Genomic DNA, 72,089 nt, shown 5'->3' with positions numbered 1-72,089 from the left:
CTCCTTAGACGGACATTTTTATGGATTTTGTGTTGGGATTGCCAAGAACTAAGAAGGGTCGGGATTCCGTCTTTATTGTGGTCGATAGGTTCTCAAAACTGGCGAACTCTATTCCTTTTCATAAGACTGATGACGCGTCTAATGTGGCTGATCTGTTCTTTAGAGAAGTGGTTAGGTTGCATGGAATGCCTAGGACTATAGTCTCTGACCGCGATGTTAAGTTCCTTAGTTATTTTTGGAAAACGCTTTGGTCAAAACTAGGTACTCAGCTATGCTTTTCCACCACTTGCCACCCACAGACCAACAGACAAACCGAGATCGTTAATAGAACCTTGTCTGCACTGCTTCGTTCTGTTATTAAAAAGAACCTTAGGACGTGGGAAGATTGTCTACCACATGTATAATTTTCTTATAACCATGCGGTTCATTCTACTACATTATTTTCCCCGTTTCAAATGGTTTACGGTTTTAAACCTCTTACTCCACTTGATCTTACGCCTTTACCTTTGTCTGAGCATGTGAGTATGGATGGGAAGAAAAAGGCCGAGCTTGTCAAGCAGATACATGAGAAGGCCAAGCAGAACATTGAAAGGAAGACCGAGCTTTACAAGAAGCACGCTAACAAGGGCCAGAACCAAAAGGTGTTTGAACCAGGCAATCTAGTATGAGTCTATTTAAGGAAGGACAGGTTTCCGGAGGAAAGAAAGTCCAAGTTATTGCCTCGTGTGGATGGTCCTTTTATGGTCCTTGAGCGGATCAATGACAACGCCTACAAGATTGACTTACGAGGTAAGTACTTAGTCAGTACCAGCTTCAACATTTCTGACCTTATTCCCTTTGTCGCAGATGGACCAGACTTGAGGACAAGTCCTTTTAAAGAGGGGGAGGATGAAACGATCATGGACCCGGAGGACGACCCAGACAAACGAATCGAGGTTCCGGAAGCACACTTGGTCGTACCGGATGGACCCATAATGCGATCCAGAGCTAAGTAGCTGGCAGGGGCGGTTCAGGTTGTACTTAACGGGATCAAGATCGGACCAGGCGACCCAGCATCACCCAAGATCGTGACCGTGCTCATGAACGTCGGCTGTAACTAATCTGATCCGGGTGATGGCTTAATACTCTTTTTCCTTGCACCCGGGTTTGTCCCAACGAGTTTACCGGGTGGGGTTTTAACGAGGTTAAGTCCATTGTCCATCTCTCGACCTAGGTTCGTTTGCGGTCTGGTTCATGGGTCGGTAGCTCAAGAGTCATTTTCGGCCTGGCAGTCCAAGAGTCAGTCAAGGCCAGCCGAAGAGTCTGTCTTTAGTTTATTTATGTAAAAGACTTTATTAAATTTTCTGTGATTTTTGAGTATGTCTCTTTGACTACTCCGCCTGCTATATAAAGGCTTGTACCCCTTCTCATTTTCGCCATTCACTTATCAAATAAATATGAGATTTTCTCCTTTGTTCTTTTTGAACTTTTTTTTATTCTTTAGGTGTTTAGCCTCTTGAATCCTTTTCGGTTTATCAAGTTCAATCCATAGAACTTGACGCAGCCTTCGACTGCAAAGTTTAAGTTTTCGTTGTTAGTAATCGGGGCTAAGAGATTTTTGGGAAATCATTTCTCACGCCCTAACATCCTTTTACCGGCGATCTCTTCTTCTTTGTTCAACCCCTTGTTTCAAGCTGTTCTCCGCGAGTTTGGGCCTAAGGATTTTTGGGATTTATTCTCACGCCTTAGCATCTGCTCCGAGAACCAGCTGGAGTCAAGGATCTATCCATTTGTTACCGACAAAGTGTGTGCCGTTCTTTGGGAAATCGTATCAGTGGTCTGTACTGGTATCTCTTCAAGGAGATTCACAAAGTCCAACAATGGCATCTCTTCTTGTGGAGACCAGGTAAGTTTTATTTTTCTTTATCTTTTCAATTCTTACATACTCTATTTCTCATCCAAGCCTGATTTATATCACACTGGGGACAGTGTGATTTAAGTCTGGGGGAGGATTTCATCCCTTTTTAACCACCTGTTCTTTCATGGGTCTTTGCACTCTGTATATTTCTTCAAAATTTTTAAAATTTTCACAGTGTTTTCAAAGGTCAAATGCGTTTTGAGGGAATGATGACAAAATCTGTGATGATAACCAACCTGTTTGCTGCTACACCATCTCTCTATAAAAGCTCTTTTAAGGTTTAGCACTATACTAGACGGTAGCTAGAGCACTTGCACTACGAACTCCCACCAGAAGACTTCTATTTATGGAGATTATTTTTAACAGGATATACTAGCTCATTTTACTTGGACTTAATATTGACATCTAATTTTCTCATCAATGGTTTTAGAAAGGCGTCATGAGATACATCTAGGACATCTTTATCTTGTTTTACCACTCTTTGTTGTCTTAGATGGCCAGTTCATCTTTAGCTGATACCATACCCTTTACCCAAACCATCTTTCGAACCTCATGCATTTTCTCTCTAGCTTATATCGACAGATATGTGCAAAAATGCCGGAGAGGGAGGAACAACATAGTTTTCAGGTGCTCAACAGAAAGACTGAAAGAAATTGGGAAAAAGGAGTATCAGCAATCCTATCAAGCTTAATGATGCCTCAAAAGCTCATTCATAAAGGTAAATTTCGTGCTCCCTAAGACTCTATGTCAAAATGTGGTTTCCCTTTTCCAAAAAAAAAAATTGAAAAAGAAAAAAAAATGGGAGGAAAGGAAACCAAAAGCCTAAAGAGTCTTAGAAGCCGAAATCATTCGAATCAAAGGCTATAAGTATTCATGTAAGGAGTTATGATTTCACAACCTAGACAAAAATCTAAGTCTGGGGGAGTCATGAGGAGAACCTGAAGAAAGGAGATTAGAAATTTTATGGCAAGAAGAATGTGACCGGAAAATGTGGACGTCAACAGCTTCATCATCTCTTGCTGTTTTGCATAATATCCTGCCTCTCCAGAAAAATGTAACCCTAAACACATCAAACCTCACCAATAAACAGCCCTTGAAATACCTAGCCTTGAATGCCTTGTTTAATATTCTTTTGATGAGAACCACTGGAACCTGTTATGAATGTTAAGAGATAGTTGACTGGAAGTTGAGTTTAAGTGTGTAGATTTTCGCATGACGGATTAACGGACTAGTTATGTTAGTATTTTGGTGAAAATTTTCTAGGCTACACCTGATGGATGCATTGTGCTTAATTATGGTCTAGAAATATGGTTGCTGATGATTTTGAGTTCCCTGTGATTTCTGTTAAAAATACTTTTCCAAGCTTTGATCTTGTTTTGTTTGAGGACAAACAAATTTTAAGTCTGGGGGAGTTTATAACACCGTATTTTGACAACTTTTATGGATCGATTTTAAATGTTTTTCAAATGGTTTTTATTTATTTTAATTTTTTTTATCATGGTTATCCAATATTTGTAGTTCAAAGTTCTTTTCAGGTTACTTAGGCAAAAACAATGCAAATTGGAGAAAAATCTACTTTTGACCAATTTCGAACCATCAGAAGTTTCATATCCGATGAAGATCTTCTCACCGTCTGATCAAGCTCAAATTTGGACACAAGATAGATGAGACAACCAGATTTCTAATAAAATTGGATTAGGGGCAATCTAACAGTTGGATCATAAGTTATTACCCAATTTGCTGAAGACATGTTCTGCAGTCTTGCGAAGGAAGCAAGAGAAGGAATGAAGTTTGGACATCATAAGCCAACCACCGCGGTCCAAGAGCTCGTTACCGCAGTGAAAACTACCCTGGCCACTCTTCAGAGGCTTCACCCTCGGTGAACCCACATTTACTAGCCTTGGAGAGCCCAATTCTCCGACAAGCCTATTTTCGGTCCAATGGCCAGTTTTCAAACCCAACTCATTCTCTCTTCAAAGAAAGCCCTAAGGACGACCAGAAAGACTTGGGGACCTATAAATATGTATTAAGAAGACCTAATTCGTGTGTGCTCCTTTCCCCTTGTTAGGGAGGTACCCAACTTTTGTTTCTTAGGTTTAGATTATGGAGATATAGATTTTTCTCTTGAACCTTTGTTCTTTCTTTTCACCAATCTATTCAGTTTATACAATCTCTTTTACTTTACTGCTTTTCAATTTCAAAACTAATGATGATGTTGTCAAGCTCAGCCATGTCTAAGTAGTTAACTTGTTGGGTAATAGGGCTATCGAAAGAGACCCCATGGCCGATGACATCTAGGGATTTTAGGTTAAAGGGTTTCGATTTTAAATGATTCTCCCATTCATCCTGTACTCAAAGTGGTACGCTGGAGTAGCTAACCAGTGTCCGATCCAAGGTTAAATCCGAGCCACAAGAATGTTGTATCTGGGTTATCTGAACTAGATCTTATGGACGTCACCGTCATAGGAGACGAAAGTTACCTACGGAAGATACGTAAGCCAAGATGGATTCTGATCTGAAATGCATGATCTTAATCGGGCAGAGCGAGAGTTAATTGCCGAGATTAAGTGATTAGATGATTAGGGTGACGAGAGCTGGATAATCTTATAAGTGTATATCCTAGTTTCAGAGTTATAGAAAATCCTTACCTAGATTTCTTGTGTCATAGATCATGAACCCTAGAGATGAACCTAATACCCAGCATGTTTTTCATCTTTGTTTTGATATATTTTTATTTCTTGTTTAGCTTAGTAGAAATCATGATACCAAAACCCCACAAAAAACCCCAATGGTCTTTGACTTTTATTACTAATCAAGTTTGAAGTTTTTGCGGGAAAGACAACTCTCCCTGTGGATCGACACCCTAAATACTACAACGCACGGCTATGCATGATAACAACGTATTTGTGCCCATTTTCACCACTGATTTCAAATGATTTTTCAAATGTTTTAATCAGTTTTAGGAACTTTTATTATGATTTCTATGTATCTGTAGTTTCAACGCTCTTTTCAGGAAACTTAGGGAAAATGATGGCAAAATGGAAAAAATCCACTTTTTCAGCTCAGAGTTAGACCTTCAGAAGTTCAGCATCAAATGAAGATTTTCTAACCGTCTGATCCAGCTCAAGTTTGGAGAAAACCAAGAGGAGGCAACCAGCTTTGCATAGAACTTTACATCACAAAGATCCAACGGTGCAATCAAAAGATACATGGAGAACAAGTTGATCAAATTCACCAGTCACGGAAGACTCTCACCCGCGGCAAAGTAGCATTTTACATGCTCTGGAAGACTCTCAGCCCCGGTGGACCTAATGACGAGCCACAAGGTCCAACATCAAAGTCCACTTCGCCATTTCTCTTCAGAGAAGCCCTAAATGAGACCTGGAAGACCATAGGATCTACAAATATATTTCTTAGCAGTCCTAAACGGGTGTGTGTTCCTGTAATGAGATTTTGAGCCACCAAATTCTGTTTTTCTAGGGTTACACGATGGAGATGGGAATTCTTCCCCTGATCCATTGTTCTTTCTCCTTTCTATCTAATTAATTTTTTTATTTCATTTTTGCAAAAATATGAAATCAAACGTGTCTTACCAACTCTCTTCTAGAAACAATTTAGGCTTCACCTTCCTTCTCCAACCTCTCTCTCCCTCTTTCTCTTAAACATCTCTCCATAAAATCATAATTTCATCATCACAACAAGACCTCATCATCACAATATTTGAGCTTGTAACCTTTTTTCATTTTTACATCATCAACAAGACCTTAGTTTGATTTATTTTTCAGGTGTAAGCAAGTAATAGCAGATTAATATATATATTATATAATATAAAAGTAATACATGGACTTTTTCCTTACTAGTTAAATCTTAAAATTCATTCGGGGTGATTAATACCCTTCATGGAAGTTGAAAAGACGAAGCGTATCTTTCAATAGAGTGTATAAAAAATTAACGATTAAGCATATAAGCTCAAATTTGTATATTCAACTTCACTTGAAAGAGTATATTACAATCATCAAAAAAAAATCAAAGAAAATAGAAAATATTTTAAACACAAAAAATAGTAAAAGTAAAAAAAAAATTAATTAAAAATTTTAATAATATATTATTTTCTTTCATGTTTTTTATTATTCATTGCATCATGTAGATCTGTCCCAGAAAGTCAAGTTGTTTGAAGAGTTTTCGATTAGGATTTCTAAGCTTCTAGATCATATTCTGGATCTTATCTCTTCTAAGTTGTTCATATTGCATGAAAGTAAATTCATGACATATTCTCTAAGCCTAGGATCGATCAGAGCCTCGAGAGCGCTGTATCATATCATCCATACCTAGCTTCAGAAGACATAGTCGCTATAGGAGTCGAGAGCTACCTATAGAGAAGACGTGAGCAGACGAATTCAATATCCAATGCATGATCTTATTTCTGGCATGAGAGCGAGAGTTAATTGTCAGATCTGAGTGATTAGTTGATTAAGATGGCGAGAGTTGGCTAATCATACACATGTCTATTCTAATTCCATGCAGATCCCAGAAACAGATGAAGATAAATAGCTCGGACGCTAATTGGAAATGCTTTGACATCGATTAGAGTAAACCGGAGAAGTCTAAATCGCTACCTATGAGTTTAGAGTCTATAGTTTGAGTCGATATGCTTGAGATAATCTTTTAACAATTCATTTGCATTACATCTTATTTCCTGTGAATATTAGATTAGGTTTAGTTTAGGATCCTTAACAAAAAAAACCCCAAAATCCCATGAGTTTATGACTTTGCTTACTTCCTAGTTTGTTGGTTCTTGCAGATTAGTCATCCTCTCTGTGGATCAACACCCTAACTCCTACAACGTACATCTGTGCACTTGCAGACACTAGGGTTTTATAAATTTAAAACTTTTTGAGGACCAATGGGCTTGTAATAGAAAAACAACCCTAGGCCTGCAATTCATCAAGTTTTTGGCACCGTTGCCGGGGAGGTTTTTAGTCGCTGGAGGTCTAAACCTTGGAGGTGGAAGCCTCAGAAGACTATATATATGTCGAGTTTCTGCCAAAACGTCATTGGAAGTAAACCAAACCCATAAACACCCTAACTTTTTTTTTCTGCTTATTCTTTCTTCTGTTTGCCCTAGTTTCGGAATCCTTGAAGCATGGATTATCCGAGAAGAAACCCTAATCCCGAGCGAAGGTTTTGCAACCTGTGTGAAGCTCCCTGGGCATGTGAATCACCATCCAGGCGTGATTCCGATCATCTTGTTCGGCCGAATCATCCGAATCACTACCATAGAGACTCGCAAACTCCAAGCCACCGAGATGAGCCCTATTCGCCACACTTGGTGAACCGTCGACCATCTCATCTCTTACCTCATCAGATTCTGCACCAGAACTATGAGAACAATCGATTTAACATCCTGCTAAATTGATTTGAAGCCAAGCTGAATCAGTTCCTTGCCTCCCAAGCCCTCATCAAAGCTGCCCTGCGAACAAGGATATATGCCATCACCATCGACCTTAACAAACGGTTTGATGATCTCTCTGAGCACGTGAAGACACTAGAGGACCAGAAAACCAAAGAAAACCAAAGACAATGAAGTTTTGAATCAGAGAATGGAGTTTGTCGAAGAAGAGCTAAATAAGAACAAGTTCAACATTTGGCAAAGTGAAAGGGAGCTGCAAACCCTAACTTTCAAAATCGATGACTTGGACAAGGAGCTGAATGAAAGTAAGAACCAGACTTACAACTACACATTGGAGCTGTGGCAAGGCGTAGCTAAGGTTGAAAACAAGACAGAAGAGCTTGATGCTACTTTAATTAAAGTTGTCTATGCTTTAGATGAAGTAGAAGAAAAAGTTGAAAATCTTTCTAAAGATCATAAGGAGTATGATCTGAACACTGGAACCAATGATTTGGATACCCAAGACGTGCCTGACAACCACTGGAAGCAAGTGAACAACAATGGAGAAGAAGAGATTAAAGAAGTAAGCATGGTGAGCAGCGAGAAGCTGACCGTGACTGCGAGCCTCTCACCCGTGGCCAGAGCCACTTTCACCGCAGCTCCGAGCTCCTCACCCGCGGTGGAGCATGATTCTTCAGACTGGGATTCCTTTCAACCTCTCCCTGAAACCTGTTCAACCTAAGACCGACCTCATGTGACCAGATCTAGGTTGTTTGATCAAGCTGTTTTCTCAATCACTGCACAAGCATCAAAGGAAAGGGAGGAATCCAACACTTATGCATCTTGCAACATGGTTTACACTTGTGACAATGAGATTCAAGAGCAATTCTCAGAAGATGAAGAGTATTGTTTGTTTTTTGAAGATCCAAACCCTGGGGACAATTCATCTGATGACATCTCAGAACCAATAACCAAGAGCATATCCAGAGAGAGACTAAACGAATTCAACAAATTTGTGAAGTCCATTCCTCTCTACCATGGGTTTGACGACATCTGGAAGCAAAGACTGCCTTCAAGTTTTCTTCAGATACAGCAAGAAGACTAAGGAAAACATCTACACTTATTTCAGAAGAGCCAGGTATCTATCTTTTCCTAGATCATCACCTGATGCAGCTGTTTACAGGATCCATCTCAAAGATCCACAAGAACCCAGTGACTACACAAACAAAATCAGCAAAGAAGCACTTGAAGAGTTCAATAAAGTAGTTGAAACTCTGCCCGAAGGAATTCGTTTGCCAAAGCATGTAGAGACTACATGATAGGCCACTTCTTCTGTGACAGCAAACAATCTATCCAAGAGATAAAATACTTGTTTACACACGCCCAAGAAGGTAGACCAGTTCAAACTCTGCACAAAGTTCAAGGCAAAGGTCAATTTCTTATCTCTTGTGACATTAAAGGTGAAAGATTCCTCAATATTCTTTGTGATTCTGGAGCTTGCATTAACATGATGTCCATAGCTATTGCTTTGAGACTTGGCATTAAGCACATTTCAAGTACCAGGACAAAGATTAGCTTAGCAGATGATTCAAGTGCAACACCAAGAGGGATAGCCCGAGACATTCCTCTGAGGATTGGAGATTACATAGCACATGTCGATCTATACATAGTGAAGACCAAAGATGACTCATATCCAGTTATCCTTGGATGGCCTTTCTTAGCAACTGCTGGAGCCATCATGGGTTGGCCCAACCAGAGAGTTTCTTTTGCAAATATCGACAAGGACATCTTCTATGAAGCTACACCACTTAAGAGCAAAGGCGGAAATCATAAAGCCTAGGGATTTGAACCACAAGAACTCTGGAGTGATTTAGAACCTGCAAGAGAGAACAGAAGGATTTCAAAAATGACTTGTCTTAGGACAAGATCTTATTTGAACTAAGTCCTTTTCTTTACAAAGTCTAGCTAAGGACTATAAACCAAAGCGCTTGATGGGAGGCAATCCATTTAGGTACTTATTTGTTTTTGTTTAATATTCTTTTTCTGTTAAAATTTTGTTTTTCTTATTTTAGACAGACCTTAGTACGCATCTAAAAAAAAGAAGAAAAGGAGCTGACCGCGGCCAAGGAGCCTTCAGCTGCGGCCAGAAGAGGTTTTGCCGCGGCCACGAAGACTTGGCCCGCAGCCAGCAAGCATTCCACCACGGCCACGACACCTTGAACCGCGGCCAGTATTAAGCCGGCCACCCTTGGCCACTTCCACCTCTACCTTGATTCAAATCAATCCAAGTTTGATCAAGCACCACTCCACATAATCCACCATCCACCATTCAACATTTTACCACCTCCGCAACCACCTCACAATCCATCACCAACACCAGGTAAGTTTTTCTTTCCCTTCATCTTTTCAAATTTTCACATACTCTATTTCTCATCCTTGCCTGATTTATTTCACACTGGAAACAGTGTGATTTAAGTTTTGGGGAGGATTTCATCCCTTTCTAACCACATATTCTTGCATGAGCCTTAGCATTCTGCATTCTTTTAAATGAAATTTTTTTCGGTTTTTCTTAAAATTTTTCAAAATTCTTTTGAGTTTCAAAAAATGTTTTCAAAGGCCAAATACATTTTGAGGGAATAATGACAAAATCGATGATGATAACCAACTTGTTTGCTTCTGCAACAATCATTCATAAAATGCTCTTTCAATGTTTAGTACTAGACTAGGCGGTAGCTAGAGTACTTACACTACGAAATCTCACCAGAGGACTTCTATTCATGGAGATATTTTCTGACAGGATATACTAGCTCATTTTCATTGGACATAATCTTGACATCTAATTTTCTCATCAATAGTTTTAAGAAGGCATCATGATATACATCTACGACATCTTTACCTTTTTGTTACCACTCTCTGTTGTCCTAGATGGCCAGTTCATCTTTAGTTGGTACCTCACCCTTAGCCCAAACCTTCATGTTCAAACCTCATACTCTCTCTTTTAAGTATATGTTGACAGATATGTGCAAAAACGCCGGAGAGGGAGGAACAACATAGTTTTCAGTAACTCAAGAGAAGGACTGAATGAAACCGGGAAGGAAGTGTACCATGCAACCTCAGCAAGCCTCATGATGTCTCAAAAAGCTCATTCTTAAAGGTAATTTTTGTGCTCACTAAGACTCTAAGTCAAAAGGCAGTTTTTCCTTTCAAAAAAAAAAAAAAAGAAAGAAAGGAAAGGAAACGAAAAGCCTAAAGAGTCTTAGAAGCCGAACTCATTTGAGCCCAGGCAATAGGTATTCACCTAAGGAGTTATAGATTCACAACCTGGACAAAAATCCAAGTCTGGAGGAATTATAAAGAGAACCCGAAGGAAGGAGATCAGAAATATTGAAGCAAGGAGAATGTGACTGGAAACTGTGGGGGCATTGACAGTTCCATTCTCTCTTGCTGTTTTGCATAATATTCTGTCTCTCCAGAAAAAGGTAACCCTAAACACATCAAGCCTTACCACTAAAAAGACTTTTGATACCTAACCTTGAATGTCTTGTTTAATATCCTTTTTTTGAGAATCACTGAAACCTTTAATGAATGTTAAGAGCTAGTTTACTGGAAGTTAGTTCTAAGTGTGTGGATTTTCGCATGACGGATTAACGGACTAGTTATGTCTGTATTTTGGTGAGAATTTTCTAGACTTGATCTGATTGATGCATTGTTCATAATAAAGGTCTAGAAGTATGGTTGCTGATATTTTTGAGTTCCCTCTCATTTCTGTTGAATGATATTTTTCCAGATTTGATCTTGTTTTGTTTGAGGACAAACAAAGTTTAAGTATAGGGGAGTTGATAACACCGTATTTGTACCCATTTTCTCCATTGATTTCAAATGCTTTTTCAAAAGTTTTAATCAGTTTTAGGAAATTTTGTTATGATTTCTATGTGTTTGTAGTTTCAAGGCTCTTTTCAGGAAACTTAGAGAAAATGATGGCAAAATGGAAGAAATCCACTTTTTCAGCTTAGAGTCAGACCGTCAGAAGTTCAGCCTCAAATGAATACTTTCTAACCGTCTGATCCAGCTCAAATTTGGAGACAATCAGCTTTCCATAGCACTTTACATCACAAAGATCCAACAGTGCAATCAAAAGATACATGGAGAACAAGTTGACCAAATTCACCAGTCACAGAAGACTCTCACCCGCGGCAAAGTAGCATTTTACCTGCTCTGGAAGACTTTCACCCCCGGTGGACCTAATGACGAGCCACAAGGTCCAACATCAAAGCCCTTCGCCATTTCTCTTCAGAGAAGCCCTAAATGAGACCTGGAAGACCATAAGACCTATAAATACATTTCTTAGCTTCCCTATATGGGTGTGTGCTCCTGTAATGAGATTTTGAGCAACCAAATTCTGTTTTTCTAGGGTTACGCAATGGAGATGAGAATTCTCTTCCTGATCCATTGTTCTTTCTCCTTTCTATCTAATTAACTTTTCTGTTTCATCTTTTACATTCTTTCATGTCTTTATCATCCATTGCATCATGTAGATCTGTCCCAGAGAGTCAAGTTGTTTGAAGAGTTTTCGATAGGCATATATATCGATTAGGATTTCTAAGTTTCTAGACCATATTCTGGATCTCATCTCTTCTAAGTTTTTCATATTGCATGAGAGTAGATTCATGACATATTCTCTGAGCCTAGGATCGATCAGAGCCCCGAGATTGCTGTATCAGATCATCCATACCTAGCTTCAGAAGAACATAGTCGCTATAAAAGTCGATAGCTACCTATATGGAAGATGTGTGCAGGCGAATTCAATATCTAATGCATGATCTTATTTTTGGCATGAGAGTGAGAGTTAATTGTCAGATCTGAGTGATTAGTTGATTAAGATGGCGAGAGTTGGTTAATCATACACATGTCTATTCTAGTTCCATGCAGATCCCATAAACAGATGAAGATAAATCGCCCGGAGGCTAATTGGAAATGCTTTGACATCGATTAGAGTAAACCGGAGAAGTCTAAATCGCCACCTATGAGTTTAGAGTCTATAGTTTGAGTTGATATGCTTGAGATATTCTCTTAACAATTCATTTGCATTGCATCTTATTTTCTGTAAATATTAGATTAGGTTTAGTTTAGGATCCTTAACAAAAAAAACCCAAAATCCCATGAGTTTATGACTTTGCTTACTTCCCAGTTTGTTATTTCTTGCAGATTAGACATCCTCCCTATGGATCAACATCCTAAGTCCTACAATGTACATCTATGCACTTGCAGACACTAGGGTTTTATAAATTTAAAACTTTTTGAGGACCAATGGACTTGTAAAAGAAAAACAACCCTAAACCCGTAATCCATCAGTGCACTTGCAGACACGGGTTTACAAACTTAAAACTTCTTTTGTGACATCAACCCTAGCTCGCATCAAAGAGCCCTTCTGTTTCATGCTAAACTACCAGTTAAGTTTTGGGGGAAAAACTGTCCTTACCGCTGCTTATCTGATTAACAGAACTCTGAATCCTTTGCTGAATGGTCTCACGCCTTATGAGGTTCTTCACTCTTCTCCTCCATCGTACAATCACCTCAGTGTTCGGATGTTTATGCTTTGCTAAAAGACACTCTGGTCGACAAGATAAGAGTGACGAAAAGGAACGTCGATGCATTTTTATGGGCTTTCCTCATAATAAAAAAGGATGGCGTGCCATAGTTGAATGATAATATTTTTTCGTGTCTAGAGATGTTGTTTTCTAAAAAACATTTTTTATTACTCAGAAGATACAGACTCGGCTTCCACATTTCCTAATGTCGTTGCACCACCGATTATACATCCTGCTGATGAGTTTATTCAAGTTCGGATTGCACCGACGATTGAAGATAGGGGGAGCCCTTCTTCTCCTGTGACATTGTCTATACCATCCTCTGAAGCTGCCACACATGAGTCTGACTCTGTTTCTGTTTTGCTGATATTCATGCCTTTGATCTTGGTACAGAACCGCTTGGACACGGACACAGAGAATGCAAAAGATCCGTTCTTCTCGAGCGGTACCATACTTACCTAACGCGTTGTGATAAAACCCTCATCTCTCTTTGCAACGACTCCTCTCCAGAATCTTCAGGTACCTGTTTCTATCCTTTAGCACACTATGTTTCTTGTGACAAGTTTAGTTATGCGCATCAACCTTTTCTTGCAGCAGTAACTCTTGTTGATGAACCTATTACTTACAAACAAGCTGATTAACACCTTGAATGGGCTGAAGCTATGAGAAAAGAGATCGATGTGTTGGAACAAAATGAAACTTGTACTCTTGAACGTTTACCACTAGGTGTCAAGGCTCTCGGCTCCAAGTGGGTCTACCACCTAAAATTTAATTTTGATGGCACCCTTGAACGTTACAAAGCTCGGCTGGTTTAATTATCAAAAGGAAGGTGTGGATTTTTCTGAAACTTTCACACCTCTGGTTAAGATGTAGACAGTTCGAGTTCTCCTTAGTGTTGCTGCGATTAAAAACTGGGAATTGCACCAAATGGATGTTATAATGCATTCCTCCATGGTGATCTTGACGAAGACATTTACATGAAACCTCCACTGGGGTTTCTATCAGATGATCCATCTCTTGTTTGCAAATTGAAGAAGTCTATTTATGGTCTCCATCAAGCTCCTCGATGATGGTTTTGTAAACTCTCTACGTCTCTGGAAGAATGTGGCTTTGTATGTTCTTATAAAGATCACTCTTTGTTCGCCTATACTTGTGGTTCGGTGGTGCTTCATGTCCTGATTTATGTTGACAATCTGATAATCTCTGGCAATGATTTGGCTGTCATTACTTCCTTTAAGGCTTATATCAGTCGATGTTTTAAGATGAAAGATCTTGGTTTGTTGAAATAGTTCCTCGGCATTGAATTTGCTCGTGGTCCTGACGGTATTTTCATTTCTCAATAGAAATAATGTCTTGACATTATCGATGAATGTAGTCTCTCTGGTGTTTGGCCTGTTGATACGCCTCTTGAACAACATCACAAGCTTCTCTCGTCTACTAGTAAACTACGTACATTCAGTTCCGGATCAGTTCCGTCATCTAGTCTTGTTTATCTTACGCACATTCGACCCGAACTCAGCTACGCAGCCAACATTCTTACTCAGTTTATGCAAACTCCTCTTGAGGATCATTGGAAGGCTGCTCAACAGTTGATTCGTTATTTAAAGAATGCACCAGGACAGGGTATTGTTCTCTCCTTGAAGTCTTCTCTTCAAGTCAATGCATTTTGCGACTCAGACTACAATTCTTGTCCCATTACTCGTCGGTCGTTTACTGGTTACATGGTTATGATTGGTGATTTGCCTGTTAACTGGAAGACAAAGAAACAAGAACGGGTCTCTCTTTCCTCGATGGAGGCAGAATATCATGCTATGGATAAAGTGCAAAGAAGTTATTTGGTTACAGGAGGTCCTCACATTTCTTGGTGTCTCTCATCCCTTGCCTATGTGTCTTTATTGCGACAATCAGTGTGCGATGAACATTGCTGCGAATTTGGTGTTTCATGAGCATACTAAGCATATTGAAGGAAATTGTCATTTTATTCGGGATGAAATTATAGTTGGAACGCTTGCAATTTTTACATTTCTACTACTGAACAACGGGTGGATATTTTCACGAAACCTCTTGGACAGAACCAGTTTTAGTACTTACGGTCTAAGCTGGGTGTTATTAACTTACATGCTCCATCTTGAAGGGGAGTGTTACGGAAAAAGAATTTTCCTATTTAATAGTTAGCATATATTATATGTATATTCTCTATACTTGCTCTACAAGTTTTATGTAACAATAAATACTCTTCATATGTTAATAATAAACACACACATTCACCTAAGATTTACATGGTCTAGAATATGTCAAGGGTTTGGAAAGGTGAGTCACTCCCTCTTTAAGCCCATTGCGACTTAAGAAGTTAGGATGCTTATGCACCTAACGTTAAGTAGGGCATGACCCACACATTTTTATAGGGGCTTAAGTGGGATGGATACGGCCGTTACATTGTCATCTTGGTTGCATGGTTGACGTAATGGAAAATTTTAAAATAGATTAGTGATCTTTTCATTTTGAGATCATATCATAATAGTATGATAAATCACAATATTATATATGTAGTATGAAAAAGCAAGTAATCGTAATTGTATTGCTCCGTTCTATTTTAGTAAGAGTAGAAATTATGATTAACCGGAAATTAGCTCGCTGGGAAAGAAAAATCGAGCACGACCAACTCTTTTACTTGCTTTGATGATTATCAGCCATATATTTTGATTTAACTCTACGAATTTCATGTAAATGCTTAAGTACATTTGCAAAAGAAACGTGATATGACGTCTGAACTATGGGCTAAACTACCCTGCGAATAGGTGGTCGCCTATTCTTGAAGAGGTCATGAGATTCCTTATTCAGTTTTCAATCTAAGACATTCTATAAGTTTGCTTACAATATTGAAGGGATTAACTAGCTTTTGACTATCACCATTTCTGTGAAACAGTTGGCTATGCTTGAAATTCTTGAAAGAAGAGAGATTGAAGCATTACAGGATAGAGCTCACACCACACAAAAGACATAGAAGAAAAGAAATTTCTTGTTGTTCTTCCTTTTGGTATGAAGTTGTTTTTGTATCTGTATCTATCAAATCTATCTAGCCGACGATACTATTCCCCAAAACAAAAATAAATTAAGAATGGGAAATAATATGGTTTGCATATTAATTACGATAATGAAGAAACGGATTCTTCATGAGGATATACACAAAAAGCGGTCACATGGAGAATGCCATTGGGATGTTTACATCTTTTAAATTTTAATTTTTACTAATTAAAATTGGAGGACAGGTAGGTTTGTTTGTTTATCTCGGATTGCGTATATCATTTTAAGTTATGATGTCATCACGCACCAAATTTATATGGGAGATGATCATCATTGCAACACATGCATAGTGATACCGAAAGCAATGGTGAGGTTATCAGCGGGTAGAGTCCTTTCCTTGCTGGAGCCAACTCCATTTTTCTCGGGAGAGAAGCTATTTCTTTTTTACTATGAAAAAAGTTTAAAATTTTTTGAGAACCTTACGGTTTTTCCACCAAAAGCAAGTGATTTGAAGTCACCTTGTAGTTTGTCTGCTTCAACTACCAAGGTATTGTTTTGATTTCTTTTACATATGTTGCAATGATCTAAGGTAAAGCTTTTTAGGGCCTTTTGACATGTGAGAATTATTGACTATTTTAGTTGACATAGGACAATTTTCAGTAGTAATCTGTCTTTGACAAACGATGTTTTTTTAATGACTACATCAGAGACTATCAGCTTCAACCTGAAAAGCAAAAGCTTGGATATCACCTTATAAAGATATTGGTATGTAATCAGAGATAGAAAAGGCCCATGAGTTTTTGGGAACCAAGGTAAGGATTGTTGAGTTGGTAGCTTTAGGCATTAGAGGTGAAAAAGTGAGAAACTCATTTGATGAAGTCATATCCTAAGATGCCCTAAGCAATAGTTAGGTGATTAGAAGATAGCCTTCAGGTCCAGGGGCCTTATTTGGGTTCATGAACCTTACCTTCGAGGTGATCTCAGTTTTTGAGGGGAGACACACTATATAATTCTTCAAAGAAGAGCTGCACTTGGATATGAAAGAGTGCGGACAAGCCTTGTGTTGCAAGAAGCTGGAGGAAGAGAAGAAGTTCCAAAACTCTCCTGAGCCAGTGGTTATAACTCCCTCATATTGGGTTCAAGGAGTTACGTAATTCGGTGATAATAAGAAAGAAGGTAGTGTCTGGTCACCAGTCTTGAGCCAGATTATGCGAGATCTACTTAAAGTACTCTTCTTCAATACATCTCGGGTTGGACCAATTCATGTATATTTTGAGAAAAAGTTCAGTAGACGGATCTTGGAGGGCTTGTACCTGCAATGTCTTCAACAAATTGTTAGTCTCTTTCACTCTTCTCTGGATATCAGAATAATAATCTCTACTTAGTGATTTTAAGCTTCTTTTTGATCTGTTAGCTTTGCGTTCAGTGAGGCCATGTCAGAGATTATAGCACCGGGTTGAGTCCAAGTAATTCCACCGTAGTAGAGAAATGAGGGTGCTTAGTTAAGAAATTGAATAATTTGAAGGGTTTGGTTCCCGAGTAGGGCAGAGGAGAAGCAAAGTAAGAAAGGGGCCTAAAACGTAGGCTATGTATTAGCAATCCTATCTCGATAATCAACTATCTATTCAGTATTAACCATCATTATATTCTACCTTTGTAATATAACTAATCTTCATATTTCTAATTATAATTTTGGATATTTTAATTATTTCAAATCCAAATATAACTAATATTTTCATTTTTCAGGTATACAGTTACATTCAAATATTGCAGATAGTCATTGGTTTTTTGGTTTTTTTGTTTGATTCCAATATCCAATTTTTTTTTTTTTAAAGGAACCATTCAGATATCTTTGACTATCCGAAACAAACCGAACATCCGAATTCAGTTCAGTTTATGCAGTTTAAGTTATTTCCGCACACCTTAGCCAGACTTTCAAATAAAATTACCATTTTTTTCTTCAATTAAACTCTCTTATTTTTAGCATACACATAAAACTTATAATTCCTGGTACTCGTACAAAGAAGAATAACTGAATAAGATAGACGTTATGCAAACTAAGGAGGGTAACATGCACGGAGTGCTAAGTTATTAACAGTCACTGATGTTTTCGAATTAGTGTCGACGTTTACCAACATGACCAACACCCTCTCCAGCAATAACACCAATGGCACCACCTCCAGGACCGACATTACGACCATCACCACTTTTACCACCAGACCCACCAGCACCACTAGCACCACCATCACCACCAGCACCACTAGGACCCCCAAAACCACCAGCACCACTGGGACCACCAGCACCACTGGCACCACCAGCACCAGTGGCACCACCATCACCACTAACACCACCAGAACCACTAGCACCACCAGCATCAACACCACTATCACCATCAGCATTAGCATCACCAGCACCACTTGCACCACCAGCACCACTTGAACCACCAGCACCACTAGTACCACCAGTGCCACTAGCACTACTAGCAGCTCCAGCACCACTAGCACTACCAGCATTAGCACCACTAGCACCACCAGCACCACTTGCACCACCAGCACCAGTAGCACCACCAGCACCACTAGCACCACCAGCACCACCAGCACCACTTACACCTTCACCTTCTTCTGCAGCCTCCATAGCATTGATAACCTTACTACCACCAACGGCACCGCCTCCTCCATGTTTATCACATCGGCTTTTGCCACTGTCACGACCACATGTACTAGATAGTTTCCCCAACACTTGAGTTAACATCAGTAACACCATTACACATGCCATTACCCAGCCCCTTCTCACGAACATCCCCATACACTCTTACTCTCTCTCTCTCCCTTTCTCTTTTAATATACACACGAAAGCTCACTCTTATCTAGATTGTTTCCCAAACAATATAAGCTCGATCAGAACAAGCTTTCTATTACATAACATGGCGAGAAACTCAATTTATAGCCAAAATTCCACCAACAAGCACAAACACGTGTCCTCTAATCCCTGGTTCATGGAAAATATGAAACCCACTCAACACTCTTAAATCTTGTAAACGGATCCAGGCTCGTCGGTACGCACTATAGTTTTTTTGAAACAGTAACACTTTAAATAAAGCTGATAAAGATGATCAACTATTAAAGAAAACTCAAGCATTATTATTGTTGTATTCATGTAACGTCAACATGTTAAATAAAGCTGATAATAATAAATGGTGGTCACTTATAAAAAAACTCAAACGTTCTTCCTCTATTCATGTAACAGCAATTTTTCTTAGTGCAATATTAGAAGGATGTCAACGAAGGAGCATTTAATCCTCAACTTGTTAACCCCACTTTGCTAATGTAAGTCATGTTAATTGAACTGTCGCTAGCAACTATGTATATTCACGATACTTTCAGACATACCCAGCGACAACTTTATTCATTGGCGACAAGACAGAAAGGTGAGTGTAGGAGTGGCTGGTTTTTTGTGGTGATACCACCCACACCGGTGAAAGTAGTCGACGTCTTTTTTTCCACCACCGTATTTTTATTTGTCCCATTCATGTTTAATTTTTCGTCCTTCAAGGTGATAGTATACCTTGACGGAATAACACTATTGTATATCACAGCTGCTTGACCTTAAATAAGCATGCTTAGCAGCTTATGTGGGAACAGCCATCCAAAGATATCCCTGCTCCAGACAGCAATATCAAGTTTTTTTTTCCTTGGAATATGCACGTATAGTTTTTGATTTCAAGAATCTCAAGGCTTTTTTCCTTTTTACAAAAAAAAAAAAAATGAATTGTATACCCGTTTGTAACAATTGTCGTGCTGATTGCCTCGCTAAGAAGAAGACAAGAGCACATTTTCCCTTATGTAAGTCCGTCGGTCTTCCATAGAAGAGAGTCACTTTCCGAGAACCTAATAAAATGGTGCTTTTGATGTCAATTTTTTTTTCTTTTGATTTATAACATTCTAATAGCTCATCCTAATAGGAGTCATAGCCAGTTTAGTGAGCAGAGAAATAATAAAAGTAATGTTCGTAATGTTAAAATCTTTCGACACATATAATCTTGGTTGCATTTAGCATTTCGTAAAGTTCCATGACATATAACATTGTTTTGTTGGCTTCTATTTGTATTAGGAAGTATGTGAAACTTCACTTTAGCTTTATTATATCTATCTACTCCCGTAACATCTTAAACGTTGACACTCCTGGAAATTCCAACTGAGTCTTTGAATGGCACTCAAGATATTAATAAAGAAGCAGCAACCTTTGATCCGGCTCATCTACAATGGAGAACTTCTTAAGCAAAGTTTCAATGGAATGCAAGCATAGATCCAACTTGTGTTCTATGTAAAACATCCCTTTGAGATGAAGCAGCACTTGTTTTTCGAATGTCCTTACTCAGCTCAGATGTGGGAAGCTCTTGTCAAAGGAATCTTGAAGGAGAACTACGCAACTGACTGAGACCAATAGCTCTGCATCGTCAAGAACAGGGCTTATGACAAAATTGCATTGTTTGTGCTCAAATATACACTCCATGCAACTATCTACGGCTTGTGGAGGGAGAGAAACGCAAGGAAACACGGAGAAGAGCCTTCTCCACCGTTGATATTGATCAAGATTCTTGACAAAACAGTTCGGAACAGGCTAAGTACTATCAACTTAAGGGACGGAAGGATTATGAGAATGGTCTCATATTTTTGTTTGGAACTAGGAACTAATAGAAAGACTTTGTTTTTTATTTCAAAAACATGAAGCACCAGATGTAAAACAGATTTGATTGAATAAATTATACATTCATTCACAAAAAAAAGAGTTTCACTACTGGAAAACTAGGTGTTCAACTTTCTGCTAGAGAAAAATTCTGAGAGCTCTTGTTGGTGGCCTCAAACTCCATTTATTTTAATTTAGAACACTGCAGCTTCCTCAGCATCAAGTCTTCCTATTGTATACAAGCTCTTCAACTAGTTCTTTAAATTATTGGCGTTATAGGCAGCCGTTGAATATCACTGTGGCGTTTTACGCGGTGTTATATGCGGTCATTGGGTCAAGTCGGCTATAACACTGAGACATTGGATCATCAACGATGTTTATACTCGACTGTAGGGTCAAATCGGCTCAACACCAGGTCACAGGTTCATCATCGACATTTATACCGGTCCTAGGGCCAAATTGGTTTGACAGGAAATATTTTTTTTTGCTAACTTTTGATAAGAAATATATCATCACCACCATGGTAACTCCGATTGCTAAATCGAAAAACAAAGCACAAGGGTGAGAAGTGAAATAAAAAGAAGATTTTAAAGTCGAAAGGGCAAGAAAAACATTCTCAACACCAAAAGTTTAATGAACCCATAAATATTGTATGGCTGATGTTCCGATCTCCTTAGTCCGCGGGTTACTTGTCTCGTCCCCCATGGTTTATGTTCTTGAGATCTTTGACAAGATCAATAAAAATAAGCCATCCTCGACAGGAAATTTCAAAGTGATAATGCAATAGAACTTAGTATTATAAGAACAACTTTTCTTATTGATTTGGAAACTCTCTCAAAACCAAACCTTGCAACTAAGTCTTATGGAACAACTCTCCATAGACTCTGTTTATATAGATATTAGCTACCCCTAATTCTATATGATAAAGGAAATATAAAACCTTATCTAGATATTAAAATATATCTAAAACTTTATTTAATAAATCCTTATGTTTATCTCTTAGACAACTTTCTAAAGAGATAACTTCCTAAACAAGTTAGGAATTATCCAACAAAATTATCTCTTCTCAACGTCAACATTGGTGTTGATGACACCAGCAAATTCATCGTCTCTTTCAAAGGTCTTTAAGCAAATCAGCTCCGGCTCCGTCTTCGGTGCCATTGGAGACACGAAATGTATCTTTTGATTATAGCATCCCAGCTGCCAAAAATCTTGAAGGGTACCGACAAGCTGGTTCGCAACTCAATCACAGCTAGAAGACATAGGAAGCACTTCTGTGAGCTTATGTCCTTGTGGCTTCAGTGAGGATTTAAATTTACTCAAATCTTTGTTCCCTTGTTTTTTTTTTTTTTTTTTCATTTTTGCCAAGGTAACAATCTTTAGATAGTACAACTATTGGTCTATTGCAAAGCCTCAAACTTTCATTCCTTAGTGATACTTACATTCATAGCAAAAAAGTCTTTTGGTTATAACAGAATTTCATCACCTAAAACAAAAGCTTTTCGGTTTGAACTCTAGGAGATCCACTAACGAGTAACAAGGTAATTTGAAACCCACGCACAAATCTTCTTTAATAAACTAGCAAGTTTGCCTACTCAAATCTTCCAATTCGGTTTGATTCATTTGGTTCCCGGTAACTAAAATTACCATCAATTTATCAAATTAATATTTTCTTATTGTTAGCACAAAGATAAAACTTATCTCCTAGTACTAGTACAAAGAAGAATAAGATATACGTTATGCAAACAACGAATTAAGGAGGTAACGTGCATGGAGTGCTAAACTATTAACGGTCACTGATGTTTTCGAATTAGTGTCGACGTTTATCAACACCAGCAACACTTTATCCAGTAATAACACCAATGGCACCACCTCCAGCACCGATATTACGGCCAGCACTTATATTACGACTAGCACCACTTCCATCACCAGTTGCAACACCAGCACCATTAGCATTACTGGCACCACCAGCACCAATATTACGGCCAAGACTACTTCCATCACCACTTGCACCACCAGCACCACTAGTACCATTGGCACCACCAGCACCAATTTTACGGCCAAGACTACTCCCATCACCACTTGCACCACCAGCACCACTAGCACCACTGGCACCACCAGAACCACCAGCACCACTAGCACCACCAGAACCGCCAGCACCACTAGCACCCCCAGCACCACTAGGACCACCAGCACCGGTGGCACCACCATTACCACTGACACCACCAGCTCCACCAGTACTAACACCGCCAGCACCAGCACCACTAGCACCACCAGCACCACTTGCACCTCCAGCACCAGTAGCACCACCAGCACCACTAGCACCACCAGCACCACTGGCACCTCCAGCACCACCAGCACCACTAGCAGCACCAGCACCACCAGCACCACTGGCACCGCCAGCACCACCAGCACCACTAACATCTTCTACAGCAACATCCATACCATTGAAAATACTGACACCACCACCAGTACCGCCTTCTCCATCTCTATGGCATCGGCTTTTATCACTGCCACGACCACATGTACCAGATAGTTTTCCCAACACTAGAGTTAACATCAGTAACACCATCACACATGCCATTACACAACCTCATCACACATGCCATTACACAACCTCTTCTCAAGAACATCTCCATATAATCTTACTCTCTCTCTCCCTCTCTCTCTCTTAATAAACACACATAAACTCACTATGATAAAGATAGATTCCCAAACAATATAAGCTCGATCAGTACGAGCTAATTTAGTACATACCTTGGCGAGAAACTCAATTTATAGCAAAAACTCCAAGGATAAACACGTGTCCTCTAATCACTGTATCATGAAAAATATGAAAACCCACTCAACACTCTCAAATCTTGAAAACGTATCAAGGTTCGTCGTCGGTCCACATAGATATACAATATAATTTTCCTTAAGTAGTAACACATTAAATAAAGCTTGTAACGATGATCACTTATAAGAAAACTCATGCATTCTTGCTGTAGTCATGTAACATCAGCATGTTAAATAAAGCTTATAATTAATTGTGAACATGTAACAGCAATATTTTTTAGTGGAATATTAGAAGGATGTCAACGAAGGAACATTTAATCAACTTGTTAAGCGCAGTTTGTTAAGGTAAGTCCTGTCCTGTTCTTTGAACTGTCGCTAGTGACACAGTCCCGAACAGGCCTGTTCTAAAGTTGCATTGGAAGAAGAGGTGGTCATAATTTTCGAAAGAGGCCTGCCTGACTAATGCAAGAGGCAATCCGCTGGAAAATTTAGACCTCAACTTCTTAGACGGTCTATTATTGGTAATATGTGCTAAGCTCTGACACAATAAATACATGAGTGCCTAAGAATATAACGGGTGAACAAAACTGGTTCTTCATGGTGGTAGTGGGGTAGTTCCCTTCCTTGGTGAGAGTTTCCATGCTGGTCTAGGTAAGGGATGGATTCCTCACCGAAAGTGGAATTGCAACATTTAATCCATTTAACCTCCAGGCCCTAGGATTAGTCAGTGTTGAGGGATGATGTGCTGGTTTACAGTCAGAATTAAAAATTCAAAGCGATGCCACGACGGTTCTCTAACTCAACCGGATTACCTGAGTTATCAAAAAAAAACTGTCTTGTACCATTCCGCGAAACTTTCGAGATGACCAAAATACTCAAGTATATATGTGTGGATCGCACCAAGTTGTAAAACACGTGATAAACTGGGAAGGCATATATCAATGACTTAAATCGGTATTAACAAGAGATCCCGCTCCTGCTTGACCGAGAAAGCATGTTACAGCATTAATTTCTCTCACTACTTCACAAGTAATCACTCACAAGTCTAAAAATATCAGAGTTTATTCCTAAAGATCAAATCCAAATGTCGTACAAAAGAAACAAACTTACCGATATAACTTCATAATAACCAACATCAAAAGTAACGTCATTAATTCTTTCAGAAAAAACGGTTACGTCTTAAACTTATATAAACAACAATTGATTGTTTTAAAATGATTAAATCAGAACCAAAATTGTGAACAGAGAAGGTGTGATTGACCGATCTTATCTACTCTTTTCCTCAACCTTTAGACCCTCCCATAATACCATTTTTCTTGTGATTGTTATTTTGGTCCTAAGTAGACTTTTCGAAAAGAAAGTCTTTACAGTTGCATAACACAAGATAAATTACATAAAAAGGTAGAAACAAAATATATGTTTCTGCAGCATTTCTCCGTACAAAAGCATTTTTAGTGCTAAGGAGTGATTGGTGAGAGCTGTGAGTGGTTGTACAGCATTAAAATTGAACCAATCAAGCTGTAGGTTAGTTTTGAAACTCATGATGACAGCGGTAACCTAACTTTTTTTGTTATTTGTGTTTTTGGTATTGGAAAGCAGATTTTCTAAAGCATTATTTCAAGTGCTTTGAGAATAAATTTCTCTTTCCAATGAAAATTACGTTTCTCTTTCTACGATAAAGTATAAATATAATCGATTTCTCGTATATATACACGTTCCACTAGAATATTACAACTACTACACATGATTATATATAGCGATTATATACATATATTTATTTACTTATTTCAGATAATAAAAATTTGTAATTCGATAATAAAATCTATTATATTAAAACAGAAGCACATTTAGTACTTGCTTCCAAACACTCCTAATTTTTTTTAAGTTTTTAAAAATAATTTTAATAATTATTTATATTTAATTTCGAAAATTAGTTATTTATTTAAATATTTTTAGAGTTCCTTAAATATAAGTAATTTAGATTTGATTTGATTTAGTTAAAAATAAAAAATCATATATTAATTTAGATTTGATTTAAAAATTCTAATTTAAATAATTTCTATAATATTAAACATTTTTATCAAAAATATGTAGAATTTTTGAAAAAAAATTAATTCACATATGAAAAATAATGGTCATATTTGAAATATAAAATACTTATAATGATGTAAATGATATGATATTTATGTTGCTTATATAATATATTTACGATTATGATTTATTTAAAAATTAATAATAAAATAATAGGTAAAATTTAAATGTATAATTTAAATATTAAAAATATATTTTTTAAAATTCATAGAACTAAAAATATATATAAAAACCGGGTTAAAAATATTTTGGTAACTAAAATCACTAATTTTGAATTATATATGTATATCGAAAATATAATTTTCATATAAAATAAAAATATAAAAAATTAAAAATTATTGCATACACTAAAATGTGGTTTGAAAAACCAGTTGTACACTCCCTTCATTGATTAAATTTTAGAAAACTATAATGCTAAATAATACTGTTAATACATTTCAAACTCTTAACAAATATTTATATTATATGGTAATATGAACAGAAAAGTTAGAATTATGTTTTTATAATAGTTCATTTTGAATTAATATTAGCGGACAAGTTAAAATTATATTTTTATAATCATAATTAATTTTAATACTATAAAAATATATCTAAATACAAAAATCAATATTTTCACTTATTAAAAAATATATTTATAAAAATAATTATATCTAAACTCAAAACACAAATTATATTACAAAATTCGTTAAACAATAAAAAATATTTCCGTGCGGATGCACGGGTTAGAATCTAGTTAGTCTTTAAAATTTGACTAATCAGTCTTGTTTCGTTTTCAAAATAATCACAACCAAATCTTATAGTTACCCTTGTTACAAAAAACATTTTTTATTTATTTTATAGTTATACCTAAATCCAACAATCCTATTCCTATAGAATCAAAAAAATTAATATAGATGATAACAATACTAATCTAGAAGTCAAGAACATATACCTAGTTTTTTGCGAATCATGCTTTCACTTTGAAAAATGTTAATCCAAAATCTTAAAAGCTACAGCAAAAAATAATAATCGACAGACTAAAATCTATAACAAAAAACCTAGAGCTGCGACAACTGTACCCAATCAGACCCATAATTGAAAAAAAAATAAAAATTGAGTGCTTTTTAGATATGAGTGTTAATTAATTCTAACTAGATTTTACCCCATGCATTCGCACGAAAATTTTTTTTTAATCAAAATTTATAATGTTATTTATGTTTTCTTTATAGATAAAATTTTTTAATAAATGACAAAGATTTATTTTTTTGTTTAGATATAATTTAATTTTTAATTTTTTCTACTATATTATGACCATGATCATAAAAACATAATTGTAAACCGATCATTCTATTAATCGAAAAAAATCGTTATTATAAAAATATATTTTTAACTCACCCATTCTATTAATCCGAAAAAACTGTAGTTACTAAACCAGAATTCTAACCCGTCCGTCATATTACTATATAATATAATTATTTACTAATTTTGAAATAATATTTATCTTATATCTTGCATGTTTTGAATATAAGACTGCAATTATAAAAAAAAAACTAATCCACCCATCAGATTACCATATAATATTAATATTTATTAGTTTTCAATATGTGAAATTTTACTCTGATTGAATATGATTAAACAATACAATAAGGTATTCCTTTAATCATATTTGTTTTTCTAAAAATATTATTTAAATTTTCAAAATGTTAAATTAAATCTGATCTATAATTGAAGAAGTATAAAATAATTTAAATTAATATCATTTTTTAGAATTAAATTTAATTATAAAAATAGTTTGAATTTAAATTAAATATGACCTAAATTTAAGGAAATCTTTAGTTATCTAAATTCATATCTAATTTTCGGATTTTTTTTAATATAAAAAAAGAAAATATGTTTTTAAATAATATTTTAATAATTTAGGATAATTTTAAAACTGTTTTTCAAAATATTTTTAAAAAAATTTTGAGAGTGTTTGGAAGCAAGTACTAAATGTGCTTCTGTTTTAATATAATATATGTAACTGTTTATTCATCGATTCTACTTGATCTCTTAATTCTAACTAACACGTATCAGTTTGTTTTAAACCTACACTAAAAACAATGATGTGATCACTAATTCTCTCAGCAAAGAATATAAGTCTTCGGTCGATTCGGCATCCACAACATCCACTAAAAAATAAAGATTTTTATCATTTTGTTGTTTAGATCAAGAAGATCATAGACATGGAGTACAATCCAAGAGAGTACAAGGAGGACACATAAGACTACAAGAAAATCTAAATGCAAAAAGAACACCCTCCCTCTAGCTTACTCTATATAACCCTGTAAGAAAGACTTTCAACACAATCCCTGTTTCAACTCTCTTAAAACACTAAAACCTCTTGCTACAAAAAAAAAACTGACTTAAAACAGTTTTTGACTTAAAGTTAACCTTTTTCAAATCTTTTTTATCAGATATGCCTTGAGCTCTTCATTTTTGTTTTTGACATTAATTTAACAGAGTTTACATAGGAGAAAACAAAACCACAGGCTCAAACCTTTTTCTCAAGAGAGTCAGCTCAGACATTTAGAATACGAGGAATATAAAAAATAAAGAAATGAACAAATGAAGACCTCAAGTGGTAAAACTCATCAATTTCTGAAGCCAAGGCAGACCATTCTTCTTCTTCCTCGATCACCTTGAACATTTGGAGACAATCTGATTTGAAAGACATCAACACTTCTCCTATCTTTAGGACAGATTCCATCGCCCATAGCATCATATTAAATTCAGCGTGAAGGGGAGATAAAGTTCTTTCCTTCGCAAAAGTGTCTGTCCATTAGCTCAATAACACAACCACCCCCAAACATAATATCATCGCATGCCCACGAGGCATCAATCTGGCATCAAGCTTTTGGGCTGCTACTCTCGACACTTTGAGGAAGATCCGCCGCGTCATCACTTTCTTCTCCAATCTGAGAGACTACTTGTGCAATTTTCCAATTTTCTGCTTCATGGATGGCAAGATGCAGGGTATCTATGGGAGAGATTTCCTTACAATTAAAGACTTTGTCATTTCTGGCTTTCCAAATGTACCAGATTATCCATGGAAAAGCGTCTAGGGAATTCTACATTGCCCCTTCTTCCTTTGCATGCCAAAGGAAATGATCAAAATTTCTGTATAGAGACTCACTCGGGAATGATCCTAGACTAGATGGAATCCTTGATAATGCCCACGTCTGGACCGCTGGAGGACATTCGAAAAGGAGATGATTGATAGATGCAACATCTGCTCCGCATCTTGGGCATAATCGATCTGTTTTGCAGTGATGATTTGCGAGCCTTGAGCTCTTCTTTGTACCGCTTTTTATCACTAATAGAACCTGCCATCTAGTTACCAAACTTGGCAACAGAATAATAAGGAAAGTGAATCTGTTGTTCACAAAGACAGACATGCTAGCATAGAGAGCTAAGTTACATCAAAATAACAACAAAAAACTTAAAAAATAAATTTTATTTCGTTAAATCATTTTAGTATCAAAATTTTGTTAATAATTCATCGTAAATAAAGTTTATATTTTTCTATAAAAGTATTGCTAAAAATTTGTTAGAAATCAACTCTATGTAAATTTTTCATAAATGAAACCAAAATAAAGTTGTCGTAAAGACAATTAATGTTAATTTGTCGTTAACTTTTTTGATGTTAGTTCATCGTAAACTTTTGATTTTATGCGATGATGTTTATTTATTGTTTAGGGAATTTTTGGTTCTCTTGGGGGCAAGTCTTCTATAAAACAAAAAAATACATGAAGGTCCGAAAAACACGATGATGGGATGTTTTCTGATGGCTCTCTAACGCTAAAGTCAGAAAACGGTTTAAGAAAGACCAGAAAGTGGCAAATCAGAGAGATGGAAAGAACTCAAAAAACAGAGAAGGAAAAGTGGACCGAGAGCTCTTGAGAAAGAGAGAGAGTCTATTCAGACCTGAGTTTAGTGGGTTTTTTAGGCGAAAAGAGAAGAAGTGTAAGAGTATATGGATAGAAATGTTCCACGGTTTAGGAACCACCATAGAGTGGAGACAAGATAATGGTTGGAATAATGCGAAAGTATGAATGCTCAGCCTTGTAATTCACGAGTATTTATCGAGATAGCATGAACTTCAAGGTAGCGAGATAATTGAACCCCTTTCCCATTAGAAAATGTTAAGTATTTATAAAATTTTACCTGACCCGGGTTAGTATACCAGATCGGATCTTGGGTTTACGGATCGGTCCAGGATCCTACTCGATTGTATCTGAATCTTATGCTTGCGTCATGCTTCTGACGGCCTAACCGACTTTTTTTGGCGTATTCCTCTTGCAATGAGACCGTTCCTTGGCACATCCCTTTTACCCTCTGCATACAGGTTAGATTCGGCGGTTCAGACGCGATATGGTCTTTGCTGAACCTCTGCTTTCCTCTTGCCTTCTGTGAGTGGTCAATATCACCTGACACATGTAAGTATTGAGCATTAAATGTCAATCTTGTGGATTTACAAAGGGTATGGGCAATCGAATCAACCAAATTCACATTCTGATTCGAATGGAAGGAAATTTAAACAGTGTTTTCCGCTTAGTAGGACATCCATACTTGATCCGGATCCTTTGATACTTGGACCGGGCTGTCGGAATTATCTCGCTGGCTGACTCTTTTCTTCGGGTACCTGTGTGGATTATACTTCCTTACGTCACGACTCTTCCATATCACTGAGCTTAGGTCTAGGACATAGCGAATGCAACATCTCCTCCTACTGACCACGCAGTTCTCGACCTCCTCGTCCCTGACAGCGCAGCCTGCACTGTCAGATACGAGGAACCAGAGAATAGGTGGCCTTACGTGCCAGATCTCTCGAATCCGAATGGTTCGGAGTCCAGTGCTATATACTTAGGTCGTATTGGACCGTAAATCCAATCAAGAAATCTAATTTGGCCCAGGGAGATTTTACCTGCAAAAAAAAATTCATCTTTGTTCGAAGGCTCAAAATGGATGTTTAATATTGAAAAATATCGTATTATATAAAGTTGAATTGTTCAACGTGGACATTTATAAATATAGGATAATTATAACTTGTAACGTGTTTCATGTTTTTTAATGACATGTGTTAATGTAATATTATAAATATTTATATTATTAATTATTTTAAAAAAGAGAAAATATTAGTTTTATTTTTCTAAATTACCAAAAAAAAGCAAAAGCAAGTAAAATATAATAGAAAGTATGTTTTTTGAACCCTAAAAAAATATATATTTAGTAGAGATTTGTTTTTATCAGGTTTATGGATAACTTTATTTAAGGAAAATTTATTTAATGGAAGCTCAATTAAGAATTTTAATTTAGAATCTAATTATATATACCATAAATATATGGATTATTAATTTAAAATCTAAAAAAGTAATTATTTTCATGCGTATCATGCATGCCTAATCTAGTAACTAATATTTGGGGATATTTCATTTATTCTGAGTCCAAATATAACTAATATCTTCAAATCTATACTATTATAAGGGAATGATGTTTTGTGTCTAAACAGGAATTACTTAGTTTTCCACTATTTTGTTTTTGGATAACTGTAATTCGTATTGCCAAACAAGTTAATTTAGTCAAATATTAATAAAAATTATTATATTGTATATATAAATTTAATTTCGAAATTTAAATACTAATCAAGATTATTTTAGACATTTTAAAATATAAATTAGATTATCTACTAAAAAAATCAGTTATTATCTTTACAAAAATAATAATCAGATATTAATATATATATTTGATTTGAATATTATAATTTAAATAAAATCTATACTACTAAGAAAATTTATTAAGAATACCAATAATTTTTTTTGAAAAAATTTATTATCATATGAAAATAATGTCATATTTTAAACATTCTATATTTATGATGATTTTAATGGGATGATATTGTTGATTATATAAAATATTTACAATTATGTTTTATTCGCAAATTAATAACAAAACTGTTTAGGGGATTTTTGGTCTTCGAGAAGGGGAAAGTTTCCTGTAAAACATAGAAAACATGAATGCTCGGAAAATACGATGAGGGTGTGTTTTTCGAAGGCTCTCTGACGTTCAAATTTGAAAACAGCTAAAAAACCACCAAGTGGCTAGTCGGAGAATAGAGAGAAGTCGGAAAACGAGTAGAAGGAAGTGAGGCGAGACTCCTTTAGAAAGGTCGGATCTGATCGGGCCTTTGGGAGGAAATGGGCTTTTGTGGTGAAAATAGAAGAAAATAAGAGTTTGTGGGTGGAGAAACTCCACGGTTTAGGAACGCCGTGGAGGAGAATTGAAGTGGAATGATCAGAATAGTGGTCGGAGAAGTGTTGAGTGCCTGAACTTAAGAACCATAAGTATTTAGAGAAATATCATGAGACTTAAGATGTCTAAAAGAAGTGAACACCCTCTTTCCCGTGGGAAAGAGCAATGTATTTATAGAGAGTTACCTGACCCGGGTTAGTATTCCGGGTCGATCTGCGAATAGTGAGTCGGGTGGGTCGGCCCATGACGTGACTTGACCTGGTTCGAATCTTGCGATGGTGTCACGCTTTTGACGGTCTTAACAACTTTCTTTGGAGTGTTCTTCCTGCTGTGAGACCGTTCCTTGGCGTATCCCTTTCATCTTCAGTGTACGAGTCAGGTCGGCGGTTCAGACGCGATATGGGTCTTTGCTGAACCTCTGCTTATCTTCTTGGCTCCTGCGAAAGGTCACTGTCACCTGACACACGTAATGAAGATGCATTAAATGCTAATCTCGTGGGTGTGTACGGGTAAGGGTAATCAAGTCAGACTAAGGTATATTCTTATTGTCGAATGGATTCCCGCCTAAAACGGTCAACTCATACCTGGCCCGGTTCCCTCGATACTGGGAGCGAACTACAGAGAATATATGACTTTGCTCTCCGGATACCTGTGCGAGCCACACTTCTTTATATTCTGACTTTTTTGGATCACCGAACTTAGGTCTAGGACATAGATAATGTGGCATCTCCTCCTACTGACCACTCAGTTTCCGACTTTCTTATTTTTGACAGCGCGACCTGCATTGTTAGACACGAGAAATCCAGGAACAGGTGGCCTATCGTGCAGGATCTCCCGAATCCGACTGGATTTGAAGTCCGATGCTATAACCTTAGGCCTTATTGGGCCGAAGGCCAAATACGTGTCATAATTTGGCCCAGGAGGCCGTACTTGCAAAAAAGCTATGGATGCCACGTGCAAGCACGCGATTTGTCTACGTAAGAAGGATTGAATGTATCCCCAACAAAAACAATGGTAAGAGTTAAATGTATAATTTAAATATTAAAAACAGATTTTTAATAAAATACAGAACTGAAAATATATATGAAAAGAGGTTAAAAATATTTTGGTGGCTAAAATCACTAATTTTGAATCATACATGTACGAAAATATATACTTTTATACAAAGTAGAAAGCATAAAAAGATAAAAAAATTGTTGCATGCTCTTATTATGGATTAAATTTCAAAAAAACTATATAATACATTTTATGCCAAATAAAATACTTCTATACTTTAAATAAATATTTAGATTATATGGTAATATGAACGGTGAGTTAGAATTATGGTTTTAATCATGATTTTTTTTGGATTAATATGAATGGATGTGTTAGAGTTATATTTTTTTAATCACGATTATTTTTAATACTCTAAAAAGAATTATATATAAACACATAATAAATATGTCTTACTTATTAGAAAAATATTTCTATAAAATAATTTTATCTAAAATAAAAAATACAAAAAGTTATATTACTAAATTTGATAAACAAAAAAAAAAGAATTCTTGCGCTAATGCACGAGGTAAAACCTAGTTTATAATTATAATTTTAGATAGTTTAGTTATTTCAATACTAAATTTAACTAATATTTTGGGTATATAATCACAGTTGGTATAATTTGGATACCCATTTGATTTTCGGTTTGATTCTAAGTTTGATTCAGGTATCCCATTTTTTTTTGGAATTCGGATATTTATGACTATCCGAAACCTTGCAGAACCTCCCAATTCGGTTTGGTTCCTTTAATTTTGATAATTTGCCCACGCCTAAGCAAAACTTTAAAATAAAAATAACCATGATGGTTTTTCAGTTATATCTTATTTTTAGCATAAGGATAAAACTTATATCCCGTAGTACTAGTACAAAAAAGAAACGATAGACGGTTATGCAAACTACGAAAGAGGTAACGTGCATGGACTGCTAAATTATTAACGGTCACTGATGTTTTCGAATTAGTGTCGACGTTTACCAACACGACCAACACTTTATCCAGTAAAAACACCAATGACACCACCTCCATTGTTAACAGTGTATCCTGTTTTCGACTTAGTGTCGACAATTACCTACACCACCACGACATTCTCCAGCAATAACACCAATGGGACCGATACCACCACTAGCACCACCAGCACCACCAGCACCAGTGGCACCACCAGCACCACCGATACCACCACCACCAGCAGCACCACTGGCACCACCAGTACCACCAACACCACCATCACTGGCACCACCAACACCACCAGCACCAGTAGCACCACCAACACCACCAGGACCACCAGCACCACTAGCACCACTGGCACCACCAGTACCACCAGAACCATGGGCACCACTAGCACCACCAGCACCACCAGCACCACTGGCACCACCAGTACCACCCGCACCACCAGAACCACTAGCACCACTTGCACCACCAGCACCACCAACACCATTAACACCACTACCACCGTCTGTACTATTAGCACCGTTAGCATCACCAACAACACCCATACCACTGAAACCGGTGGCACCAACATCACCGCCTCCTCCATGTTTTTGACGTCGGCTTTTGCTACTGGCACGACCATCTGTACCAGATAGTTTTCCCAATATTTGAGTTAACATCAGAAACACCATCACACATGCCATTACCCAACCCCTTCTCACGAACATCCCCGTATACTCTTGCTCTCTCTCTTTATCAAGATATATTCCCAAATAATATAAGCTTAATCGTTAGAAGTTTTTTTTTGTTACAAACGTTGGCGAGAAACCCTATTTATAGCCAAAACTCCATCGACAAGCGCACAACACACGTGTCTTCTTATCTCTCGTTCATGAAAATATGAACACCCATTCAACATTCTTAAATCTTGAAATCGCACTCTCATAGGTCCACATAGATACGCAATATAGATTTCTATAAACATTTCTATAAACACCTTAATAAAGCTGATAGCGATGGTCACATGCTACAACAATATAGAAATCTCATATATTCTTGTATTCATGTAACTTTGAATAAAGCTGATAATTAATGATGATCAGTTATAAAAAGAAACTCATACATTCTTGCTCTATTCGTAAACATAAATGTGGGAAATATATATAGTCATCAAGGGAAATATCTAATAAATCATAACCTCTTTTAGGTTCCATCTAAGATAATGTGGTGGAGCAATATTACATCCAAAAACTAGTAGATGAGAAACATTTGGTTTCTGACCAAAAATCAATACTAGAGAGAACTCAGAATTATTTGTTGGCTTAATGCGAATAATTGCGATTTCAATTTTTATATATCAATTAACCAAATACTTTAGTAAAGATATATAATGGGTGATCAGTCCAAATTATCTCCTTGTATATATACTAGAAAATTGACATATTCCAAATTTATTGGAGCTTAAAAGCCATACCATGAACTTGATTATAGACATCACATAAAAATCTTTGGTTCTTTAATGAATGTCAACATAATTTTTTATTCTTTTTCGTATTACTATTGAACCAGAATGGTCTAATCGATCATGCCAAATAGTGTTGTTTTCAGTAAACTTCTGGTTTACTATATAATATTAATCTACATTATTCTTTGTGTAATACAATCTAGTAACGAATGCATGAAGTTTCTTCAAAAAAATTTTACTGTCTTTGGTGATACTTATGATGTGAAGATGTTCAATACTTTCTTCACTCATTGTCTTCACTTGATAAATCTTAAAATCTTCTGAGTATTTTTTTACACATGATTTATCCAACGTGAGTGTGAACATGATTTTCAAAATATTCCACTTACTCTGAATTATTGGATTCTGCGATTCTCCCCCTCGATATGATAACACTTCATATCCATCTATCTCGAACTGAATCCCACTCTAGGATCAACGATATACCCAACTTAGATTTTATATTATATCTTAGATTCTTTTAACCTTTAAGACTTACAATAGTATAAGTGACTTCAAAATACATTCTCCTAGGCAAATATATCTGCTCTTCTAGAACTTTTAATATTCTTTATACTACGTTGTTTTGTACTTCACAGCTTATTTTATCATCACATGAGAGAAACAACTCTTATATATTATCATCTGTATTTTTCTCACTTCTGGTAAGTTTTTGAAAAAAACAATTTGAAAAAAATTAGATAACATTAATTTTCTAAAACTTAGATTTTATAAAGTAATAATTAATCATCTGTTCCACTATAAGAAAACAAGGCAATTTCCAATGGCAAAAAGCGGTCTAAAATATCCGACGGTTTCTTGACGAAGAATCGATGGCAGGAAGGTCGGTAATTTGTCGGAAAATCTGTCAAAACCCCGATGGATTTCCGACAACAATACTAACCAGATGGATTGCCAACACATTTTCCGATGAGAATATTTTCCGTGTATAATTTCTTATGAGCCATCGGGGATCGATCGGTAGTTTCATATTATTTCCGAAAAAAGCCAATCACCACATAGACTGACAATATTCCATCGATAATAGATCTGTTAATTTATTCGTTGTAGTAGCCATTTATAGACGTTTTTAAATGGGCAGAATATTTTTTATAAATACTTCTTCATTCTCATTCACAACTTACACAAAAAACCAAAAAATTGTCTACTTCAAACCCAAACCCTTATAACTATTTCGATTACGGATGAGTATGCAACGGGAGTTAGAGAATTCATGACGTTTGCGATAAAAAATAGCACGAGATCAGAAAACGATAAACTTTATTATCCATGTACTAAATGTCGGAATAATTAGACTAGGCTCTGTTAGCAGACTATAGAATCACTTTTATAGGAACGAGTTTATGCCGGGGTACAAGAGTTTATATACACATGGAGAAAATGATTCAATGGTACACTATCATAGCAGTACTTCAGGTAGGATAAAGTAAGTAGATGCAAACATAGGTACTATTCAGATGATGAATGATGTATTTCGGGAAAACATAGCATTGTATGTTCAGGATGGTAATAGAATAAAAAAACCAAATTTAGAAGCCTATAAGTTTTTTGATATACTATATGCAGCTAAGCAACCCTTATATGGAGGATGTAGAGAGGGTATTTCGGCTTTATCAACTGCATGCAGGTTGATGATTATAAAGATAGATTTTAACTTGGCGGAGGATTGTGTGGATGTGATAGCTGATTTTATGATAGACATTTTGCCTGAAGATAATATCTCATCGCTTTTACACTATGAGATTCAGAAACTTGTAGCCAAGCTTGGATTGCCGTATCAAATGATAGATGTTTGCTTCGACAATTGTATGATATACTGGAAGAATGGTGAAATCGATTAAAGTGAATTTTTTTTCACAAACTTGGCTATCAGGAAACAAGTGGCAGAGTACCTGTTCCACATAAGGATGTGGTATTTGCCAGAGAGATTGAAAATGTTATATCAATCCCAGCAAACATCAGCACCTATGAGATGGCATGTGCAACATAACTTAGATTGAGAGATTAGGCATCCCTCAGATGCAGAAACATGGAAACATTTTGAAGAGGTCTATCCTAGTTTTGCGTATGAGTTGAGAAATGTATACCTCGGGTTATCTGCGAAATGGTTTCAACCCTTTTGGTAAGCATGAGAGGTAATATTATTTGTGGCTAGTAATTGTCACACCTTATAATTTCAATATTCTTTGTATATATAGGTTTAAAAAGATTTGAAGAACAAGCTGAATTAGGAGAATAAAAAAAGTGAGACTATTACAAACCTTAATGATATGAGCTTCATTATGGGCATCCATATATTTATTCATAACAAAACTACATTTATTTTTTTATTTTATGAAATCGGTTAATTTCATATTTACAATGGCATATTTAATAATAGGGTATTTCTCTTAATAATATATCTGACAATCATTATTATTTTTATTTTTTTTATAATCAACATGATGCAAGCTTAGGGTTTACTTTGCTGATTCATGTTTTGAATGTATAACCCTAGTTATCTGCAAGGGCACAGTAGTGCGTTGTAGTACTTAGGGTATCGATCCACAGAGAATACACGCTTTACCTGCAGAACCTTAGAACCAGAATTAGTAAACCAAGTCTAAGACGAAAAACGGGGTTTTGGATAGGTTGTGCGATTTCTATATATATGTAGGCTAAGAAGGAAAATAAAACTTAAACTAAAAGTGGATATATCGATGTTGAATATAAAGGATGTCTATGGAATATGATTGATTCAAATTGCGCAAAACAATGCTCTTAAAATTGATCCTAGTAATCTTAGAACTTGAGCTATGATGGTATGACTACGCCACTGTCGTGGTCATAACCGATTGTCTCTCGCAACCCTGACCAGTAGGTTTCCACTATGGCACTTGAAGGTTGAAGACAAAGGAACTTGCACAAGACTCGTCAACATTCACAATTCACCCATAGGTAGGTTTCCACTCCTATGGCAGAATCGTTCTTCTCAAGCTAGATCTGGTACCGAATGAAAACTCTCGCAACACTAAGTGTGATGATCAATATCTAGTTCGCGATGCTAGATCCATGCTTTAAGTAAAAGCTTAGAAGAAATATTTCTAGAACACGGCTTGGTTTATCTCGCGAAGATCCCTACCAAACATAGTCGGTTTCCTTCGATGCAGCCTTTAAACTCATACCTTATTATTATAAAACGTGCATAAAGTAATTAAAAGAAAGAAGTAGAAAAAAGAGACAAGGGGATGAAGAAGAAGCATCTCAATTTCAAGAGCTAGGCTCGGAGAAAACTTCTCTTCAAATCCTTTTAACAACTAATCTAATATAAAGAAGGTAAAAACGAAAATGAATGACATAAAAGTAAAAGCTGAACTTAAAGTTTGCATAAAGTAAAGGTAGAACAAAAAGAGGGTCAAAAAAAATCTCCATCTCCCTAAACTAAGAACGAATAACATAAGAACATAAAAACCCTAGAAAAACTAAATTTGGTGGCTTGCAAAAGGGATTCTTCTGAGGAACACAAAAATAGGTCTGCTAAGATACATATTTATAGGTCTTCAACTCTGTCAAGTCGTCCTTAGGGTTTTATTTGAAGAGAAGACGAATTGGGCTTGAAATGGGGTCGTGGGCCAGCCTTTTAGTCGGCCCTAGTCGTGAGGCTTCCACCCGTGGTGAATGGGGGTTTGGCCGGGGCCAGAGACTCCTAACCGTGGCCAATAGTGTGTTCTCCACGGTTGTGGCCCTTGGACCTGTGGAGATTGGCTTATGAGGTTGAATCTTGCTTCCTTTGCGAGACTGCTAACATGTCTTCTGTGCACCAAAGATATTTGGAGATCTAACCATTGGATTGTCTCCAAACCAATTGCATTTGAAAGCTAGTTGTCTCCTTTATTTTAAGTCCAATTTCGGGGATGACCAGACGGTGAGAAGGTCTTCATAGATATAAAAATTCTGACGGCCTGAATTTATCCAAAATGATCTTTTGCTCCAAAATGCACTCCTTTTGCCTTAATTACCTAAAAAGAGTCTTGGAACTACAAATACTAGAAAACCATAATCAAAAAAACTTAAAAGAAATAAAACTATTTCAAAAGAATTTAAAATCGATCCATAAAAGTGGTCAAAATACGGTATCAAAATTCGAGATCGGAAAGGAGCAGACAATGGAGTTGCAGACCATCTTTCGAGTTGAAGAAAAATTGCCTTTAAATGATAGTTTGCCAGAAGAAAACACCTATGCAATAGATGCTGTTCCCGCCAATACAGCACCGCCACAAAAACTCATGCGAAGATCAGATGCTTTCAACACTCCATGGTTTAGACACATAGCGAATTACCTAGCAGTAGACGTTGAACCACCACAATTTTTTGGATATAGGAAGAAGAAGTTTTTGCAAGATGTAAGACACTATTTTTGGGATGAACCATATCTCTAGAACAGATGTGTTGATGGTTTATTCTGAAGATACGTGGCTGAAGAAGAGATGGAGGGAATTTTATTCGAATGCCATGGCTCGTCTTACGCAGGAAATTTTGCAACATTCAAAACCATTTCGAAAATCTTACAACCTGCTTTTTGGTGGCCTGTTCAAAGATACTAAAGCTTATATATCGCGATGCGATAAATGCAAAGGATGGGTAACATAAGAAAAAGGAATGAGATGCCTCAGAATTTTATTCTCAAAGTCAAAATTTTTGATGTGTGGGGAATAGACTTCATGGGACCATTCCCAACTTCTTTTGGAAATAATTATATCCTGGTAGCAGTAGACTATGTCTCTAAGTGGATTGAAGCAGTCGCTAGCCCTACCAATGATGCGAAAGTAGTTATCAAGCTGTTTAAATCTATAATCTTCCCGCGTTTTGGGGTTCTTAGAATTGTAATAAGCGACGGGGGGTCTCACATTTCATCAATAGAGTTCTCAAAAACCTTCTGAGAAAGAATGGAGTTACGCATAAAGTCGCCTCTCCATACCACCCCCAAACTATCGGTCAAGTAGAAATCTCGAACAAATAAATTAAGTCGATTTTGCAGAAAACAACTGCAGTAATGGGCATATCGAACGACATTTAAAACGCCATTAGGGACAACACCATTCAATCTGGTTTATGTAAATGCATGTCACCTTCCTGTAGAACTCGAGTATAAAGCGCAATGCGCTATCAAGGAGATGAACATGGATTTAAAAACAGCTGGAGAGAGAAAACTACTTTGACTTTACGAGTTAGAAGAAATCCGACATAATGCCTATGAAAACTCAAAGATCTACAAAGAGAAGACTAAGGCATATCACGACAAGAAGATTGTTCATCGATCTTTCGCTTCTAATGATAAAGGTCTTCTTTTAATTCACGTCTTAAGCTTTTTCTAGGGAAATTACGTCTAGATGGTCAGGACCCTTCACGATAAAGGAAGTGAAGCCATATTGAGCGATTGTTCTATGGGGCACAAGTGGAGATTCATTCATCGTAAATGGACAACGCAACAAGCCATATATCCCAGAAGAAAGAGAAGACAAGAGAGAAGTCATGGTTTTGACCGATCCACCATCACCAAAGAAGGAAAAGAAAGAAGATTGATCAATCAACAACGTCAAGCTAACGACTTCAAACAAGCGCTTAGTGGGAGGCAACCCACTTGGTATTTTATTTATTTCCATTTGACCTTTATATACTATTTCGTTGCTTTGTTTTTGTTTCATTTAATTTCAGGTTTTTACAAAGAAGAACGACCAAAAGAAGAGCAAGAATTATGAACCAGAGAAGAAACAATCACCACAATACATAGAGACCAGCCGCGGAACATCCCTTTTCGACCAAGGTCAAGAGGTTTAGACCACTGGGGCTGTCTTCTATAGTCATGGTAACATCGTTTTTAAAAAAAACATTCTCCGGCAAGATAAGCTCACTAAAACATCTCGACTTTCTATTTTCTTTGCTGTCATTCCGTTATCACACTGGGGACAGTGTGAAATAAGTCTGAGGGAGGATGATCATCCGTTACTAACGAAATTTGATTTGTTTTGAGTTTGTTCTGGACACATAAAAGTTTTCAAAAAATTTTCAAATTAGGGACATAGGACACAATACTGTGATGATTTAGACCAGTGTGCTTCTACGCTATCTCCTCGTTATAACTCTTTTGTGATTTAGGACTCGATTAGGCGGTGGATAGAGTACCTGCACTACAAACTCCCACCAGAGGACTTCTATTCATGGAGATTCTTTCTGACAGGATATACTAGCTCATCTTATTTGGACTTAATCTTGACTTAATTTTCTTATTGAAGCATTAGATCAGGGAAACGAATCATACATTCATAACTCCTTTATCCTTTTTACCACTCTTTGTGGATATTGAATGGCTAGTTCATCTTTAGCTACTTTTCCACCTAACCTAACCTCTCTCAAACCACATGCATTTTTGTTTTTAATTGTCCTATATTCAGATATATGCAAAAATGTCGTAGAGAAAAAGGATCTACATAGTTTTCAGTTACTGAAGACAAAGACCTGTGAATTCACTAGAATGATTCAACAAAGGAAAAAACTTGGTTTGCCTCTGAAAAATCGCTAAACATTGGTACATTTTCGTCCCTTGGACTCTCTCTCTTAATAAAAGGTTGTTTCCTTTTATAAAAAAAATAAAAAAAAAAGAAAAGAAAAGAAAAATAAGAAAAGGAAGGAAATAGAAACCTTAGAGAGTCTAGGAGGATCAAATTTTATCCTTGAGGCAGGCTTTAGTTCGATTATTTGGAGTTCTTGGAGATTATATTTCTGATTCCCGGAAAAGATCTATGTCTGGGGGGAATAACTGTTTTCAACAAAGGAGGAAATATTATGCAACAATATTTGACAAGGAGAAGTGACTGAAAACTACAGACATCAACATATCCACTCTCTCTTGCGGTTTTGCATAATATTTTGCATCCTTTAGATTTTCAGGTAACTCGATCACTTTAACTCCACTACTTAAATAGCCCTTAATACCAAACGCCGTCTACCCTGAATGATGTCTTTGATGAGAATTCACATTGCACTTAATGAATGTAAAGATCTAGTTGACTGGAAGTTAGATCTAAGTGTGTAGATTTTCGCATGACGGATCAACGGACTAGTTATGCTTGTATTTTGGAGAGAATTTTCTAGACTAGATCCAGATAGATGTATTACGATAGGTCATGGTTTGGAAGGACGGTCACTGAAATATTGTTTAGTTCCTGCGGGTTTTTAAAGATTATTTCTTGACTTGATCTATGTTTTGTTTGACGACAAACAAAGCTTAAGTCTGGGGGAGTTCATAACACTGAATTTTTACCATTTTTATGGATCATATTAATGTCTTATGCAGGTGTTTTCACTCTGTTTTCAATGGTTTTTAAAGTTTTTTCAATATTTTAGAGTTTCAAAAGATTTTTCAGGAAACTTGGACTAAAGATGTGCAATTTAGAACAAATGAGCAATTTTGGATAAATGCAGACCATCAGAATTATGGCAAGCGATGAAGGCATTTTCACCGTCTGATCACCTCCAAAAGTTTAGACAACATAGAGGATACAACCAGCTTTCTAATGCAATTGTTTTGGAGACAATCCAATGGTTAGATCTTTAGATACTCCCGATACACTAAAGACAGAAAATGCACTTTCGAAAAAAGAACATTAGCCTGGACCGCGGCCAAGACATATTTTCCCGCGAGTACAAGCACTGCGACCATGGCCAGACAAAGTTCACTTCCCAGAAAATCTAATTAAAGCCCAAGTTGATTCCCTTCATTATTTCGACCATATATGACTCTTTAGACTTTTGTTTCATTTCCTTTCATTCTTTTTTTTCTCTTTTTTTTTCGTTTTTTTTTTTTTTGGAAAATGGAAACACCTTTAGATATAAAGTCTTAGAGGCACAAAAATTACCATTAAGAATGAGCTCTTTGAGGAATCATAAAGCTTGATAGGATTTCTTGTAGTCTTCTTCCCCAATTTCATTCAGTCCTTCTCTTGAGTGAGTAACTGTGTCGTTCCTCCCTCTCCAGCGTTTTTGCACATATCTGCTGATATAAACTAAATAGAGGATGTATGAGGTTCGAAAATAATGTTTTTGGGTTAAGGGTATGGTACCAGCTGAAGATGAACTGGCCATCTAGGACAATAAAGAGTGGTAAAAATGAGGAAAAAGATGTCCTAGATGTATAAGATGATGCCAGCCTATAGTTCCATGAAGAGAAAATTGAATATCAATATTAAGTCCAAATAAAATGAGCTAGTATATATCTCGTTAGAAAAAACTTCCATAAATAGAAGTCATCTGGTGGGAGTTTATATTGCAAGTATACAGGTTGCCTAGTCTAGTACTAACCACAAAAAGAACTGTCATGCATAGTGTAGAAGCATACAGGTTGGTAATCATCATCTGTTTTTGTCATAATTCCCTCAAAACATATTTTGCTTTGAAAACCGTTTTTGAATTTTTTTAGAGATTGCAAAACTCATAAAAGAAAGGTGTAGAGATTGCAAAACTCATAAAAGAAAGGTGGTTAGAAAGAGATGAAATCCTCCCCCAGACTTAAATCACACTTAGACGGGATGTGAGATAAATCGGGTGAGGATGACAAGTAGTGTATGTAATAAATTGAAAAGATAAAGATTAAAGAGAACTTACCTGGAAGTCCCGCGATTGGTATAGTGGTGTGGTCATGGTAAAGGAAGGTGGATGGTCAAAGGTGTGAATGGGAATGGATTGAAGTCGTCAAACCATCGATAAAAGACAAGAAAATTCATTGCAGGTTGAGCAGGAACAACCACGGGTGGTCGAGAAGTGATAACACTGTATTTTGACCACCTTTATGGATCATAATAATGTCTTATGCAGGTGTTTTAACTCTGTTTTCAATAGTTTTTAAAGTGTTTTCAATGTTTTAGAGTTTCAAAAGACTTTTCAGGAAACTTGGACAAAGATATGCAATTTGGAATAAATTATCAATTTTGGCTAAATACAGACCGGTAGAAGTATGACAAGCGACGAAGATCTTATCACCGTCTGATCACCCCCAACATTTGTGACAACATAGAGGATTCAACTAGATTTCTAATGCACTTGGTTTGGAGACAATGTAACGGTTAGATCTTCAGATACCCCCGATGCAACAAATACATAAAATGCAGTCTCGGAAGGAGACACAAGCCGGGAGCGCGCCAACCTACATTTCCCCACTGGTAGGAGCACCGCGACCGCGGCCAGTAGTCATTCACTTCCCAGACGACTTATTTAAAGCCCAGATCAATTCCTTTTGTTATTTTTGAAGCCCTAAGTGTGGAGGACAACTCTAGAGGCTATAAATACCCTCTTTAGGCCATTCAAAAAAAGACATCGATAGAAAAAGACATACTTAGAGAGAGAGATAGTTCGGGTGTGTCACAAACCCTAGGAGCCGCCGTCTTTGAAGGAGGAGCCGTCGAGGAGAGCATCATCACGCCTCCATCTGCGACTCTGTTATTGGTTCTTCTTCCCTATTTTCTTTAATTTCCTGCAGTTTTCAATACTTCGTGATGATTGTTTACAATATGTTTGAGTAGTTTTCCAGTTGGGTTTAAAGGGATTTTTTCAAAGGAAATTTCGTGTGTCTTATCTATGAATCGATAGATTTAGGATTTATAATCTTCTAGATGTTCTTCGTTTCTCTTTGATTTTACTGTGTGATTCTCTGATGGCCACTTAGAAGCCGATCTGATATGATTTGTTGCGAAAGCTTTCATTGATTGTCTGACCTAGGGTGAAACGAGCAATTGTTTTATAGGAGTGGAAATTTACCTATAGATGAGTTGTGAATGTTGATGAGTCTTGTTCAAGTATTGCATCTAATCCCATCGAGGATCAGAGTGGAAACCTACTGATCAGGAATGCGAGAGATAGTTGTTTAGTGCTGCAAAAGTAGGTTATTCATATTTCCGTGCCTCGACTTCTAGAACATACGTAGTTGATTACCTTTATCATTTCTTAATTTTGACATAGGTTTAGTCCATGAATCCCTGTGATACCGTTGAGCCCAGCGTTTGTTTTCTATTGTTTACAACCTTCGATTTTTCCCTGCTTTCATTCGCCTTCGATTTTTACTTGCCATTACCTGTTTTGGTTTTTAATTGCTTTGATTTGCTTTTCTTTTTAGTTTAGATTTAGTGACAACCAAAACCCAAAACCAAAACCCAAACCTGTTTTGTTCTAGTCTGATTTAAGCATTAGCGTGAATTCGTACTGAAACAACTAAGTCTCTGTGGATCGATACCCTAAGTACTACAGCGCACATCTGTGCACTTACAGACATTTAAGGGTTATACATTTTAAACCTGAAGTTTAGTAAAAACAAACAAACCTCGCTTTTGCTCGCATCAAGTTTTTGGCGCCGTTGTCGGGGACTTTGATTTGTTTCGTTGCGGATCCCATCTTAAATTTATTAGAACACTATTTTACTTTTTACTTTTTCTTTTGAATTTTCCGGGTTACTTGACAATGGGAGACCGGGAACATGTTCCCGGGACTCTTGGTGATCCACCATATCGTGTGGATGGTGATCCAAGCGACGATGACCTGAGCGATGAAGAGTTTGATGATCCGATCGATAATGATGATGAGCTAATTGGATCAGCAAGACGTGAAGATGATGATGAACTAATTGGTAGCTTCGACTCACTCTAGAAGTTTTTAGGAGATCAAAGAGCTATTCAACCAGCCTTACCAGAGGATGGTGAAACCGAAATAAAGGTACCATATATCACTTAGTTCAACAAAATCAATTCTATGGTTATTTATCTGAACACCCAATGGACCATATTGAGATGTTGGAAATTACGGCAAATTGGGATTACCATAAGTGTAGTCTTTCCCATTCTCTTTGAGAGACAATGCCAGCAAATGGCTAAAATCTTTAGAACCTGCTTCACTAAAAACGTGGAAAGAGTGTAGAACGGCTTACCTAAATCATTTTTGCACTAGAAATCGTTCCAATCTTTTAAGGAACAAGATAAGAACTTTTGAACAAAAAGAAGATGAAGATCTTTTAGATGCTTGGGATAGATTTAGAGAATACCAGAGAAATTGTCCACACCATGGATATTCCGATGAATACCTGATGGGTATTTTCTATTGAGGCGTAACTCAAGAATTGCAACATTTTTTCGACACTGCAAGTAATGGAGTCTTCTATACTAGATCTGTGGAAGATGCTCGTGTTTTCATCAACAATCTCGCAAACAGCATTCATTATCAAGCAATCTTTGACAAGTCTGCACTTCCTGAGAAGAAAGAAGAGATCTCAGAAGTTATGAAGTGTCTCTATCAAATAATGAGTCAACTTGGATTGCAACAACCAAAAAGGCACACAATACATGTAACTTTGATGGTTGGAACAACCCAATAGATTCTTATAATCAAGAGATGATGAACACTGCAGAAGTCTATAAAATCCAAGATTTTACTTTCGTTCCTGATCACCGCAGGTCCATTCGTTCGGACCGCGGGAAAAGATGCTTTCACCTTGGTTGTGACAAAGCCGGCCGCAGCCAAGACCCATTCTACCACGGTCGCGAGTCAAACGACCGCGGGCAATCCTCTTTTGAACAAATCTATGCTGTTCAAGCTAATTCCAATCCTTATCCTAGTTTTTCCTTTTATGAAGCTGAAAATCTAAAAAAAAAAATTCTAGAGCTTGAAATATCTAAGTCTAGGGAAATCAGATTTTCCACCCTCCTTAGCCTGGTGATCAAAGATAAGTCTAAGAACATAGATAATTCCGAGGAGGAGCCAAGTGAAAGTCCTTTCGAAAGCTCAAGCGAAGCCGAACCCTCCGATCATATGAAAGCTATCACACTTAGGAGTGGTCTACCTTACAAAGAGCCTGAATTTCCTAAAGATCCCGAAGATGAGGAAAAGGGTAAGTAAAAGGAAAAAGAAACAGGAAGAGTCACGATAGAAGACATTGAAAAAGAAGTGGTAGGAGATAGGATCGAGAAGGAGTAAGAGAAGATACATCCCGGGAAATCCTTGGAGAAGACCCGATCTCCCCTCCACCAGCTCGTGTCTATAAACATAAACCACTCTATCCTAAATCTTTAATAGCCCCTTAGAAAGAGAAAGAAAAAGCTAAGCTGAAAGAGCTATGATTCCCGCTTTAAGAAAATACATGAAGGGTATTCTAACAAATTCTTTAACTCTCGAAGAAGACGTTATGATGATAACCCACAAATGTATTTATATCCTGCAAAGCCGGATCCCTCAAAAGAAAGATGATCCTGGGAGCTTCGTACTTTCCTGCATTATCAATACTGTTGCTTTTGAGCGTGCTCTCTGTGATTTAGGATCGAGCATAAACATGATGCCTTGTTCAGTTGCAAAACGTTTAGGACACCATACTTTCCAGCCCACTAAAATTTCCTTAGTATTAGCTGATCGTTCCATTAGACAACCCGTAGGTATCTTAATAGATGTTCCCGTCGAAATCGAAAAATGTTCCATACCAACTGATTTTGTAGTTCTAGAACTAGAAAGAGAACCTAAGGATCCCCATATTCTTGGACGACCATTCCTATCTACAGCCGGCGTCATAATCAATGTCCCAGAAGGAAAAATTGACTTTCATCTAGCCGGTCTAGTTATGCAATTTGACATGAACAAAATTTTTGATAAACCGACTTCGGATGGAAAAATTTGTTGGATTGATAAGCTAGATGGAATTATTGAGGAAGTCTATGAAGATCTACTTCTTGACAACCCTTTAAGTGTCACGCTTTCACCCACAAAAGACGAACGCAATTTCTTTGAAAAAATTTCGAGTGAATGCACGCGAATGCTTGATAAGTCTGAAACTTATAGGAAACCTCCAAAATATCTAGATCTTAAGGACCAAACAAACATTCCTACACCTCCTAAAGACACTGCCGCATTAATAAATGATCCTTGGAGCGAGCTTAAAGCCCCTAAAGTCGAGCTTAAACCTCTTCCCATCGGACTTAAGTACGCCTTCCTTGGACCAAACTCAAGTTATCCTGTCATTATAAACTCTGGTTTGACAGAAGAAGAAACCAAAATGCTGTTGTCTATGATTAAAAGCATAGAAAGCCTTAGGATATTCACTTGATGACATTCCTGGAATCTCTTCAGATCTTTGTATGCACAAGATCAATCTTGAGGATGATGCAAAAAACTCAATTGAAAGTCAAAGGAGACTAAAACCTAACATCATGGATGTTGTCAAGAAGGAGATTATGAAGCTTTTAGAAGTTGTAATAATATTTCCTATCTCAGATAGCACTTGGGTTAGCCCAGTTCATGTTGACCTGAAGCAATGAGCAGTCACTGTCATTAAAACCGATAAAGACGAAATGATTGCTATAAGAACAGTCACTGGACATCGTATGTGCATCGATTATTGGAAACTGAACACAGCAACTAGGAAAGATCATTTTCCGCTTCCCTTCATAGATCAAATGCTAGAAAGGTTAGCTAATCACCCCAACTATTGCTTCCTTGATGTATACTCTGGATTTTTCCAAATTCATATTCGACCGGAGGATCAAGAAAAAACGACATTTACTTGTCCATATGGCACGTTCTCTTATCGACGAATGCATTTTGGATTGAATAATGCACCTGCTACCTTCCAGCGATGCATGATGTCGATCTTCACAGACACTATCAAAGATTTGATGGAAGTATTCTTGGACGATTTCTCGGTCTATGGATCTTCTTTTGAAAAATTCCTAGCCAACCTTGGTAAAGTTCTGCAAAAATGTGAAGATAAGCATTTAGTATTAAATTGGGAAAATTGTCACTTCATGGTAAGAGACAGAATCATGCTTGGGCACAGGATTTTTGGAAAAGGAATTGAAGTTGACAAAGAAAGAATCGAAGTCATGACAAGCCTACAACCTCCCACAAACGTAAAAGTCATCCGAAGTTTTTTAGGACATGCAGGATTCTATAGACGCTTCATAAAAGATTTTTCTCAAATAGCTAGACCTCTTACGCGTTTGCTTTGCAAAGAAACGAACTTCGAGTCCGATGATGAGTGCTTAGTCGCGTTTCATAAGATCAAAGAAGCCCTTGTCTCCGCTCCTGTCGTGCAAGCACCTGATTGGGAACTCCCATTCGAAATCATGTGCGATGCAAGTGACTATGCAGTCAGAGCAGTGCTTGGCCAACAGAAAGAAAAGAAACTGCACGTAATCTACTACGCAAGCAGAACTCTAGACGAAGCTCAATGCAATTATGCAACAACAGAGAAATAAATTCTAGCTGTTGTATTTTCATTTGAGAAATTCCGTTCTTATCTCGTAGGATCTAAGGTTATAGTCATATTGACCATGCGACAATTAAGTATTTAATGTCTAAGAATGACGGTAAACCGAGGTTAATAAGATGGATCCTCCTACTGCAAGAATTCAACATAAAAAAGAGCAGATAATAGAGTTGCTGACCATCTTTCACGAATTCGAGTTGAAGAAAGATTGCCTTAAAATGATAGTTTGCCAGAGGAAAATATCTATGCAATAGATACAACCTTAAACAATGCTGATGCAGCACCACCAAGGCACCTCATGCGACGATCAGATGCTATCAACACCCCATGGTTTATGAACATAGCGAATTACCTAGCAGCTGATGTAGAACCACCACAGTTTTTCGGATATAGGAAGAAGAAGTTTCTGCGAGATGTAAGACATTATTTTGGGATGAACCCTATCTCTACAAGAGATGTGCTGATGGTTTATTTCGAATATGCGTGGCTGAAGAAGAGATGGAAGGAATTTTATTCGGATGCCATGGCTCGTCTTACGCAAGACACTTTGCAACATTCAAAACCGCTTCAAAGATCTTACAAGCAGGTTTCTGGTGGCCTACCTTATTTAAAGATACTCAAGCTTATATGTCGCAATGCGATAAATGCCAAAGGATGGGTAACATAAGGAAAAGGAATGAGATGCCTCAAAATTTTATTCTCGAAGTCAAAATTTTCGATGTCTGGGGAATAGATTTTATGGGACCATTTCCTACTTGTTTTAGAAACCATTACATCTTAATAGCAGTAGACTACGTCTCTAAGTGGTTGAAGCAGGCACTAGTCCCACCAATGATGCGAAGGTCGTCATGAAGCTGTTTAAATCTGTTATATTCCCGCGTTTTGGAGTTCCTAGAATTGTGATAAGCGACAGAGGATCACATTTCATCAACAAGGTTTTTGAAAATTTTCTTAGAAAGAATGGAGTTACGCATAAGGTCGCTTCTCCATACCATCCCCAAACTAGCATTCAAGTAGAAATCTCAAACAGATAAATCAAGTCGATTTTGCAGAAAACAACTGCCGTCCATCGCAAAGATTGGTCTACAAAGCTTGACGACAAACTGTGGGCATATCGAACAGGTTTCAAGACGCCATTAGGAACAACACCATTCATCCTAGTTTACGGAAAAGCATGTCACCTTCCAGTAGAACTCGAGTATAAAGCGCAATGGGCTATTAAAGAGAAGACTACTTCAACTTCACGAGTTATAAGAAATCTGACACAATACTTACGAAAACTCGAAGATCTAAAAAGAGAACACTAAAGCATATCATGATAAGAAGATTATTCATCGAACTTTTCCTCCTAACGATAAATTTCTTCTTTCTAACTCTCGTCTTAAGCTTTTCCCAGGAAAATTACGTGCAAGATGGTTCAGACCCTTCACGATAAAGGAAGTCAAACCATACGGAGCCATTGTCCTATGGGACAAAACCGGAAACTCATTCACAGTGAATGGACAACGCGTCAAGCCATATCTGGCAGAAGAAAGAGAAGACGAGAGAGAAGTGATGCTTTTGATTGATCCATCATCGGCCAAAAAAGAGATCAAGGAGTGTCACGACCCCGGATAAGTTTAATCGAGCGACAATGTCAAGCTAACGACTTAAAACAAGCGCTTATGGGGGGCAACCCACTAGGTATTTTATTTATTTTCCTTTGACCTTTAATTTCTATTTTTATTGCTATGTTTTTGTTTCATTTACTTTCGGCTTTTTAATAAGGAATTAAACACAAAAGACGAGCAGCATTCTCTAGCACGATAAGTACACTTAAACATTTCAATTTTCTACTTTCTTTACCATTTTTCCAAGATTTATCACACTAAGGACAGTGTGAAATAACTATGGGGAAGGATGTTCATCCGTTACTAACGAAATTTGATTTGTTTTGAGTTTTTTTTTGACACATAAAATTTTTCAAAATATTTTTCAAAGTGTTTTTTAAAAAGTTTTCAAAGCAGGAACACAATAAACATTACTATGATTAGTTAGACCAGTGTGATTCTACGCTATTTCTTCGTTTTTTTTTTCTCTTTTGTGATTTAGGCCTAGACTAGGCGGTAGCTGATGTGGTCTACAATGAGGGTGTCAAGTTTTACCCTAAATGAAATCAATAGCCGCAAGTGCACAGCTGATCGATTGTAGTACTTAGGGATCGAATCCACAGGGAAGGAGGATCTTTCCTGCAAAAGCCTTCGAAAGAAAATTAAAGTAAGGAAGTCTAGAACCAGGCGATTTTTGTGAGGGTTTTGGTGGTTTCTTTAAAACATAAAAACTAATCTTAAAGAGAAAAATACGGGAATTAAAATGACCTAATAACTAAACTTAATGGAATCGACTAAAAACAAGAAAAACGGCTAAACCTAATTTCTTAAATGAAAATCGATTGAAAGGGTGAAGATACTAGACTAAAGCTTGAATGAAAATCGGTCTAAATCTATAGGAAAGAAGGCACTGAGTTTCAGGGAAGTTTTCTCAGGGGTATGAATGATTCAAAACATTGCTAGAGAGTAAATTTGATAAAATCTTAGCTTAAACTTTTCGAACTAGAGTCACGGACGTATGAATATGCCACTGTCGTGATCATAGATAGCTATCTCTCTCAACCCTGACCAGTAGGTTTCCACTCTAGCCCTGGAAGAAAAAAGATGCATTATGTTTAAGACTCGTCAGCATTCACAAATCGCCCCTAGGTAGGTTTCCACTCCTATATTTGTTTTGCTCTCCCAAACTAGATCTGACACCGGATGAACACTTTCGTGTCACCAAGCATCTGGATCAGATTGTAGTTCATGACGCTACTCTCATGCAGTAAAAATAAATTCAGAAGAAAAAGTTCTAAGATTCGGCTTCAATAGCTCATGGAATCCTCATCGAACATATATATCCCCTTTGAAAATCCCTTAGACCCAATAATAAAACTACTCAGACATGATGAACGAAATCAAAAACATAGTATTAAAAAAGTAGAACATAAATCGAAATTGAAAAAGAAAGAACAAGGGTTCAAGAGACAAATTTCTCTCTCCCTAAAACCTAAAACATAAAAAGTATTCTAAAACAATAAGAGCATATGAGGTGATAAGAGATGATACGAATTAGGGTTCATAAAACATGTATTTATAGTGCTCAAGACATCTCTGGACGTCACTTAGGGTTTCTCCAAATGAGGGAATCATTTTGGGCTTCAGAAATGGGCCTTCGAACTCGGAGTTGGCTGGCCGCGGTCGGGATGTGCGTGACCACGGGGAATGGATGGTTGGCCGATGTCGGGAAGCTGCTGACCGTGGTGAAATGGCTGTTGGCCGCGGGTGGAAATGCTTGCCGGCTGGTTACGGGACATCTTGCTCTTCGCGTATCTTTTGATTGAACCGTTGGATTGCCAAGCTGTAAAGTGTGCTGGAAAGCTGATACTTCCATCTTTGAGATCTCTAAATTTGAGCTGGATCAGACGGTGAGAAGGTCTTCAATCGGGGGTGAACTTCTGACGGTTTGACTCTGAGGTGAAAATCTGGTCTTCTATCCATTTTGTTAAGTTTTTCCCTAAGTTTCCTGAAAAGAGTCTTGGAACTACAAATACTAGAAAAAAGTAATAAAAGTACTTGAAAGCAATAAAAAATATAGAAAAAGTATTTCAAAACGATCCATAAAAGTGGTTAAAATACGATGTTATCAGTAGCTAGAATACTTGCACTATGAACTCCCACTAGAGGACTTCTATTCATGGAGATTCTTTCTGACAGGATATACTAACTCATTTTTTCTTTAACTTAATTTTCTCATTAAAGCATTAGACCAGGGAAACGAATCATACATTCAGGACTCCTTTAACCGTTTTACCACTCTCTGTTGATCCTGAATGGCTAGTACTCCACCGAACCTAACCTCTTTTAAACCACATGCACTCTTTTTTTCATTATCCTATATGCAGATATGTGCAAAAACGTCAGAGAGAAAGAGGATCAACACAATTTTCAGTCACTAAAGATAGAGACCTGCGATTTCATTGGAATGATTCAACAAAAGAAGAAAACTCAGTTTGTCTTGGAAAAACTTCAAAATCTTGGTATAATATCGTTCCTTAGACTTTGTCTCTATAAAAGGTTATTTCCCCTTCCTGAAAAAAACAAAAAAAAAAGAGTGAAGAAAAGAAAAATAAGGGAAAGGAAACTTAAACCTTAGAGAGAATCTATGATGATCGAGTTTAATACTTGAGGCAAGCTAGAGATCGATTATATGGAGTTTTGGAGACTTAAGCTCCACCACTTAAACATCCCTTAATGCCAAACGCCGTCTACCCTGAATAATGTATTTGATGAGAATTCACTATTATACTTAATGAATGTAGAGAGCTAGTTGACTGGAAGTTAGATCTAAGTGTGTAGATTTTTGCATGACGGATTAACGGATTACTTTCGCTTGTATTTTGGTGAGAATTTTCTAGACTAGATCCAAATAGATTTTTCACGATAAGTTATGGTTTAGAAGGACGGTTACAGAGATATTGTTTAGTTCCTGCAATTTTTAAAGATTATTTCTTGACTTGATCTAAGTTTTTTTTAGGACAAACAAAGGTTTAAGTATGGGGGAGTTAATAGCACCGTATTTTGACCACCTTTGTGGATCATAATAATGTCTTATGCAGGTGTTTTAACTCTGTTTTCAACGGTTTTTAAAGTGTTTTCAATGTTTTAGAGTTTCAAAAGACTTTTCAGGAAACTTGGGCAAAAGATATGCAATTTAAAACAAATGAGCAATTTTGGATAAATGCAGACTGTCAGAAGTATGATAAGCGATGAAGACTTTCTCACCGTCTGATCACCCTTAAAACTTGTGACAACATAGAGGATACAACCAGATTTCTAATGCACTTGGTTTAGAGATAATCCAACGGCTAAATCTTTAGATACCCCCGATGCAATAAAGACAGAAAATGCAGTCTCAGAAGGAGCGCAAGCCGGGAGCGCGACCAAGCTACATTTCCCCACGGGTAAGAGCACCGCGACCGCGGCCAGTAGTCGTCACTTCCCAGACGACTTAATCAAAGCCCAGATCAATTCCTTTCATTATTTTTGAAGCCCTAAGTGTCAAGGAACACTCCAGAGGCTATAAATACCCTCTTTAGGTCATTCTAAAAAAAAGAGATAGATAGAAAACGACATACATAAGTGTCACAAACCCTAGGAGCCGCTATCTTTGAAGGAGGAGCCCTCGAGGAGATCATCATCGCGCCTCCATCTGTGATTCTTTTCTTCGTTCTTCTTCCTTGTTTTCTTTAATTTCCTGCAACTTTCAATACTTCGTGATGATTATTTACAATATGTTTGAGTAGTTTTCCAGTTGGGTTTAAAGGGATTTTCAAAGGAAATTTTGTGAGTCTTATCTATGAATCGATAGATTTAGGATTTATAATCTTCTAGATGTTCTTTGTTTGCCTTTGATTTTACTGCATGATTCTTTGCTGGCCACTTAGAAGCCGATCTGATATGATTTGTTGCGAAAGCTTTCGTTGATTGTCTGACCTAGGGTAAAACGATCAATTATTTTATAGGAATGGAAACCTACCTATAGATAAGTTGTGAATGTTGATGAGTCTTTTTCAACTATTGCATCTACTCCCTTCCAGGATCAGAGTGGAAACCTACTGATCAGGGTTGTGAGAGATAGTTGTTTAGTTCTGCGAAAGTAGGCTATTCATACTTCTGTGCCTCGAGTTATTGAACATACGTAGTTGATTACCTTTATCATTTACTTAATTTCGACATAGTTTTAGTACATGAATCCCTGCGATACCCTTGAGCCCAGTGATATTGGTCTTGATGTGGGTGTCGAGGGTTGTCAAGTTTTACCGTAATTGAAATCGATAGCTGCAAGTGCACAACTGATCAATTGTAGTACTTAGGGATCGAATCCACAGGGAAGGAGGATATTTTCCTGCAAAAAGCCTTTTAAAATCTAAAAACGAAATCTTAAAAGAGAATACGGAAATTAAATGGCGTAATAAATAAACTTAACGAAAATAACTAAAAATAATAAAAACGGATATTCTAATGCTTAAATGAAAATGAACTAAAAAGGAAAGACAATATTGAATTAAAGCTTAAAGAAAATCGGTGTAAATCAATGGAGAAAAAAGCGTTGGGGTTCAGGGAAGTTTTCTCAGGGGTACGAACGATTCATAACATTGCTAGAGAGTAAATTGATAAGATCTTAGCTTAAACTTTTCGAACTGGAGTCACGGACGTATGAATACGCCACTGTCGTGATCATAGACAACTATCTCTCTCAACCCTGACCAGTAGGTTTCCACTCTGGCCCTGGAAGAGAAGAGATGCATTATATTTAAGACTCGTCCTAATTCAAAAATCGCCCATAGGTAGGTTTCCACTCCTATGTTTGTTTTGCTCTCCCAAACTAGATCTGATACCTGATGAACACTTTCGTGTCACCAAGCATCTGGATCAGATTGTAGTTCATGACGCTACTCTCATGCAGTAAAAACGAATTCAGAAGAAAAAGTTCTAAGATTCAGCTCAATAGCCAATGGAATCCTCACCGAACATAAATATCCCCATCGAAAAGCCCTTAATCCCAACAATAAAACTACTCAGACATAATGAACGAAATCAAAGACATAATATTAAGAAGTAGAATAGAAACCGAAATTGATAATGATTGGGGAAATCATTGTACGCACTATTTGATTTGCCCTTGAAGGCTCCAGCTGACGAACCAATTATATAAGGTTCCACATGCAGCTTTGTAGAACATACCTTTTTCTTTTGATATCAATAACACGAGAAGTTTCTTTTATACTTGTGAGTTCTTTGAATCTTTTGTGGTTTCCCCTTGATTCCGAGAGTTCTTGACTGTCACAACTCCATCACCGGTTGTGTGTGTGTCACTTTGATCCATCACTTGTTCTCATACCGTCTCATCCACTAGGTTAAACAAAGAGAGCCGTTAGGCCAATTGTTTAATCTCCACCAATCTACTCACATCGACTCATTCCTTGTCTAAGTAGAGAGAGCCGTTAGGCCAGTTATAAAGACCCCATCTCTATCGGTTTATAAGATCATATCTTTGATCTTATATTAAATGGTATCAGAGCTTAAACGCTCCTACGCCAGGTTCTATCTTTTCGTAACCACTTTCCATTGTTTAGTTCTTATTGGCTTGTTATTTGCATTATCTTATTCAAAAAAGGAAGATCAGTAGTTAATAATCATATCAATTCGAAAAAGCCATAATTTTTTTTATTATTGTTGCATTTAGATTTCGTTTGCATTCAGAAGAGGAACCTTAAAAAAAAATAGCCTAGTTTAAATCGGATTTGCTTTGATTTTAGTCTCTATGTTTTTATTTGTTTTGAATACACAAGTTGGTTTGATTTAGTGTTGTTTTTGTTGAGTCATAGTATGATGGAAGATCAACCCATTCCGACTCAAGACACCATCTTGCAAGCCATAGCTGCCATGAGGCAAGACATGGCCACATAACTAGGGCGCATGGAGGAAATAGGTTGCTGACTAGAGGTGCCAAGAAGAGACGCTGCCCGACCCATCCAAGTTCCACTCCAACAACAACAACAAAAACAACAGGCTGGAGATGAGGACATGCCCGAATTAGAGGAAGATTTGGCCAACAATCAACAAAGACAAGATCCTCCTGACATAAGAGCAAACCAGTGGCTCAGAGATCCTGTCAACCGAGGCCAGAGTAGAGACGATGAAGGTAATAGATAAGGTAATATGGATGTTAACCTAACAGCTCCCACTTTTGCAGGAAAGGTGGACCCTGATGCTTACCTTGAATGGGAAAGAAGAATGGAGTACATCTTTGAGTTCTACGGGAACAATGACCAGAGAAAAGTGGCATTGGTAGCAGCTCAACTCAACGATCATGCCTTGTCTTGGTGGGACAGAGATGTTGCTGAGAGGAGAAGAAACCGATATGAACAAATCACCACTTGGGCTGCAATGAGATAAAATCAAAGAAGAAGGTATGTGCCTCCATATTTCCATAGAGATTTGCAAAAAAAAATCTGCAAATTGGTACAGGGTAACAAGTCGGTTGAGGAGTATTTCAAGGAGTTTGAGACACTCCGAAATAAGTTGGAGCAAGAAGATACTGAGGAGAATCTCATGGCGCAATTCCTCGACGGTCTCCAAGATCGCAGTACTAGAAAAGTGGAGAGACAGCCTTATCATGATATCTCTGAGCTTCTCCATCTAGCCATCCAAGCTGAGAAGCACATTAAGCGCAAGACAACCACCACAAACCGAGCCAAAGCCAACCAAAACTGGATTCAGCCGGCCCCTAAAGTTATTGACAAAGGTAAAGCGGTGGAAAACAACTCCAAGTATCAAAAGCCGGCAGCCGAGACTTTCAAGAGTAATCGACAAGAAACAGGTAAGTATCCAAGCACTTCTAGAACTAGAGACATCATATGTTTCAAATGTCAGGGCCAAGGAGACATGGCGAGAGAATGCCTCAACCAGCGCACCATGATCTTAACATCAGCCACAGATTATGAATCTCAAGATGAACAAGAAGATGAGGATGGTACTGAGGGTGATGTGGAAGTGGCGTATCAAGACACAGGAGAGATGTTGGTAATCCGGAGAGCTCTGAATGATCTAGGGGATCCCGAGACAGTTCAGAAGGAAAGTATTTTCTACACCTGGTGTACCGTGTAAAACAAGGTATGTAGTCTAATAATTGATGGAGGTTCATGTACTAACGTGGCTAGCAAGCTTATGGTTGACAAACTAGGACTTGAGATGACTCCACACCCAAAACTGTACCGTTTAAGGTGGCTTAACGATGATATTGAGTTAAGAATAGCTGAGAAAGTCACCGTGCCATTTAGTGTGGGCAAGTATAGCGACCATGTGATGCGATGTAGTACCCATGCAAGTCGGTCACTTACTACTGGGGAGACCATGGCAATTTGACAAGGAGATGATGCATAATGGCCGAACAAACCACTACTCTTTTATCCATGACAAGAAGAAGTTCCAACTAGCACCACTTACACCCGTAGAAGTCCATGAAATGCAGTTAAAATTTGCAAAAGATTCTAAGGTAAGTAAAACTAATCTTTTTGTCACTCCAACTATTGTTTACAAAGCTATGCAACATGATACACCTGTGCTACTAATGGTGTTTAGAGAAAGCTTACTTTCAGGTGCGAGTGAACTAGAACTCCCACCAGAGATCAATGCTTTGTTAGACAGGTTTAAACATGTATTCCCGGAGGAGATTCCAGCTGGTTTACCACCTTTAAGGGGAATAGAGCATCAGATCGATCTTATTCCGGGTGCAGCCTTACCAAACCGAGCACCTTATCGGATGAACCCCACAGAGACTAAGGAGCTAGAGAAACAGATTCAAGACTTGATGTCTAAAGGATATATCCGAAAGAGTCTCAGCCCTTGTGTCGTTCCGGTCCTTTGGTACCCAAGAAGGATGGAACATGGCGAATGTGTGTAGAATATTGAGCTGAGAACAACATCACCATCAAATATCGACACCCAATACCAAGGTTAGACGATATGTTGGATGAATTATATGGTGCAACTGTGTTTTCGATGGTAGATCTTTGGAGTGGATACCATCAACTGAAAATGAAGGAAGGCGTCAATGAGTGGAAGACAGCCTTCAAGACCAAGCAAGGTCTACACAAATGGCTAGTCATGCCATTCGGGCTCCCCAATGCCCCGAGTACGTTTATGCAACTCATGAACCATGTCTTGAGTACATCAGTAAGTTCGTTATTGTTTACTTTGATGATATACTGCTGTATAGCAAGTGTTTTGTAGATCACTTAATGCACCTTGAGCAAGTTTTAGAGACTCTTCGACAAGAAGGTCTTTATGCAAACCTCAAGAAGTGCACCTTTTTCACTAATCATGTTGTGTTTTTAGGCTTTGTCGTGAGTTCTCAGGGTCTACAGGTGGATCAAGACAAGATTAAAGCAATTCAAGATTGGCCAACCCCCACCACTATTGGACATGTTAGGAGCTTTCACGGCTTAGCAAGCTTCTACTGGATATTTGTCAAAGATTTTAGCACTAAAGCCGCTCCTCTTACTGCTGTGATCAATAAAGATATGATGTTTAAGTGGGGAAAACACCAAGAAGAAGTTTTTCAAAAGTTTAAGGATCGTTTGACTCATGCACCTGTTTTAGTTTTACCAAATTTTGACAAAACTTTCGAAGTTGAGTGTGATGCATCAGGTCTATGTATTGGAGCTGTTCTGACTCAAGGAGTGAGACCTGTAGCTTTCTTTAGTGAGAAACTACATGGAGCTGCACTCAATTACTCCAACTATGACAAAGAGCTCTACGCCCTAGTGAGATCGTTGGATACATGGCAGTATTACTTGCTGGCCAAGGAGTTCATTATGCATACTGATCACGAGACACTAAAGCAGCTCCGAGGCTAGACCACCCTCAAATGGAGACATGCGAGGTGGCTAGATTTCGTTGGAGACATTCCCATACATCATCAAGTACAAGAAGGGACAAGACAACATCGTTGCTGATGATTTTTCTAGACGGTACATGCTCATAACCACCATAGAGGCCAAAGTCATGGACTTTGAGCACATGAAAGAGGGATATGAAGATGATCCTGACTTCAGTGCCAAAAGGGATTTCACGGTTTGTTTTATTTACATGATGGTTTCTTTTTCTAGGAAAAACGATTGTGTATTCCAAAGGGTTCGATGAGAGAGCTTTTGATCCGAGAGTCTCATGAAGGAGGCTTGATGGGCAACTTCGGAATAGACAAGACTCTGAGTGTCATAGTGGAGCATTTCTTCTGGCCTCATCTTAAACAAAATGTGGAACGATTATGCTCAAAATGCATCGTTTGTCTCAAAGCCAAATCCAGGTCACACCCATATGGACTCTATATGCCTTTACCTATACCTAACAAACCTTTGGTGGATATATCTATGGTTTTCGTGTTAGGATTACCCAAGATTAGGAACAAGGACTCAATCTTTGTGGTGGTGGACCATTTCTCGAAGATGGCACACTTTATTCCTTGTGTTAAAACCAACGATGCAACACAAACGGCTGACTTATTCTTCAAGAAAGTGGTGAGACTTCATGGTTTTCCTCATACAATTGTGTCAGACAGGGACACCAAGTTTCTAAGCCATTTTTGAAAGACATTATGGAGAAAGCTCGGCACAAAGCTTCTCTTCTCCAGCACATGCTATCCGCAAACCGATGGCCAAACAGAGGTGGTGAACCGCACACTCTTCACATTATTAAGGGCAACGGTCGGTAAAAATTTGAAAAATTGGTTAAATTGCATTCCATACATTGAACTTGCTTATAACAATGCTAACCACTCGGCTACTAAGCTTTCACCGTTTAAGATTGTGTATGGATTTAAGCCAGAGACGCCCTTGGATCTCAAACCGTTACCACCACTGGAGTATTCTAGCCAAGATGGAGTACACAAGGCTGAGAAGATCAGAAAACTCCGCCAAAATACCATTGATAACTTGGAGAAAAAGACAGATCAATACAAGCTTCAAGCTGATAAAAATCGGAAGGAAGTTATCTTTGAACCAAGACAATGGGTTTGGGTACACATGAGGCCCGAAAGGTTTCCCAACCAGAGGAAATCCAATCTTGCACCAAGAGGAGATGGACCATTTAAAGTCATGGAACGCATTGGCAACAATGCTTACCGACTCGACTTGCCAGGTGAGTTGCATATTTCACCAAGTTCAACATTGCTGATTATCTCCTTCTAACGCAGATGAACCAGTTCCAAGGACAGAACCTTTTCAAGGAGGAGGGAATGATGAGGACATGAGCATAGAGCCACTTAAAGATGACAAGATTCCCACCATGTATGAACCACCAAGAACAAAATCTGGTACAAGAACCCTTAGAGAAAAGTTTGGAGAAGCTGTGGAAGGATTAATGGCAAACCAAGAGCTTGAAGACCTCAATAAGAAGATGAGCACACTTGGCATCACAAGTCAATAAGGCCAAGAAATTTCTAAGGATCAAGCTCTCCCGATCGAAGTGGAGACTAAAGCATGGCCTCTCTTAAAGACCAGTCCTGGCCCAACGTTATTCTCTATCACACAACTCCCAAACGACGACACTTAGACTTAGACGCGGAGGAGCCTTAAACTTTCTATTTTCTGGTAAGTCTTTCAATTTGAATTCAAATAACGAGTTTTCCTTTTTGTTGTTTTGCAGGAATTAAACTTTAGTCCTTTAAGTTATTTTTCTTTTTTTGATTTTCCATTAAGTTTTTAGCAGAAACTTTCGATTGTATTAGGGTTTCATTTTCTAACTTTTCTTTTTTTTTGGTTTGCCCTAGAAGGCTCCAGCCGACGAACCATTCATATAAGGTTCCACATGCGGCTTTGTAGATCAAACCTTTTACTTTTTATATCAATAAAACGAGAAGTTTCTTTTATACTTGTGAGTTCTTTGAATCTTGTGTTGCTTTCCCTTGATTCTGAGAGTTCTTGACTGTCACAACTCCATCACCGGTTGTGTGTGTGTCACTTCAATCCATCACTTGTTCTCATACCGTCTCATCCACAAGGTTATAAAAACAGAGCCGTTAGGCCAATTGTCTAATCTCCACTAACCTACTCACATCGACTCATTCCTTGTCTAAGTAGAGAGAGCCGTTAGGCAAGCTGCAAAGACCCCATCTCTATCGGTTTATAAGATCATATCTTTGATCTTATATCATGAAGGGAATCAACTTGGGCTTTAATTAGGTCTTCTGGGAAGTGAACGTTATCTGGCCTCGATCGCGGTGCTTGTACCTGCGGGGAAATATGTCTTGGGCGCGGTCCAGGCTAATGTTCTCCTTCGAAAGTGCATTTTCTGTCTTTAGTGCATCGGGAGTATCTGAAGATCTAACCGTTGGATTGTCTCCAAACCAATTGTATTAGAAAGCTGGTTGTATCTTCTATGTTGTCTGAAATTTTGGGTGTGATCTGAAAAGGCCTTCATCGCTTGCCATACTTCTGACGGTCTGCATTTATCTAGAATTGCTAATTTGTTCCAAATTGCGCATCTTTAATACAAGTTTCCTGAAAAGTCTTTTGAAACTCTAAAACATTGCAAAAACTTTAAAAACCATTGAAAACAGAGTGAAAGCACCTGCATACATTAATATGATCCATAAAAGTGGTCAAAATCTGGTGTTATCACAACACTCAAAAATTTCTAGTAAAATTATTTCCTATTTATTTGATAGAGAAGATCAAACTCCAGAAGAACTAGACACAGAATCTTGCTCTCTACTTTCTCGTCTTGCATAATCAGAACTCCCTGAGCTACCAGAATCGTCAATTCCATCTTTCGGCTTTCCACAAACACAACACATCGTCACTACAAATAAATAAAACATGTTAGAATTGCTAAATCATGTTTTTAACAAAAACAATATCTGTAGTTATTTTCATATTAACTGAATAATGCATCATGGTCCATAGGATCAATTAGTTCTACGATATAAAAATCACTTATAGTTTGAAGATAAGTTTTTGCGGATGTACCTTAAATCTTCTTAGAGTAACGTTCGCAAATGATGAGTATGGAGATATTTTTCGATTGGTTTGTGATCACTTCACAACACAACTTTTTATAGTTGGAGAAAGTTTTCATTTAGTATCTAATTTATCTTATTATATTAAATTTTGATTGCATAAGATTATGAAATCTTACACGCTTTTATACTATTACATATATTCTTAAAGATTCTCTATATTTTACTAGATTTTGGTAGTTAAATAAAATTAAAGTAATGGTTATCTTTTTATGTGTATGTGCAATGAGAATTGGATAAAAAATAAAATTATAATTATTTTCTTTTTTAGAAATAAATATTTATATATTAAACATAATATGCAAGGAATTATAACAAACCTAATAATATAAGTTAATATAAAATATATAAAAAAGAGATATAGATTTAAAAGCAATTTTATAAAAGGTATAGGAAAAGTTAATTATAAGAAAAGAAAATTGAATATACGGAAAATATTTTTTTGGATAAAGAAATATTGAAAAAAAGATTTTGTGTAACACCTTTCGCAAGTTAAATTTACTAATTTTCATCTTTCTTTAATTCCAAATGGTTCTACTTCCACTAGAAGAAAACATCATTTTAGCAACTGCATTTTGCCACTGCATGCGTAGGGGTGTCAAACGGGCTATTGACCCGCGGGTTTGGTCCATTTAGATCCACTATGGGACGGGTCTGGACAAAAAATTTGTAGCCCGTTAACTAGCGGATCTTGCGGTGTAGTCCGTTGCAGTTTGCGGGTTTAGTGGGTTGGCTTGTGATGGATTACTGGGTTAGCGGATTTAGTCCGCGGGTTTGATTTTTTTTTTTAACATTGTAAATTAACAGCCGTACATTGTAATCTGTGCAGAAGAGGACGAAAAATTGGTGAAGATGAGGAACTGCCTTCTTTCGAATCAATTGTTGATGAAGATGCTGAATGTTGATGAGAAACTTTTGAAGGATTTGAGTTTAAATTTATTTCTCAGACTTGTGTTTAAGTTTGCTAAACAGAGGTTTTGTTTCAGTTTGCTTTCTTGGATTTGTGTTTAAGTTTATTTCTCAAATTTGTGTTGAAGTTTGCTAAACATATGAAATTTTGATTCAGTGTTTTGTGTTTCAGTTTTAACCGATGAATTTTAAGATCATTTTCTTCTCTTCTTCTAATTCTGCTAAGTACAATCTCTTCTTCTAAGCTCTGTGTTGCAATGTGTTATATGTATAGCTAACTATAAACTATAACTCGATAAATATATCTAACTATAAACTAAGTATAGCTTACTATAAACTAAGTATAGCTGACTATAAATTATGAGAGAATATAGTTAACTATACAACATAAGTAAAGCCACAAACAGGACGCCTACATCACTCTGTTATTTAAATTGTCTCTTCTTTTAATTTTTTGAACAATTGCAGGTTTTAGTCTGTTCTTTACAATACACAATATCGTTTAGTAGAGGCCCAATTTTCCAAGAACAGTTCTTGAGCTAAACTATAATCCCATCTAACTTCTTGTACAAGGTACCAACTGTTCTACTTGCTTCTTCTTTCTTCGTAGAACAAGGTACAAACTTTGAACCTTATGACCTGCGGGTTAGCCCGTTTGGCCTGCTGTTTATAGCAGGGTGGGCTTGTACAGTGTTTCTGGTTTATGCGGGCTAATCCGTGACGGTCTGGAAAACAAAATAAACCACGGCGGGTCGGGTTATATGGGCGCGGGTTAGCCTGTTTGACACTCCTATGCATGCGCAATCTGAATTGCAAAGTGTCCTACCTAATTAGTGATTACTTTTAAGTGCAACCAGTCGCTAATTTGCGACCAAAAAGTACAGTCACAATTTCCTCGTAGATTTAAGACTTAATTGGGATTAACTTGTAGTCAGAAAAAGGTTGTCGTAAAACAGTCAGCAATTGGCGACTAATCAGAAACTGTTGCAACAAATCACAAAAATAAAACATGTGTAATACGTTTTCTGGTTAGTGTACCTGTTTTTTTGTGACAAACATTTGGTAGTCACAAATTAGATACAAGTCATTCGCATTTTAGTCGCAGAAATCTCTATGTATTCAAACTTCACACCATTCTTCCCCTCATTCGGATTACCAATAATTCAAAAAAAACAAAAATTAGAGAGAAATGACAATTCTAGTAATCATAGAGAGTGAATGTAAGCAGATCGATAAAGAGACGGGAATTTCTCAGAAGAGTTTGTAGCGAGGGTGCAGCAATTCATGAAATTTACAAATAACCAGACTATAGCGCAGAGCAATGGCGGTAAGTTTCATTGTCCTTGTAGTGTTAGCATAAACGAGAAATTTATGTCGGCTACAAAAAATTTGGAATCATCTGTTTAGTGAAGGGTTCATGCCTCATGAATATCTGTGTAATTTATCATGCTCTGATGATGATGATGAATAAGAATCCAACTAATTTGCCTAAATCACTATGTAACATTTACATATAACTATAATATTTATGTTAAATACTTTGCATAAATAACAATGTTAATTATGTTAAAGATTTATTGGAAATAGCAACTAAATTGCGACTGAGTTACTACTGATAGGCCATTAGCGACTGAATTGCGACTCTGTTACTACTAATGGCCTAAAACTTTGCATGGCAATTTAACCTGCCATTTAACGCAAAAATTTTCCCAGCAAAAATTATGCTCATTAATTAGACCCAAAAAACATTGTCCGGCAATATCTTCAATCTCTCGTCGAATCAGACCTAATCTTTCTTTGACATAATCTCCTTGACTCAATCTCTCTTCAATCTCCAGTTCAGAAACTCTGACTCTCTCCAGTCAACTGAAACCTTCTCTTTTCAATTCCCAAATCTATTTCCTATCTCTATTCGAAACCCTTATCAAGTGTTCTTAAGTATATATATATATTTGATAGAAGATGTTAAACTTTTGCTTAAATTATATGAAAACTTTGTTACTGATTTATTTGCTTCCTATAACATGTATTCAACGCATACACACTCTTTATTGATGCATATGAAAACTTTCTACATGCTAAAAATTTGATTATATGAAATTTCAAAATATTTACCGACATACTTACGACGATTCGTCTCAAAGCCGTCGTAATTTTGCGACGATCTTACGATGATTATAATATATTTTATTTCTTTTATTCACCGTACAAGCAAAATCATCGTAAATTCACCACTATGTAGTTTTTGCCACGTGTTTTGTTCTCATATGGCTTTATATGCGGTCAAAGGCACCGACGAATTTACAAAGAATTTTATGACGAATATAAAATCTATATATAGGATCGCCATCCTTCCCTCCGGCGTCGCTCATTCCTCCTTCTTCTTTATCTCTCTAGCATCAGAGCTCCTCCTTCTCTCTAACTTAAGGTATTTTCTCAATTTTTTTAAAAAAAAATTTTTTATAAATATATAGTTTAAGTAATTAGATTTAGATATAAATGGAATTAGATAGGAACAGAATTAGATAAGAATTAACATAATTAGACTGATTTACATATAGGAAGCGAATTAACGGAATTTTTCAATTTTTTGATACAGATGCCGCATAGATCTCATTATATCCATTTCATGAGTGATGGGACGTTCGATTCAAGGACTAGTCCCACACCCAACGATATACCATCGTCTTCTGGTGGCACACAGACGGTTTCACCATTTCCACCACCTACACCACCTCTGCTGCCTTCGGCAGCAGAAACTTGACCACTGCATCCATATGCACGCTACACGGTGGAAAATCTTCTCCTCCAACCGGGGCGGGCATAGTTACGTCAGTTGGATTGTCTCGACCACTGAATACATATTGGTACGTTTTTTCTTTAATTTTTAAAATATTAATTAATTAATTTGTTTTTCTTTAACAATAATTTGTTTTTTAGGTTTGGCATTCGATTAATGTGTCGGGCATAGCATGTCTGACACCATCAAGAGCTTTTTCGTCGAACCTTACTACAATTGGACTAAGGTTTCCGAAGAGGCTTTCGAGATTTGGTACAAGTGTTTTGAGATAAGATTTTTTTTTATATATTTTTTTTATAAAATCAAATGTAGTATATATATATATATATAGTTTTTTATAATTTTTTTTTGTTTGCAGCAACGATGAAATTGGGACATCACCATTAGTGAGCGGTGAAAGTTGAGTTTAGGAAGAAGGCGATGAAACAGCTCATCAACATTGTTTCAGATTGGAAGAGGAAGTGAGAGGTCGACTGCGACGATGTGAAGCCCAGTTTCATGTCTTTAGCATGTTGGAACGGGTTGAAGGCATACTGGCTCGACCTGCATGCACGGGACACAGCCGTAAAGTGTTCGGCCGTTTGTAACGCAACTGGGCCAGATAGTCAAAAGTTAGTTACACCGCAACTTCTGGCCAGACATCTTTTGCGGGAAGGCGCCTTATCATGATAAGTTTTTTTTTATTAATTATAGGTTTGAATATGTTTTTATTTATTTAATTTTATTTTAACGTTTTTGTAGGCAAACAGAGAAGAACTTCCTCCAATGTATACGGTATTCAAAGCTACGCACATGAATAAGAACTGAGCCTTTGTGGATGCTTGAGCTGAGAAGGTCTACAATGATGCGATGAAGAAGATTACTGAATGTCAAACTCAGGTCTAACCTGACGGTACGATCCAGTCCTTCCCTTTGACCGTCCTCGAGCACGATAAGATCTTTGAAGAGGTAAGATCTCTTTCTTTTTAACATTTAATTAATATTTTTTGGTTTAAATTTTTTGTTAATTGTAAAAAGTTTTAAAAAAACTTGTAGGCTGCCACGAGGAAGGATGGCCGGATTTTAGGGATGTGCTTATTCCGTGTTTGAAAAATTGGCCGAGTTGATGATTAATCGGGCGCCTAGGCGGTGGGCGGAGGAGAGCCACGGCGATTTCACTCTGATCGGTGCTGGTAGGCGGCAGAGCATTTAAAATCCACCTAGACCGAGGAATAAGAGTAATCGGCAACTTGAGGCGTTTGAAATTCTAAATCTCATTTTCTTTATGAATCTATCATAATTAGGTAAAAAAAAACAAGCATAAGTAGCCAAAACTGAGAACAAATGCTAAAAATTGAGTTTGCAGCGTGATTTAGGGTTGCAAAGATGGATATGGGAGAATGAAGAAGACAAGGGTAAATTTGTTCTTTCCTTGCTCATTAAACAAATATATATATAAAAAAAATTATCTCTCCAGCGAATCAAACTTGGGTTTTCAGAGCCCAACTAACATACCAAGGACCACTAGGCGGCATTTTTAGGCTTAGTTGACATATTTAATTTATATAGGTTTAAAACAAAGAAAACACTCAAAATTAGTACCCAATTAATCCTTGATTAATCTACAATATTTTCGGTAGGCGCTAAGCGCACCTCAACCACCTGACTAGTGCCTAGTGATATTTTGAACATTGGTTCGAACGCCTCCACTGGATGCCGGACCTACGAGGATCCGGTTCTTTTGCAGCAGGAGCTAGAGGTCGCCCACATAGAGATCTCCAATTTGCGAGCTGTGCAAGTTTCACAAAAAGAGAATATCCAGACGTTCAACAGCCTCTTCGACATCATAGAGACAAGTAACCCGGTTTTGGAGGCGGCATTGAGGGAGAAGCAAAGGCAGCATCCGGGATTCACATCAATTTCGGCTCCGCGGAATGCTACCGGTGACGGTCATACCGGTGAGGCGCAGGCAAGGGACATCGATATTATCATCGAGGATTTTGATATTAACCTAGGACTTACCCAGAACAATTAATTTTTGTAAATTATATTTTTTAAATATTTTGAATTTATTTGAAATTTAAATTATTATTAATAAATTCAAGATTTTATTTTTGTATATTATTTTCAAATTAGTTTAATGATTTTTATATTTTAATAATTAAATTATGGTTAAAGTAAAACATTTTAGTTTGGATATCGATGTATAATTGACGTAATACAACAACTAATTTACATCAAAATATTAACGGCATATTTATATCATAATATTTTACGACGATTTACCTTCAAAAGTTTACGAAGATTTTATATCAAAATCAAAAAATTGATTAAATATTTAAGTTATTATATAATAGGAATATTATTGTAAAATCGATGTAAATTTACAACTATTTACTATTAATTTAGTAATGTAGTCAATTTCATCGTAATAATAATATAATTTTTATTTCGAATTTACGACGATTTTGTTCCATCGAATATAAGATGATTCTGAATTTTCCCAAATTTTATGTTGATTTTACGATGATTCTAGTTTTACGATACTCGACTTACGACGAATTGGAATTTGTTGGTAATTCGTCGCAAAGGCTCTTTTACGTTGATTTTACATCGAATACATGCGATCTAGAAGCCATGTTTTCTTGTAGTGTCATAACTCTCACTCATCTGAAGGTCACAGTGACGGTGAAATAGCTTCTTTTGAGGAAGAAGCTCTATTCACATCAAATCTCGCTGAAGATCAGCTGAAAATCTTGAAAGCATTGCTCTTTCAGTTAGGCAGGGAAGCATATACCACAGTCCTCTCTCCCATAGAGAATCTGATTACAACATGGTATGAGTCTTACTCTCAACTTAGTAGCTTTGCTTTGTTTATCTTGTCGGTTGATTGTTTTTGCTTAGTTTAGGATGTTTAGGTTGTCTTAGTTTAGGTCTCGACTAGTGTTGTTAAGGGTTGTTGTTTTTCTTCCTTTAATTGTATAGATTGTCTTAATGAGTCTGACACAGTTGATTGCATGATTGTTTGAATACAACTTGGAGTTTAAGCTGCTGTTAGTAGCTAATGTGATATGATCTTGGATAGCATCAATAAAGAGTTGGAACCAGAAGGAGAGCCGCAAGTAGCTAAGGAGCTGAGGAGCAAAGACAAGGATCAAGGAATGAAACAAGAAGACCCTTTTCTCATTTCAAAAGGTCCCATGACCCGAGCAAGGACCAAGAGGCTCAAGGAAGCTGTTGGAGCTATACTCAAGCAAGGAGTGCTTATGGAACAAACGGAAAAAGAGATGGGTACAACTACACTAGTTGTGATCCAAGTCCGAGAAGGTTAATGGGCTTGTGAGCCAGCTATGTACTCTTTTTCCTTATCTCAAGTTTTGTCCCAATGGGTTTTCTTGAGATAGGTTTTTAATGAGGCATAGTTTGGATCACCTCACATCTAAGCCCATTCAGCCGAGCCCAAGGAAAGAAGAATAGGAGCGTGTGAAGAAGAGTTTGCATTCAAACTTGGCCAGCTTTCAAAGAACTAGTTCCTAGACGCTTTAATGCTTTGTAGACTAATCTGTTCTTCTCTTTATATTCTCTTGTAAACTCTCTTTTGAGACTATCTTATCTTTTATCAAAATCTTTTCTAAGTAAGATCAAACCCTTTCTTGATGGTGTGTTATATCCTTCAAGACCCCTTTCGATTCATCTTTGGTGTGTAATATCCTTAGTTGTTTCGGAAATCAATTCATCAAGGGACTTCTGCAACCCTTGGAGTTTTATCAATCCCACAAACCTTGAAACAACCCTTGTTTGCAAGGCTATCCTTTTAGATCCAGTTTAGTGAGTGTCGATTTCAGGGAGAATTATATTAAGTGGTATCAGAGAAAGGACTCAAGCCGCTGGATAGTCGAAAACATCAGGTTGTGTCTTACCCTTGATTTATCGATTATTTCTGTGTTTTAAAAGTTTGATCATCATCATCATTCAATCGAATCTGTTACTTGTGGATCACTGCATCAAATCGATTTAGATTCATTAAGCAAGATCAATTATCTGTGAACTAGTTGCTGTTTTACATCAAGTCGGGATAGATCTAAATGACCTTTTAACTTCTAGTTTCGGATCTGTGTTTTGCAAACCTGACTTTTCGCATTCAAACTATCGAAAATGATTTCTTGTGGAACACGAATAGTCACTTTTGTTCTGTGAAACGATCAACGACTTGTTGCTGGTGATTCTATGTTATCTGTGTTTCAGGAATGATGAGTGAGCAACAAGAAGAGTCCAGTGCTAATGGTGTTAACAAGCTATATATGGAGGCGATGTTGGCCGAAGTTAAGAAGCTTGTGTCTGTGAGTCTTGAAGAGTTTCGACAGAAATTCAAGAGCAAACTAAAACAAAGGCTAGCAAGGATAAGAGAAAGGATCTAGGGAAAGAGCTTGAGGAAGTTTTGGAGCCGACTAGACCTCTCAGAGATGATGCGGCCACAGATTATTACGGCCCCGTTAGTAGTTCCTCAAGAGACAGCCGACGAAGGCAAAGGCGACACAAGGAGGATCGAGTTCAAGAAGGTTTTGGAGGAGTTAAACTCAGGATCCATCCTTTTCACGGTAAAAACGACCCTGACGCCTACTTAGAGTGGGAGAAGAAGATGGAATTGTTGTTCAATTGCCAACAATTCGCAGGGATTAATCAAGTAAAGATAGCCACTACCGAGTTTTACGATTATGTTCTTTGTTGGTGGGATCAGGTTGTTACAACTAGAAGAAGAAATCAGCAGTTTCCGATTGATAACTGGGAGGAGATGAAATCTCTCATGAGAAAAAGGTCCACTACCATATAGAGTTGCACCAAAGACTTAGGCGGCTCACACAAGGCAACCGATCCGTTGAAGATTACTATCAAGACATGGAGACCTTGATGCTACGAGCTGATATCAGAGAAGATGCTGAAGCCACTATGTCTCGATTCTTAGGAGGGTTGAACAGAGAGATTCAAGACAAGCTAGAGATGCAGCAATATGAGGAATTAGAAGATATGTTGCACAAAGCTATCCTCATAGAACAACAACTCAAGAAAAGAAGCACCAAAACCGCTTATGGAGTTGGGACAATACCTATTAAACCGAGGTATTCTCGAGAGGAGTAGCCGAGTTCAGTATCAAAAGAAGAGAAGCCAACTGGAGTCTCTAAGGAAGAACCTAAGTCATTCACTTCAGTATCTGATAACCGCAACAAAGCTGTGGGGTCGACAAGAACCACAGACGTCAAGTGTTTCAAGTGTCTT

At 37.2% G+C, this 72,089-nt stretch overlaps 4 protein-coding genes and 1 non-coding gene across 5 annotated transcripts in view; 1 reads left to right on the top strand and 4 right to left on the bottom strand.

Annotated features, from left to right (window-relative positions):
- Positions 1–17,847: 17,847 nt before the first annotated feature.
- LOC112081454 (uncharacterized PE-PGRS family protein PE_PGRS20-like) lies at positions 17,848–18,844 on the bottom strand. The gene has a single exon (XM_024148000.1). It carries the CDS (start codon positions 18,701–18,703, stop codon positions 18,014–18,016), a length of 690 nt encoding a protein of 229 aa, XP_024003768.1. The 5' UTR covers positions 18,704–18,844; the 3' UTR covers positions 17,848–18,013.
- Positions 18,845–22,427: 3,583 nt separating this feature from the next.
- Positions 22,428–23,207, bottom strand: LOC112081491 (glycine-rich protein 5-like). The gene has a single exon (XM_024148249.1). It carries the CDS (start codon positions 23,166–23,168, stop codon positions 22,428–22,430), a length of 741 nt encoding a protein of 246 aa, XP_024004017.1. The 5' UTR covers positions 23,169–23,207.
- A 10,598-nt stretch (positions 23,208–33,805) lies between these two features.
- LOC112081490 (PE-PGRS family protein PE_PGRS16-like) lies at positions 33,806–34,384 on the bottom strand. Its single transcript, XM_024148248.1, has one exon. The coding sequence runs from the start codon at positions 34,382–34,384 to the stop codon at positions 33,806–33,808; it is 579 nt and encodes a 192-aa protein (XP_024004016.1).
- Positions 34,385–46,186: 11,802 nt separating this feature from the next.
- LOC112081747 lies at positions 46,187–46,293 on the bottom strand. Its single transcript, XR_002896668.1, has one exon. It is a non-coding gene; the product is annotated as a small nucleolar RNA R71 (small nucleolar RNA).
- A 25,418-nt stretch (positions 46,294–71,711) lies between these two features.
- The window catches only part of LOC112081489, a 2,880-nt gene continuing 2,502 nt past the window's right edge, over positions 71,712–72,089 (top strand). The window contains exon 1 of the mRNA XM_024148247.1: positions 71,712–71,932. Within this exon, the coding sequence (XP_024004015.1) occupies positions 71,712–71,932 (221 nt within the window). The remainder of the gene's footprint in view (positions 71,933–72,089) is intronic.

Source organism: Eutrema salsugineum, unplaced genomic scaffold (genome assembly GCF_000478725.1).
Source record: "Eutrema salsugineum unplaced genomic scaffold, Eutsalg1_0 scaffold_10, whole genome shotgun sequence".
Taxonomy (NCBI): domain Eukaryota; kingdom Viridiplantae; phylum Streptophyta; class Magnoliopsida; order Brassicales; family Brassicaceae; genus Eutrema; species Eutrema salsugineum.
The sequence above is the reverse complement of the archived record's forward strand: the minus strand, read 5'-3'. Positions and strand labels throughout refer to the sequence as shown.

What these genes read in the sequence shown, in the direction of transcription:
- LOC112081490 (XM_024148248.1), bottom strand. Translation starts at nt 34,384, where the DNA reads ATGGCATGTGTGATGGTGTTTCTGATGTTAACTCAAATATTGGGAAAA.
- LOC112081454 (XM_024148000.1), bottom strand. Translation starts at nt 18,703, where the DNA reads ATGGGGATGTTCGTGAGAAGGGGCTGGGTAATGGCATGTGTAATGGTG.
- LOC112081491 (XM_024148249.1), bottom strand. Translation starts at nt 23,168, where the DNA reads ATGGCATGTGTGATGGTGTTACTGATGTTAACTCTAGTGTTGGGAAAA.